Source organism: Lepidochelys kempii, chromosome 24 (genome assembly GCF_965140285.1).
Source record: "Lepidochelys kempii isolate rLepKem1 chromosome 24, rLepKem1.hap1, whole genome shotgun sequence".
Lineage (NCBI taxonomy): Eukaryota > Metazoa > Chordata > Testudines > Cheloniidae > Lepidochelys > Lepidochelys kempii.
Window position 1 is genome coordinate 531,714 of NC_136403.1, and position 67,136 is coordinate 598,849.

General features: G+C 60.8%; 4 protein-coding genes across 6 annotated transcripts in view; 3 read left to right on the top strand and 1 right to left on the bottom strand.

Annotated features, from left to right (window-relative positions):
• The first annotated feature begins 7,411 nt into the window (after positions 1-7,411).
• LOC140902487 (lysosomal acid glucosylceramidase) lies at positions 7,412-14,262 on the top strand. The gene is made up of 11 exons (XM_073322610.2): positions 7,412-7,470; positions 9,031-9,163; positions 9,499-9,690; positions 9,788-9,934; positions 10,100-10,233; positions 11,025-11,197; positions 11,552-11,789; positions 11,923-12,147; positions 12,237-12,400; positions 13,593-13,718; positions 13,957-14,262. Exons 2-11 carry the CDS (start codon positions 9,097-9,099, stop codon positions 14,057-14,059), a joined length of 1,569 nt encoding a protein of 522 aa, XP_073178711.1. The 5' UTR covers positions 7,412-7,470; positions 9,031-9,096; the 3' UTR covers positions 14,060-14,262.
• A 4,606-nt stretch (positions 14,263-18,868) lies between these two features.
• MTX1 (metaxin 1) lies at positions 18,869-29,290 on the bottom strand. The gene is made up of 8 exons (XM_073322609.1): positions 29,158-29,290; positions 26,031-26,100; positions 23,912-23,991; positions 22,385-22,477; positions 21,624-21,806; positions 21,079-21,155; positions 19,934-20,088; positions 18,869-19,326 (listed from the first exon to the last, which is right to left on the bottom strand). Exons 1-8 carry the CDS (start codon positions 29,236-29,238, stop codon positions 19,103-19,105), a joined length of 963 nt encoding a protein of 320 aa, XP_073178710.1. The 5' UTR covers positions 29,239-29,290; the 3' UTR covers positions 18,869-19,102.
• Positions 29,291-35,318: 6,028 nt separating this feature from the next.
• Positions 35,319-53,737, top strand: THBS3 (thrombospondin 3). 3 transcript variants are annotated; one of them, XM_073322971.1, is made up of 23 exons: positions 35,320-35,539; positions 38,981-39,187; positions 39,545-39,801; positions 39,930-40,032; positions 40,840-40,866; positions 41,414-41,496; positions 41,973-42,024; positions 42,129-42,277; positions 42,925-43,065; positions 45,075-45,152; positions 45,244-45,396; positions 45,550-45,660; positions 45,926-46,033; positions 46,318-46,477; positions 46,745-46,863; positions 48,662-48,714; positions 49,084-49,277; positions 50,015-50,193; positions 50,473-50,521; positions 50,813-51,009; positions 51,180-51,352; positions 52,441-52,580; positions 53,215-53,356. In XM_073322971.1, the coding sequence occupies exons 1-23, from the start codon at positions 35,461-35,463 to the stop codon at positions 53,271-53,273; spliced, it is 2,871 nt and encodes a 956-aa protein (XP_073179072.1). In that variant the 5' UTR covers positions 35,320-35,460; the 3' UTR covers positions 53,274-53,356. The 3 variants fall into 3 exon arrangements, with proteins under 3 accessions (XP_073179075.1, XP_073179072.1, XP_073179074.1); XM_073322974.1 differs by lacking the exon at positions 52,441-52,580 and having other exon boundaries at positions 35,319-35,539; positions 53,215-53,332; XM_073322973.2 differs by lacking the exon at positions 52,441-52,580 and having other exon boundaries at positions 51,180-51,338; positions 53,215-53,737.
• An 11,688-nt stretch (positions 53,738-65,425) lies between these two features.
• LOC140902615 (uncharacterized) overlaps positions 65,426-67,136 on the top strand; it is a 12,235-nt gene continuing 10,524 nt past the window's right edge. Inside the window, exon 1 of the mRNA XM_073322889.2 lies at positions 65,426-65,604. Within this exon, the coding sequence (XP_073178990.2) occupies positions 65,538-65,604 (67 nt within the window). The 5' untranslated portion in view covers positions 65,426-65,537. The remainder of the gene's footprint in view (positions 65,605-67,136) is intronic.

Here is a 67,136-nt window from a genome sequence, read left to right on the forward strand (position 1 = left end):
GCGCAGCATCTCCGGGTGGGAGACGCGAACGCTGGTGGGTCCGGCTGCCATCGCTGTCCGAGCGGGTGACTCAGCCGGCTGCAGCTGGGCGGGCAGATGAAGGCCCTTTATAGGAACGCCTGGCCCCAAAGGAGCCTCAGGGACCTTTTTGGGCAGCCCCAGACTGGGGGAGCTGGCGTGAAGTAGCCAGGAGTTCCTGGAGCCAGGACACGAGCCTTCGCTGCTGGGGCAGAGAGGCAGGAAAGGCTGGAAACGTGACACGAGGGCAAAATGGTGAGACTGGGCCGGCCCCTGGCTGTGGGGACGGGGCGGGCGGAGGGCAGGGCTGGCCCCTGGCTGTGGGGACGGGGCGGGCGGAGGGCCAGGCTGGCCCCTGGCTGTGGGGACGGGGCGGGCGGAGGGCCAGGGTGGGCCCTAGCTGTGGGGCCGGAGGGGTGGCCGGAGGGCCCTGGCTGTGGGGCCGGAGGGGGCGCGGGGGGCCGGGCCGGGCCCTGGCTGTGGGGCCGGAGGGGCAGGCGGAGGGCCGGGCCGGGCCCTGGCTGTGGGGCCGGAGGGGCGGGCGGAGGGCTGGGCCGGGCCGGGCCGGGCCCTGGCTGTGGGGCCGGAGGGGCAGGCGGAGGGCCGGGCCGGGCCCTGGCTGTGGGGCCGGAGGGGCGGGCGGAGGGCTGGGCCGGGCCCTGGCCGTGGGGCCGGAGGGGCGGGCGGAGGGCTGGGCCGGGCCGGGCCGGGCCCTGGCTGTGGGGCCGGAGGGGCAGGCGGAGGGCCGGGCCGGGCCCTGGCTGTGGGGCTGGAGGGGCGGGCGGAGGGCTGGGCCGGGCCGGGCCGGGCCCTGGCTGTGGGGCCGGAGGGGCAGGCGGAGGGCCGGGCCGGGCCCTGGCTGTGGGGCTGGAGGGGCGGGCGGAGGGCTGGGCCGGGCCGGGCCGGGCCCTGGCTGTGGGGCCGGAGGGGCAGGCGGAGGGCCGGGCCGGGCCCTGGCTGTGGGGCCGGAGGGGCGGGCGGAGGGGCGGGCCGGGGCCGTGGGCCTGGGTGCCATGGTGCAGCCCCCGGCAGTGGCAGAAGAGCCAAGGAGAGGTGATGGCCTCAGCCCAAGCCCTGCTGAGTGCCGGGTGCTGGCAGCAAGGACTCAGCTGGCTGGTCCAGTTCCACTCCCTGACCCCCCCCATCACTGGGCTGGGGCAGGCAGCTTGGCCCCCTGCCCATGTTCTGCTCCAGAAGTCCCTGTGGTGCTGGGCTTGCCCAGCTGCTGCTGAGGCTGGTGCTGCTGAGGGGACACTGAGCGGGGAGTGGGTGACCCAGCGGCCCCGACACTCACAGCCTCCATCCTGCTTTCAGGCCCAGGTGCCCAGCGCCGCACTTGCTGGGACTGGCGGTGGGGATGGCACTGGGCAGGAAAGGTGCCATGTGGGCCGGGTGCACCAGCATCGTGGGCTGGTTCCTTTTCATCCAGACAGCACCCGGGGTGGCAGGTAAGTGCTTGTGACACGTCGTGTGTGTGATCCGGGTGGAGGGTCCCTCCTGGGGGCAGGTCAGCCTCTGCGCTTCGTCCCCAGGACCTGTGTGCTCCCATGGAGCTGCCCTGTCAGTCCCCATTCCCCACCCGCAATGCCCACGCTGCAGGCATCCACAACATTCGTGCTTTCAGTTTCCCAAACGCTTGGGCTTGCTGCCTTTGGAATCTGCATCCCCTCCCCACTGGCCCTGTATCTGGCCCTGCCGAACATCCGCTCGCGTGCACAGACACCCCCAAGGGGCCCTGCCTGGGCGCCCCTTGGGCGGGGCAGTTTGCGGGCAGAGTTCACCGGCGCAGAGGTGGCATGCACTAGTCATGCTAGAAAGCAGTGATCCAGCAGGGGGTGCAGCGTCCCAGGGAGTGAGCGGTGTGGTTCCCAGGCTGCAGTGCGCGGCCCAGCCCCTCCTGGCTTGGCTCCCTGCCTGGGGCAGGCGGGTGCCTGGTGGGCACAGTGTGCAGATGGGCAGGAGCGGGGTGGGACGAGGTGCATTGGAGGGAGAACGGGGAGGAAAAAAGGGCCTAAGCTGCAAAATCAAATCCAGAATCTCCCGCAGCCCGCCATGTGGGTGTCCGTGTCACAGGGGGCTGGGCCCTCTCTCAGGGGGGGACCCTGGGCAGGTTTCTGCTTGGAGACTTTGGGGCTTGCCCATGGCTGGAGGTCATTAGAAAATCCAGCTTTCCCAGCCCCGCCCAGCTGCTGGGGGGTGGAATGACCCAGTGAGGCCCCTGGGGGAGTGGAACCCTGGCCACAGTGAGCTGCTGCCAGTAGGGCTGGGCTACTGCAAAGGGCCAGAGAGAGCAGCCTGCACTCCAGCACACTCGATGGGGATCACGTAATACTATGGGGCTGGACTCTGCCCTGCCCGGCTGGGGGCAAAGGGGGCACGGACTGGGGAGTGGGTAGGTTTAAGATCTGGGATCGTTTGGGGGGGATGTAGAGAGCACCCCCCACCCCTGTGATCGATGAACCCGCTGCAGCGATCACCAGCCGTGGCAAGTGCTGCGGCTGGCACCAAGCTGCCCGCAGTTCTGGGCCTCAGGGCATCTCCCCTCGCTGTGTGTCCACTGGCACCAGTTCAGCCAGAGCCTCCTTTCTCCAGCTGCTCCTGTGATCCTGCTCCATGAAGAGCCTGTGGGACAGAGAAGCAGCTGGAAGCAAGGAGGCGCCAGCCGGTTACCTAAAAACCTATGGCCAGGGCAGCCCCAGGCTGGATGGTGGCTCTGCTAAGCTAGGCACTGGACACACTTTGAAAGCCTTTGAAAGCCTCCAAAACGTGCCCCCAGCATCAGTGAGGCAGCAACATCTGGATTAGCAGAATTGGGAACACTAGCTATGCCAAGCATGTCCTGCCCCTTCCACCCATGGGGCTCACACTGGTACCCAGTGCCGGTGTGTAGCCGATTGCCTATTTGGGCGGCTCACTGGAGCACATGGGGAGGAGCATGGTGTGAACATCGGCACGGCTGCAGTGCATGACGGCTTATTGCTGCATCAAGAGTGAGTGGGCATGTTAGAGCCACCCCTACCCACCCAAGAAGGAGCCTAGCCAAGCCATATTTTGCACGAGTGTCTGAGAGTGGTGTTTCGTGGGTGGAGCTCATTCTGTGGGTAGAGCTTGGAAGAGTACCACCCCCATCATCTGGTGCCCAAGTGACACCCAGGCAGAACCTCATGCCATCCCATGCACTTGGAGCAGCCTCCCGATGGAGGCTGCCAGTGCCCAGCTGTTCTAGGAAGTGTTCCATGCCCAGTGGCATTGTCCTGCCCTCCATTGCCTCCAGCTACTCACCTATGTGGCTAATGCTCTCTGAGGAGCCACAGAGGGAAGAGTCACAGTGACCCTACAGAGGAGCTGGGTGCGGAGGCCCCTGTGACGAAGTGGGACTGTTCTTAATGTATCCTCTGAATACCGTAGGGGTGCCTCAGTTTCCCCTAGGCATTTCTTAAGTCTCTAGGGGGTGGGATAAGGTGGTGTAATTGTTGCAGAGCAAAGGGTCAGTGTACATAAATGGCCGACACTCTGTCTCCTGGCAACTGATGGCCTGGGCCCTTCTCCCCTGCAAGGTGAGAGCTAAAGGGTTGGAGAACAAAGGAATCCAGTGACCTCCTGGCCCGGGAAAGGGACAAAGCCCAGAGGAGAGGGGGCTGGAGAGAGTTTCAGTTTGGGGCTGGCTGGGGACGAGGAGTGAAGTGCAGACGTGGTTGTCTGGCTCACTGCCCCCCAAAATGGACCCAGCTGAGGGGTCCTGTTCTCTGCACCTACAAGCTCTGGTTTAGACCATGTTCCTGTCATCTAATAAACCGTCTGTTTTACTGGCTAGCTGAGAGTCACGTCTGACTGCGGAGTTGGGGTGCAGGACCCTCTGGCTTCCCCAGGAGCCTGCCTGGCTGTGGGAAGCACACGGAGGGGCAGAGGATGCTGAATGCTCTGAGGTCAGACCCAGGAAGGTGGAAGCTGTGTGAGCAGCTTTGTGTCCTGCAGACAGGCTGCTCACAGAAAGGAGACTTCACCAGAGTCCTGCCTGGCTTTGCAGGGAGCAGTTCCAGAGCATCTCCTAGGGAGTTCGTGACAGGGTGTCAGGTAAGGTGAGCTATTACCAGCAGGAGAGCACCTTCAGCCCCCAACTAAAACCTCTCCAACGCATCATGAAGGATCTACAACCTATCCTGAAGGACGACCCATCACTCTCACTGATCTTGGGAGACAGGCCAGTCCTTGCTTACAGACAGCCCCCCAACCTGAAGCAAATACTCACCAGCAACCACATACAACACAACAGAACCACTAACCCAGGAACCTATCCTTGCTACAAAGCCCAAAGCCAACTGTGTCCACATATCTATTCAGGGGACACCATCATAGGACCTAATCACATCAGCCACACTATCAGAGGCTCGTTCACCTGCACATCTACCAATGTGATCTATGCCATCATGGGCCAGCAATGCCCCTCTGCCATGTACATTGGCAAACTTGACAGTCTCTACGTAAAAAAATAAATGGACCCAAATCAGACGTCAAGAATTATAACATTCAAAAACCAGTTAGAGAACACTTCAATCTCTCTGGTCACTCAATTACAGACGTAAAAGTGGCAATTCTTCAACAAAAAAACTTCAGAAACAGACTCCAACGAGAGACTGCTGAATTGGAATTAATTTGCAAACTGGATACAATTAACTTAGGCTTGAATAAAGACTGGGAGTGGATGGGTCATTACACAAAGTAAAACTGTTTCCCCTTGTTTATTCCCCCCCCTCACTGTTCCTCAGACGTTCTTGTCAACTGCTGGAAATGGCCCACCTTGATTATCACTATAAAAGGTCCCCCCTACCCCCGCACGCTCCTGCTGGTAATAGCTCACCTTAAGTGATCATTCTGGTTACAGTGTGTATGGTAACACCCATTGTTTCATGTTCTCTATGTATATAAATCTCCCCACTGTATTTTCCACTGAATGCATCCGATGAAGTGAGCTGTAGCTCACAAAAGCTTATGCTCAAATAAATTTGTTAGTCTCTAAGGTGCCACAAGTCCTCCTTTTCTTTTTGCGAATACAGACTAACACGGCTGCTACTCTGAAACCTTTCTGTGAGCAGACTGTCTTCAGGACACACAGCTCACACAACTCACCTTCTTGGGTCTGACCTCAGAGCATTCAGCATCCTCTGCCCCTCTGTGCGCTTCCCGACCAGGGGGGTCCTGGGGAAGCCAGAGGGTCCTGCCCCACAACTTCGCAGTCAGACGTGACTCTCAGCCAGCCAGTAAAACAGGAGGTTTATTAGACGACAGGAACATGGTCTAAAGCAGAACTTGTAGGTGCAGAGAACAGGACCCCTCAGCTGGGTCCATTTTGGGGGGCAGTGAGCCAGACAACCACGTCTGCCCTTCACTCCATGTCCCCAGCCAGCCCCAAACTGACTCCCTCTCCAGCCCCTCCTCCTCTGGGCTTTGTCCCTTTCTGGGCCAGGAGGTCACCTGATTCCTTTGTTCTCCAACCCCTTAAGCTCTCACTTTGCAGGGGGGAAGGGCCAGGCCATCAGTTACCAGGAAACAGGGTGTCAGCCATTCTCTGTGCCCAGACCCCTGCACACACCTGCCCTCTAGGGCTCTGGAATGATCATACACCCTTACCCCACCCCCTAGATACTTAAGAACTGCCAAGGGGAAACTGAGGCACCCCCACACTATTCAGAGGAAACATTAAGAACAGTCCCACTTCGTCACAGTGGGAACCACCAGGCTAAGGGCACAGGAAGCTCTTGGGGTCTCCTGTCCTGCTGAATAACACAAACAGTCTGAGCTGTCCCCTGCCACCTGGTGCAGAGCTTGACAGGAGCCTGGGGCTGGCATCTGCTTCACACGCCAGGAGAGGTGTCAGGAAGCTGAGTGTTTGGCTGCCTGCTCACAGGTGTGGCAAAGGCTACAGGGGAAACCTTAGATGTTCTCACCCTTTCTCTGTGCTAGGAAACAAGCTACTGCGCAAGAACAGCGCTGCCTGCTCCAGGCAGGAAAGGAGGTGTTTACATCCCAGAACTTGCACTTTGGTGCTGGCCTGGAAGGGCTGGTTCTGCTGCAGTCCATGGCAGGTATGCTAGCCAAGGCAGCTGAGACAGAGCAGGGAATGGGCCAGTGCTGACCAGATCCTGGCTCTAAAGCAACCAAAAACACAAGACCTGTTTGTTGTGGCCTGTTTAACTCTTAGGAGCGGGGGGGGGGGGGGGGAATCCGACTCACCCTCTGCGAAAAGCAGCCCTGGAAAGTGGAGGGGGGGCTCTTATAAACAGCTGTTTTAACAAGGTTGTAAGGCCTCTGCCTCCTGGGAAGCCCAGGGTAATTACTGCTCCTAGCACAGGGCTTTTTAGGGCTCTCCAGATGAGCCTGTGGATAGGTTCTTGAGGAGGGAGCTGCTCTCAGGGGTTTTCTGGGAGGCCAGGGCACCTGCCACTGCGCATTCCTACTTTCAAAGACCGCGAAAGGTATCCCATCGGCACGTGAGTGCTGGGGTGACTGACGCAGATGTGCCCGGGAAGGTGTCTTACCCTGTGGCCGACCATCTCCTCGCTATTCACCGAGGGGGTCGTGTGGGGTTTCTGCCAAAAGCTGAGAATTAGCTGATTGGTGGAGTTAGCGGAAGACGTCAGTGTGGGAGATGGCTGGAGAAATGAAAAGGAGTACTTGTGGCACCTTAGAGACTAACCAATTTATTAGAGCATAAGCTTTCGTGAGCTACAGCTCACTTCATCAGATGCAGAAATGTAAACCAAAGATTATTAGGTTGCAGAGCTGTTGCCGTGAGACTTGTGGCTAGAGGCAAGGTGGGGTGTTGGGGTGACTCAGGCAATGCTGAGAATCGGAGACATCTGCAGAGACAGCACTTGGTTTGCTGTCTGGACTGGTGGAGACTTGAGCATTTACAGAGACCCACAGGAGAGCTCAGGGGACCCTGAGACAACAGCCTGAAAAGAGATGAGAGCAGAAGTGGCACAAACACATTACAGAGGAGAAACTCTGAACTGTCCCCAGGTTTCTGGACTGGGGGTGGGGCTGATCCTGTGCATCAGGGAAAGTCCATAGAAGGAATTCAGGGGAAAGATGGAGAGGCAGGTAGGGGGTTCCCCTGAGGGTCCTCTCCCTCTGCCCCAGACCAGCACTTGGGGCCTTCCCTGCTCCTGGGTCGTGTTGTGTGACCAGAGGTTTGCAAATGCTGCTGGGAGGGTCGGAGCAAAAGTTGCAAAATCCTCCCCAGATTCCCTTTAGAATTCAGTCAGTGCCAGGGAACCTCCCTCTCCCCATGACAGACTCTTCTGGCTGAGCAGGTTGGCTCATCGCCTCCCACAGAGCTCCTGCCCCACCAGGCAGGTGCCACTGCATCCCAGTCTCTTGGGGATTGGGGAGAGAGGCAGAGCAGGACCTGTGGTCTCAGCAGCAGGGGTCTCTGCTTTGCTGGCTCACCAGGTGAGTGGGGCTAGTCTGGTTTGTTCGGTGCTGGGCATGGGGGCTGACTGAGGTCGTTCAGGGAAGTGGAAAGCTGCCCACGGGGAATACAGAGCGTGTTCATTAGTTAACCCGCACTGGCCTATGGGAGGCAGGGTGGAGCTGCCCCGTTCCACACATGGACAAACCGGGGCTCTGTGAGAGGCAGAGTCTTGCCCAGAAACCTAGGAGTAGCAGAGTCAGGGCTAGACCTAGTGAATCCCGGGTCCATGCATGACGCACTGGGACTGTGGGAAGGGGGGGCGTTTGCACTGCCAGTTCATCACTGTGCTACACCACCTGCCGGACATGGCAGTGGCTTTGCACCTAGGCACAGCCAGTCCCAGTGAAAGGCCGTTGTGGTCGCTCAGCTGACTCATTGCTTGGTCCCTTATTTAAGTTATGTTCCCAATGCCAAGCGAGTTCTCTAGGGTGGGCAGGGCCCAGCTGGGCTCCCCGTACTGCCAGCTGGAGAAATGCCGCACTTGGCAACGCCCAGAGAACATACTGGGCACAGCTCAACTGGAGCCTGGACACGCTTTAGTTGCGGGTGCAATTATGCAGAGCAGAGCTCAGAAACTGAGGTTAAAAGCACCCAACAGCCCCTCTCCCTGGAGCTGAGGGCTCTTCTGCAGCCACCACTTGGGAGCCCTTGTGCACGGCATCTCACAAGGGGCCCTGAATGGCTGAGCCATACGTGGCTGCTGAGCCCCCATGGGGAATGCTGCCTGTCCCATGGAGGCACACAGTGTTCCCGCCTGAAGACCTGTGCAGGGGATGGCTGCAGGGGTGTGTGGGGATGGGGGCAATGGGAAGAGCTGGGGGGCTGAGTGGGAAGGTTCACTTTCAGAAGTGGGCGAGGGAAAGGGAGCAGCTCTGGCAAGCAGCTGGGTGGAGCCGGAGAAGCCAGGGTGGAGCAGGTGTAGGAGTGGGGAGACGCTGCTGGAGCCAGGAGTGGAGCTGGGTGGTGCTTTGAAGGTGAGGGAGAGGCTGGAGCAGGCTGTACGGGAGGAGATGGGGCCGCGTTAGGAAGGGGAATCCTGGCCAGAGTCCTAAGGGAAGCAGCTCCTCTTGGCCCTGGCATTGAGACGGGCAGAAGGGGAGAGAGCTGAGATGGGGGGAGATGCCACCCCAGTGCAGGGACAGGAGCCTTTGCTGCGGGGGCAGAGCCGGAGGAAAGTCTGGGTGCACAAAAGGGAAAGCAGCAGGACCAGGTCAAGCCCTGGCTGCAAGGGGAACTGGGCAGGGCAGCCAGAGATTAGCCTGGGGCCACAGAGCTGAGGGCAGGTGACAGACTCAGCCCAAGCCACGCCAAGGGTGCACAGGTGAAAAGGACTCTTCTGGGCCGCCAGTTCTGTTCCAGGACACAGCCTGTTGCAGGGCAGCTTGCCCCACCCTTCCCCCCATGTGCTGCTCCAGGAGCCCCCGCAGTGCTGGGCTCGCCACCTGGTTGTTCCTGAGGCTGAAGCCAGCAAGGGGGCAGTGAGTGGGGAGTGGGTGACCCAGCAGCCCCGACACTTACAGCTTCCATCTTGCTTTCAGGCCCAGGTGCCCAGCGCCGTGCTCGCTGGGACTGGCTGCGGGGTCACACTGGGCAGGAAAGGCGCCATGTGGGCCGGGTGCGCCAGCATCCTGGGCTGGTTCCTTTTCATCCAGATAGCGCCTGGGGCGGCAGGTAAGCGCTTGTGACGTGTCGTGTGTGTGACCTGCGGGAAGGGTCCCTCCTGGGTGACGCTCAGCCTCTGCACTTCTCCTCGGGGTGGGGTGGGGCATTGTGGGGTATCAGCTGGTGCAGGAGTCTTGGGCTTTGAGGGACCAAACGGGTGTGCTGAGACCCTGCTGCTCCTGGGATGGGTGTCTGGGACCGTGTGGTAGGGACCTTGCTCAGGGGCATCCCCAGAGCTCAGAGGAATGGGATCGATGGGTGGGTATCCTCTCCCAGGAGGGGTGGGGAAGCCTCAAACTATACCCAGAGCCCGGCCCCAGCCCTGTCTGTCTCCCCATCCTTAGGCGGCTATCCCTGCAATGCCAAGAACTTTGGCCACGACTCTCTGGTGTGTGAATGCAACGCCTCGTATTGTGACACGCTGGACCCCGTTGTCGTCCCGGCCATGGGCACGTACGCCAAGTATGAGAGCAGCAAGGCAGGCAAGCGGCTGGAGCGCAGCGAGGGGAGGTTCCAGAGCGACTCCACGGCCCCAGGTATCTGCTTGGGCACTAGGGATGCAAAGGGCAGGGCTGGCCCTGGCCCTTGCTCCCAGCTGCAGGGCGCTGAGCCGAGCTGCTCTCTGCCCCGCAGATCTGTTGCTGAAGCTGGACACGGCGCAGCAGTACCAGAAAGTGAAGGGCTTTGGCGGGGCTCTCACAGACTCTGCCGCCATGAACATCATGGCCCTGTCCCCGGGCGCCCAGACCAACCTACTCAAGTCGTACTTCTCAGAGGAAGGTGAGTTGTGGGGCTGGGCCCTGGAGATACAGGCATGGTGGGGCAAGCGGGACTGCTGACCCCCAGGGCACAGCAAGGCCCTTGGGCCTGGTTCCCTCCTACTGTCCACTCAGCTGGACAAGGGCCCGGCTCTGGGTCCCGGGTCACCTCCTTCCTGTCCCACAGGGATCGAGTACAACCTGGTCCGTGTCCCCATGGCTAGCTGTGACTTCTCTGTACGTCTCTACACCTATGACGACTCTGAGGGGGACTTCGAGCTGAGGAACTTTAGCCTGACCGAGGAGGACACAAAGCTGAAAGTGAGCAGTTCCTGCGGCGAGTGAGGACCCTGGGTGGGTAGGAGCTGTGGTGGGGAAGGGGGACGGGCTGCGGGGGGTGTTGGAAGCGGGGAAAGGGGACGGGCTGTGGGGGGGTTGCTGGAAGTGGGGAAGGGGGACTGCCTGGGGGAACAGTGCTGGAAGCGGGGAAGGGGGACTGGCTGGGGCTGCAGTGTTGGAAGCGGGGAAGAGGGACAGGCTGGGGGAACAGTGCTGGAAGCAGGGAAGGGGGACGGGCTTGGGGGGACGGCACTGGAGGCAGGGAAGGGGAGCCAGGATGTGGCAGGAAACGACCAGTCTCAGTTTGCTCCTTGGCCAAGCTCCCGGGCCTTGCCTGATGCTGGGTGTTTCCTGTGGCCATCACAGGCTGGGACTGAGCCCCGCCCTTGGCACTTGCCCCTCCACGATCATCCTAGTCTCTCCATCCGACACTGGTTTGGCCGCCCCTGACATCCCCCTGGGCAGGCATCTCCCAGCCCCTTCTGGGGGGCACTGGGGCCCCTGGGCCTGTCAAAGCCAGGCTGGCCACTTGGGTCAGGGCCATGAGGTGCCATTTCCCATGTGTCCCTGGGCCCTGCTCTCGCTTGGGGGGTGGGTTTCTGTACAGTGTTCGAATTCTGCTCAGCCCCCGCCCCAAGGCAGCCTGACATGGGGGCTCCATTTCACAGGGGAGGCTGCGGGTGGAGGGAGGCTTCCGCAGGGCAGGTGGTCTGGGGAGCTTCGCTCACGGGGCCACTGCAGCGCATGATCCCCTGCCTCCCCCTGCCCCTCAGATCCCCATTCTCCAGCATGCCCAGGCTGTGGCCAGGACGCCGCTCTCCCTGTATGCCAGTCCCTGGACGTCCCCCATCTGGCTGAAAACTAACGGAGCCATGACAGGAAGGGGCACGCTGAAAGGGAAGCCGGGGGACAAGTATCACAAGACCTGGGCCAACTACTTCATCAGGTAAAGGGCAGCGCGGGGCAGGGGCTCTCCTGGGGAGAGAAGCTGGCAGGATGGGGCGGGTCTCTGTGGGTACAGCTAGCCCTGGTGCTGTGCAAGGGAACGGGCGGGATGGGGCGTTGGAGGAGTCCATGTGAGCTCCCTGAGTCAGCAGAGCGACAATCACAGAAGGGCCCATTGTGAGCATCAGTCTGACCCCCAGTATTGCCCAGCCCAGAGAACTGCCCCCAAACAATCTTATTGCGGGTGAGGTCTCTACAGACTATGCGGGTGGGGGGCAGAGGGTCTAGTCTCTGCACCCCAGGAGGGGCGCTGCGGGGCGGGGCTGCTAATGTTTCTTGTCTTTCTGGCCCCAAGGTTCCTGGACGAATACGCCAAGCACAACTTGACGTTCTGGGCGGTGACAGCTGGGAATGAGCCCACGGCTGGAGAGATCGTCTTCTACCCCTTCCAGTGCCTGGGCTTCTCTCCTGAGCACCAACGGGACTTCATCGCCCAGGACCTGGGCCCGGCACTGGCCAACAGCTCGCACAAGGGCATCCAGCTCATCATGCTGGACGACCAGCGAGTGATGCTGCCCTACTGGGCGGAAGTGGTGAGTCCACGTGCCTGGGCCTTGCCCGGCTCCGAGCAGGCAGCGTGGCTTGGTGGAGGGGTTGGCACCAGCCAGGCCCCCCACCCCTGGTGGTGGCCTTGGCAGCAGGTGACCTCCTCCTTCCTCCTCTCAGGTCCTGAATGACCCTGTGGCCGCCAGCTTCATCAACGGCATCGGCATTCACTGGTACCTGGACTTCCTGGCGCCCATCGACCTCACGCTGTCCATCACCCACCACCTCTTCCCCAGCTACTACCTGCTCTCCACAGAGGCCTCCACAGGGTCCTACTTCTGGGAGCCCAGGGTGGTTCTGGGTGGCTGGGACCGAGGGAGCAAGTACAGCCACAGCATCCTGACAGTAAGACCCCCTCAGTGCTCCGGGGGGCAGGAGCCAGGGCCTTGGCCCCCAAGAGCCTCCAGCTGAGCGTCTCCATCTCCCCTTCACAGAACCTGAACAACTACGTCACGGGCTGGACAGACTGGAACCTGGCCCTGGACATGGACGGGGGGCCCAACTGGAGCAAAAACTATGTGGACAGCCCGGTCATTGTGGACAGCAGCAAGGATCTCTTTTACAAGCAGCCCATGTTCTACCACATGGGCCATTTCAGGTGAGCTGGGCCCTGCCGAAGGCTTGGAGAGGGCTGAGCTGCCTGGTGCAGCTGGCATTGTATGTCCTGTGCACGTGAACAGGAGGGTGGGTGCAGCTTGTCGTGTGTACATATCCCTGCACACACCAGGCAGAATGTGCCCTTGTCACGGAGTCCCTGGGTGATGCTCTGGAACTGCTCCCTATGAAGCCAGTCAGGACTCTGGGGAAGTCTCCTTTCTGTGAGCAGCCTGTCCCCAGGGCAAGCAGCTCACCCGGCTTCCACCTTCCTGGGTCTGACCTCGGAGCATTCAGCATCCTCTGCCCCTCCGTGCACTTTCCACAGCCAGTCCGCCCAGGTGGAGTCTTGGGGAAGCCAGAGGGTCCTACCCCCCAACTTCGCAGTCAGACGTGACTCTCAGCCAGCCAGTAAAACAGAGGTTTCTTAGATGACAGGAACATGGTCTAAAACAGAGCTTGTAGGTGCAGAGAACCGGACCCTCAGCTGGGTCCATTTTGGGGGGCAGTGAGCCAGACAACCACATCTGCCCTTCACTCCATGTCTCCAGCCAGTCCCAAACTGAAACTCCCTCCAGCCCCCCTCCTCTGGGCTTTGTCCCTTTCCTGGGCCAGGAGGTTACCTGATTCCTTTGTTCTCCTTTAGCTTTAGCTATCATCTTGGGGGTGGGGGGAGGGGGGCGGGAGGGTGTGAAGGGCCCAGGCCATCAGTTGCCAGAAGACAGTGTGTCGGCCATTTATGTACCCTGGCCCTTTGCTCTGCAACAATTACACCCCCATATCCCACCACCTAGAGACGTAAGAAATGCATAGGGAAACTGAGGCACCCCTACAGTATTCAGAGGAAACATTAAGAACAGTCCCACTTCATCACAGCCCCTTTGGCCTGACTGTGCATTTCTGACCCTAGCTGACTTGCAGCAGTGCTGTGACAGGACCCTGCTGCTCCCAGCAGCCGTCCGTGTGCTGGTTTGCAGTGTGCAGCTGGCTGTGCACTAGATCCCGGCAGCCTGGGGAAAGGCACATCTAAATTTAGTCTTTAATGCAGCTGGGGCTGGAGTGGCGCTCTAGTGGTTCTCAAACTTTTTTTTTCATGGACCACTTGAAAATTGCTGAGGGTCTCGGCAGTCCACTTAATGATCTTTCCATATGCTGTTTGTACCGTGCACTCACTGCTCCCGCTTTTGTCTGTGCAGCAAGTTCGTCTCCCAGGGCTCCCAGCGCGTGCGGCTGCTCATCTCCAAGAAATGCTACAAGTGCAACCTGGAGTACGCGGCCTTCCTGCGCCCAGACCGGGCTGCCGCGCTCGTGGTTCTGAACAGGTGAGTGCCTGGCCGGGCCATGAGGGCCGCCTCCTTGTCCAGACCAGGCGCTGCCTTTCTCCGAGTGGGGCAGGAGCTCGGAGGGTGGGTGCCCAGGATGGGGGTGCTGCAGAAAGGAAACCTCCTGGGGGAAAGAGCCCCAAAGCCCTTCCCAGCCCCCCCTCTAGTTGCCTCCGATTCCGTCGGACCGACCTCCCCCTCTCCCATGTGCATCACCACCCCACCTCACTCTCCCCAGGTACCCCACGGATGTGCCGTTCGGGATCTCAGACCCAGGCGTTGGCTTCATTGAGGCTGTGGCTCCGGCTGACTCCATCCAGACCTACCTGTGGAGACGCTAAGGAGTAGGCCAGGGCAGGCGGGATCGCAACTGGGGGCTGTCGGGGGAGGAAGGACGTGCCCCCCTGCATTGATACCTCCCCATTTAACACAGAAACCCCCCCATCCCTCCAGGGAGGGACTTGCGGATGGGTCCTATCTCACCCAGTCAGCTGCCTTGCTGAGTGCAGGGGACCTGAAGGATCCAAGGGAGGGGGAGGCTGGGGTTGGGCGGGGTCACATTGAGAGACTTTGTTGTGCTAGGATGCACCAACCTGCTTGTAAATGACAGACCCAGGACTGAGCAAATGCTGAGTACCGACCCACCTGGGTACCTGCCTTCCAGCCCAGGGCTCCCCCACCCCTCTGCCTTCCCCAGCCCAACGGGCCTCTTCCCAGAGCACCGGGTCCCACTGTTTCCTAGCTGTTTTAATACAAGAAACAGGTTTTCTACACCTTCTCCTGGTGTTTTTTCTTCCACCTGTCCTTGGTTGGTTGGATGTTGGCCAGAGCTGTGGGCTGGGGAGGGGTCAGGTGAGGCGGGGAAGGGCCTGGGTGAGGAGAAGCGTGGAGGGGAGGAAGCTTCAGGGCTCGCTGCCCAAGAGTAGCTGAATGTTCCCTCTGAGCAGGCCCAGAGCCTGGAGCGCTGGCCCATCAATGGCTGGGGGTAGCAGCAAAGCCAAGGGCCCGGCCTGTCGCTCTGTCCAGGCGTGACATGAAGGCCGGTGTCTCCATGGGGAGCAGGAGTGTTCGGAGCAGGCCCCAGGTCAGGCTGGGACCAGGTGGTGCCAGGAAATTCCCACTCCTGCTAGCTCAGCAGTGCCGTCTTAGCACACAGCCCAGTGCCAGCCTGCTAATCAGCTGGCGTCTGTGCTGGAAGGTGATGCGGAGTGAGGCAGACGGGAATGTAATCAGAGTGCTGACGTCAGCCAAGCTTGCGGTTCCTTTCCAAAGGGAGCGGGAGCGGGAGCCCATCCATTGCGGTTTCCTACTGGGGCGGTAATTCCAGTGGCAGGGGGCTCGGGGGCCAGAGGCAGCAGCAATGCCCCCCGCCCCCATCCTCCCCTCGCTACTTGGCAGTGGGAGAATGCAGCACATACTTCCAAAGTGATGTTATCCAGGGCGGCAGGGGTGGGGTGGCCTGACATGGGGTGGAAGCAGAAGCCTGAGAAGGGGGGGGAAGATGAGTCATTCTCCCCTCAGGGTGAGGGGCAGGGCCCCTGCCAGCTGGGCTAGCAGCTGGGAGGCCCCAGAAGCGGCTGTCCTGCCTGCTGGGGTTGTGTGCGAGGAGGGGCATGCCCTGCTCCAAGTACAGACTCACAGTGGAGAAGCTGAGGGGCTCTGCTTGCCTTCAGCCTGGCCCACAGCCCTGCGTCACTCCCTGAATGGTCACTCCCAAGCTGGCTGCAAAGGCGGGAGCGCAGGGTAAGCTGTGGCACGGCGCAGCGGGGGACCCACCTGGGTGGGGTGCTGAGCTGTAGGGTCACCACATGGCCGGGAGGGGGGGCAAGTAGCACCAAGCGAGTTGGGTGAATGTCATGCCCTGGGAAAGTGCCCGTTACAGGTGCCCCCAGACCTCTTGGCCTTGCAAAGCGGAGCACAGAGTAGCGCGTTGGAACCTCAGCCCTCTGGTGCTGGGGGCTGTAGCCGTGCCTGCGAGCATGCCATGCTAGTGCCAGGCCATGCATGGTTCCCCAGCAGGTGCTCCCCACGCCCAGGGGGCTGCACTGTAGAAACTGGGGTATGGGCGCTGGCTGACATCAGGCTGTCGAGTGCACAGCAGAGGAGCTTCTGTCCTGTGAGCAGTGCCAGGACCTTGTGCCAGAGCTGCAGCCTGGTTGGCTAAATCGGAGGGAAACAGGCCCTGGCGTTCTCCTTGGGGCAGCCACAGCACTGCCTCCAGGCATCCTGGGAGAGATGCCACAGGGCAGAACAGGCAAGGGCTGCGTAATGCAAACAGCCTCCCCTGCCAGCTGTCACCCAGGAGCTGCTTTGCCATATGGAGCCTAGGAATGTAAGAGCAGCTGGAAGAAGCCCTCGCATGGCCCCGCGAGCCAAGCCCCGGATAAGGCGGATGCAGGAGGTGCAGCACGGGGGTTACAGGTAACATGAAGCTAGGGCTCTCCATTAGCACCCCCACACACTCAGCAGCACTGCGTTTTGTCACCCCGGCCCTCCTGCCAGCACCCGTGGTCGAGGCCCGGAGGAGCCTGGGTGCAGCTCCCCAGGAGCGGGCGAGGGGCAGGGAGTCCTGTATGTACTGTAGGTGCAGCACCATGCACTAACTGCCTGCCCTCCCCATCTCACGGTGTCCCTGCCTCAGACGAGTGCTTCCAGCCCCTCGTGCTGTGCTCTGCTGTCCTCAGGGCCTTGGCTGCTCGCTCTGGAGCTACGCGTTCTTGGCAGCACCAGCGCCAAGGAAAGCCCCCGTCCTGGCCGGCGTGCAGGCAGGAATGCAAACAAAGCTGTCAGCACTGGAGGAATTTCTAACGTGAACAGGCCAGCAACTCCCTGCTGGCCCCTCTCAAACCACAGCAGCGAGACAGGGTAAGGGGGCTTCCCTCAGCTCCCACTGCCCGGGGAGCCAGCACTTCTTCCCTCCCGCTCAGAGAGCAAAGCCAGCCCAGGCCGCCTGCCACCAATAGTCAGTCCCAGCTGCTGGTCTTTCAGTAGCCACTGTGGGAAAGCATTAGTGGGGCTCAGGTACCTCCTCGTCCCCCTCAGCCCAGGTCCCTCTCCTCCCTGCAGAGGTGAGGCACAAGGGCCAGGGTGATGGGGATAAACCCTGCGGCTGCCTGGCAGAGACACTTCTCCAGCCAGTCTGTGCCTCTCCAGGTGCAGCCTGCAGCTCTGGCTAGATGTTACAAACCAGTCAGCAGGGCTTCCCCAGGTCACCAGTCAGGCCCCTGGGCATGGCTGTGGCTCTTGGGGAGCGGGTGGTGCTGTCAGGGCTCTGGCAGCGGGGGCCTGAGGCCTATGCTGCTGTCCTTGGAGGTGTCACAGCAACGCAGGGTGAGGTGAGACCATGCGAGGTCAGAGTCCAGCGGCCTGGGCTGAGGCAGTGTTAAGAATTCCTGCACCATCCCTGACAGGTGTTTGTCTATTACCCAGGTCTATTCCTGCAGCTCCTCCTGGCACCTGGGGGCAGAGGCTGCTGTTAGTGACCAGGTAAAGGTCCTGTGTGTGAGCGCTGGCCTGGCATTCTGGGTCTATTGTATTTGGGGCACCAGTATCCTAAAGCTGACAGCTTTGCAGTGGAACTGGACCTAGCTGGAAGTGTGTGGGGTGGGCGTAGAGGCCGGTCAGTCACTGGGCTGGGCTGGTTGCCCCATGCCCAGCAGCAAGGGCTGGAGACCTTCCAGGAAGCAGCATTCTGAGCCGTGCTGTAGCGCTGGGCACAGCTGTGCGCAGCTGGACTTCAGCACATCTCCCCTGCCTGCCCCTTGGCTCTGTGCACCAGCTGAGTAACAGGGGAGAGGACTGGAGCCCTGGCAGTCTTTGGGTCTGGCACCAAAAGGTGGTATTCATTTGGACTGTCAAATGTAGGAAGTAGGAAACTAGTTCCAGTTCCACACAAAGCATAGGACTAATGGAATTTTCAGCATGGCATGTGGCTAACGGTGGGTGCCACAGGGCTCCAGGCTGTGACCAGGGAGGGGACATTTGCAGCTGACACAGACCGATTAGCTAGCTAAGGAGTAGCTAAGCTGTGCTGTCAAGAAGTGCCAGGATAATGCACACTGGAGAGAACCACATGAACCCCTCATAAACCTGACCGGGGGCACTGTGAGTGAAGTGTTTGGGGAAGGCCCGGAGCATTACCATGGCCAGCTCAGAGCGGCTGGTCTGTGCTCAGCACAGCCACAGCAAACCAAGCCTTGGGCTGGCTAGAGAACAAGATGGAAACATCCATGAAAAGACTGTCAGGCAAAGCACTGAGCTGCCCTTCCCTGGGTGCTCTTCCTCAACGGATACGGAGGGACAGATGGGGCCCAGAGACGAGCCGGGGAAGCAATCAGTGTCCTGGAGAGATTGAAACAACTGGAACCACTGGGTTGGGAGAGGCCGTGACTGAGGGAGAACAAACAATGAATAGGTGAGAGAAGGCAAATGGAGTCTCCTAGTTCCTGCCCTACAATACAAGACCCAGGTTCCTTCTATGGGCAGTTAACCCCAGGCACACCATGCTACGGGGAGGATCCGAGGTCTGACTGGACAGCGAAAGCAGCCGGCTGCAGATACCAAGTGCCCTGCTTCAGGACAGGTGCTACCCAGTAAGTGACGTGGATTGGGGAAATATTCCCCCATGGACAGGTTGTGCCCCAATGGCCACTGCTCTCCCTGAGCCCTGCTGCTCTGACCTGGGCTGGCAATCTCAGGGCAGCTCCCTGAGGGGCTGGTTCTGGCTGCTGGCCCGGGCTAGAGCTGCCGGCAGGGCCAGGTCAAAAGCCAAGCAGTTAGGCAGAGTCACTGTGAATCTCTAGGCCAGGCCGCTCCACTTGTGGCTTCCCCGCCCTGGAAAGGGGCAGGTTCTTGTGTCCAACACAGCCCTCAGGGACAGAGGGATGCAATTGGAGCTGGATGTGAAGTCAAAAGGATTCTTCCCGCTGTCTTGGGGGTAGCCAGGGAACTGTGGGGCAGAGCTCAGCAGGGACAGCTTCAAGCCAAGGTTTCCTTTCCATGCTGCTTTGTCCTGCATGCCCCCTGTGGGGAAGGTCTGCCCTGGGTAGAGATGGAGGGCCCAGCGCATTGGTCCACGAAGGCTGAGCAGCCCAGCACTATGCAGGCTCTGTGCCCAGGGCTGCAGAGACAGAGAGCACAGACAGATGCCCTTCAGGGGGCGCTCCGGGTTTATTAGTGGGGGGCAGACTGCTTGCGACACGGTCTAGAAATCTGGGCTGGTGTTTGCAGCAGCGCCGGGATCCGGACTGAACAAGGCTACTGGGTCCTGCCGGGACACGGGGCAGTGTGCAGGAATCAGAGTAGGCCATACCCAGCACTGTAAAAAAAAACTGAGTTCAAGTGATACTGAGACGAGTGAGAATCAAAGCTCTGAGACCAGTGCCTCACTCCTCCTCCTCTTCTTCCTCCTCCATGGCTATTGGCCGGGGGCCGGCAGCCCCAGGAGGGCCCCGCTGGATGGAGATGATCCCGCTGAGGAAGGCGTAGCCAATCATCGCCACCAGTCCCACCAGCACCGACAAGATCTGATTGCGCCGTTTGTAGGGCTCCTCCTCGGACTCGGTCCCTTCAGAGGCAGACGTCTTGGGGGTGCTGGATGGGGCGTCCCCTTGCAAGGAAATGACACGTCAGAAACCAGATCCAGCTGGCGAACTGTACCCCAGCCCAGAGGGCAGAGAGTGGGGGCAGCCTGGAAGAGCATAGGCATGTTACCCTTGTTCGGGGTAGGGAGGGGCACTGCTGCTGGGGAACGGGTGAACACAGCGAGCCCAGGGAAGGGTTGGAGCAGGGGTCCGAAAGCAGCAGGGGAAGAAAAAAGGGAGAAGCTGCCCCTCCTTTTCCAAGAGCCAGACAGGTGGTGCTCCCCACCCTCACCAGGCCCCAGGTACAGCCAGCAGGGTGTCAGGAGACGCCCACACCACAGCTGACACAGAGTGGTCCCTGTGTTACACCTGGTGGGAAGTCCAGTCTCCCCCCCCATCCCCTGGCAGCCAGGAGTGGAGCAGTCCAGGTGAGCTGAGCTCCTCCCCAAGGCACTGGCCCACTTCTCCTGATCTGCCACGGACTAGCAAGCCTCAGCCTGTGGCTAGTGGGGTCTGAGGCACGGTTCAAGCCTGTTCGCATCCCCCCCCCATCTTTGTGACCTTGCTTCAGTGACTCCAGCTGACCCCCAGCTGCCCAGGGCCGAAGGAGAGGCTGGAGGCCTGGCTCCTCACCTCCATCCCAGGGGAAGTAGAGGCTGAGGATGGAGGAGCAGTAGTCACAGAGGTTCTGCAGGGACTTCAGGTGCTGCTGCAGTTTCCCGTTGGGCAGCTTGGCTTTCAGGAGAGGTGCCAGATGACTGAAGACGAACGCGTCCAGGGAAGCGGGGCTGTGGCACAGAGAGCTTGTGCTAGTGGCTCCTGGCCTCTGCTAGTGCCAGGGGCCCAGGACCCCAGGCTTTGGAACAGGCTGGCCCAAATTCACACCGTCACTAGGGTACAACTGTTGCGTGCACTGGGCATGACCAAAATTACCTAGAGCCCTTGAGGCTGCTCCTCTCCCTGCTACTGCAGTCCCAGTGTGCAGGGAGCAGACAGGAGTGTGGGCTGTGGGGGGTGAGCCCAGCTACGCTCATCTTGGCCTGTCCCAGCAGACGGTGCTGCCAGGAGCTGGGCCGGGCTGCTGGCTGCAGGAGCTCACAACCCCTCTTGCAGGCAATCTTGGAGGTGCCTGAATGCCAGAGGTGCTGGGTCACCAAAGGCAGGAGACGGCTTCTCTGCAAGCGCTTGAATAAGTGTCTGTCTCCTCTGATTCCTACTCACCGCAGCTGGCTCTTTGGAAGTGAATAAGCAGCATATTCAGCCATTACCGTTTACAGCTTCATAAATTATGGGCCCATTAAACATGAAGCAAACAAGGCATCCATCTAATGGGCTAAAACTTCCTACGCAGGCCGTGGCTGAAGTGCTGGAACATCTGGTCCTGGCTCACAGGTTTATGGGAGAGGAAGGGGAACTGTCAGGACAGCAGTGGGAACGGATGGAGCCTAATGGGACGCAAGTAACTGCCCGCTCCCCAAGGCCCTGCCTTCCATTAGAGAGACACTGTTCAGCCCAGCTTGCGGCCCCCCTTTCGCTTTAACTGCCTCCGAGGTTTCTCTATAATACTCAGAGCTCTTTCAAAGAGCTGCTGAGGCCGGTGTCCTGCAGCACGCCGGGGAGCTGCAAGGAGATCTGAGACTTAACACCACGAACCCCTCTGCTCGGACATTCTGCTCCCAGCCACAAGTGCTGGGCAGGGGCGTGAGAGCCATGTGTGGGCAGGTGAGGAAAGAGCCCTCACTTCCCCCACAAAGAACATTCCTCCAAGAGCCACTTACGAGTCTCCAAAGAAGAATTTCTGGTCCCCGAGGCGTTGAGACAGGAGCGTCAGGCACTCCCGGGCTTCGCGGTACATCTATGGGATCAGGAGAGAAGCAGCCCCGGTGTCACATCTCCTCAGCACACGAGGTGCAGGAGGCAGAGACCCCACCTCCCCTGGCAAAGGCCATGTCCCAGGACTGAGCTATCTCCAATCCAAGAACACCAGCAAAGAGAGCGAATATCATCCTTATTGGGAGCAAAGCCACTGGCTGACCTGCCCATGCCAGGGACCGACTCTGGCTTCTGCATCACAGCCAGCGACCACAGAGCATTCTGGGGCTGGGCACAAAAGGGTTAAACTCAATACAGAGACTGAGCCCTCAAGCACTAACCACCCCATGGGAGCTGGCTTTGTTCTAACCTAGCGGGAACCAGGAGTATGCTCAGCAGCTGGGAACAGGGTGACCCCTCATGGTGCTTCCATGTAGGGGCAGGATGATGGATTCCCAGAGGAGCCCCAGGCAGCCCTCCCAGCTGCCACAAGGGTAGCAAGCCCACTCACTTCCTTCTCCAGCTCCTCCTCGTCCTCCAAACAGCTGTCCCCCCAGATCAGCTGCAGGCGCTCCAGATGCTGCTTGTGCATGCGGTTGGGCAGGAAGAAGTTGAGCGGGAAGGGGATGGCTTCCGCATACCATTTCCGCGTGTGCTCCACATAGTTCTTTGCATCCACCCAGAACATGTGAATCTAGGGCACGAGGACAGCGGTGACCCATGAGAACTAGTGCAGGGCTGCTTTCTGCAGCCCCAGCGCAGCCAGGGGCGTGGCTCACGCTCCACAGGCTGCTTTCGTCTCTCTCTGAGGCCCTGGGGAACGGAGGCCACCACAGGGCCTGGCTTGCAGAGTTGGCCTGCAGCTGTGCTACAGGGTTCATGGACCTGCACAGGCAGGTGCTGCATGACTGAATCCTGCTGTGCTGGAGGGCACGTTCCCCAGAGACAGGGAGACACTAAAGGGCTGAAGGGGCATTAGAGGCTACAGTGACAGGGCTGGGAGCCGCCCCAGGCTGGGGACCCAAATGCAGCCCTGGCAGTGCCCTGTAAGACACTCTGCTACCCCAGACCCTCCCATAGCTGTCACTGCACCATAGTTCCAACCCGCAGCTTCCACCCTGTGGTTCTGGGATCTGCCAATACGCCTCAGTCCCTCGCTGTGAGGGCCCGTCCCGTTGGGCTGGACCCAGAATCCATCTGAACTGCGAACTAGCTAGCTCCTCCCATAGCAGCGTTCCGGGAACCCTTCCACTGGCCCACGCGAGCACTCACCAACACGGGTAGCAGCTTTTCCTCTAGCAGAGACACAAAGGCTAGCGTATCTGCCCCTTGCCTCGCAGAGAGATCATAGTCAGCGTTGTATTTCTACAGAGTAAAGGGAACAGTGTGAGGCCTGGGCTGGAAGTGGTGAATGAGCCCGTCCTGTGCTCCAGCCACCTCTCCATAAGCTGCAGAGACAGACACAGCAATGCAGCCCCCATCGGGGTGCCGGGCGTGACACGGGCCCCAGGCAAGTTCCCTTCACAGACAACACTTTTCCAGGTACTAAGTGCCATGCCTGGGTTTTTCCTAAAATGCACACGCTGATGCGCAGCCGACTCCAAGAGCCCAGGGGTCAGAGCTCGTCCGCCCGGCTGTTTGCTCTGAGGAGACGTGTTCCCTTTCGAGACCCAACTCTGCCAAAGCTGAACCCTGCTCACATGAGCCTGGACTTCCAGAGGCGCCCCAGGAAGCAGTATCGACGGGCTGGGGGGAGGTGCGTGGACAGGCGCCCAATGCACAGGCCTGCTGCCCTTGCATCTTTCAAGGGGAGACTCTGGCCAGCCCTGCAGTGAGCGCTGCCTGGTGTATTTAACCTGGCTGGAAGCCTGCTCCATTTCAGAACACGCTGGCTGTGGCTGTGCTCGTCTGTGCGGCTGCATGACACAGAACAGGAAAGCTGGGGCCAAGGCGGAGTCTGGGATGAAGGGTGCAAGCAGTGAAGGGGAGCGTCTCCAGCCTTTCCAAGGAAAGTTGGCACCAGGCATGCCTAGTTCCACAGAGCCGGGAGCAGCCTGAATAGTGGTGTGGCTGGCACACACCCTGGCGTCTGAGAGCCGCCCGAGTCCACAGACTGACACCTCCCTCAGGCCTCAAAGGAGCCACTTGTGCTCCTCCCACAGCTAGCCAGCCTCAGGCAAACCATCCACAGAGCTGGTACCCTACTTGCCTCAGCACTTGGGGCCAGGGAAGACAGGAGGGGAAGAACTGAATCTTCAGACACAAGTTCCAGAGAAAGAGCAACTTCAAAGGGTGAAACTAGCACACAGGGACAGAGGGGCTTCTCTGGCGGGGACCCTTGCATCTTCTGCCCTCTCCTCCATGGCCACACAAGGGCCCTCGGGACAGGGCCAGTACAGAGTGCTGCTCAGGGGAGATGGGTCAGGATCTGGGGAGCTGAGCTGGGCTGTGGCAGTTCTCAGCCCTCTCCTAGTCCAGACTGACTGCAGGACCAGCCAGATTTCGCTGCATAGGTCCATTGGCAAGGCTCTGTGGCAACTGGAGACTTAGCTGCGTAACACAATGCTTCCACTGGCAGGGTTTTGCAGACCTTGCTGAGCCACCTCCCCCAGGGATGCTTCCTACAGGCTCTCGGCTCCCCACCCACTGCAGCAAAGCCCTCACAGTTATTTCCATCCGCGGTTCTACTCTCAGCTTTCCCCAGCTCCCACCCCCCATAGGCCTGAGCCGCAGGTGGGAAGTGACTGTCTCCTCTCGCTCTGGGGCAGCAGGGCCTGAGTCAGTGTCCCCATCCCATACCTGTTTCCTGAGATGAGTGATAATCTGGTGCATCTGGGAGAGGACACCTTCCTCCTTTGTCTTCAGAGCAGGTAAACACCCTGAAAGCAGAGAAAGAGAATAGAGGGGAGACCCTGCCCAGAGCTGCCCCTTCACAGGCCTCCTGCATGCAGTGAGCACCCCCAACCCCGTCTGCTCTCATCGGGGATCCTGGCGCAGGTGCCAGCATCACACGTAGATTGCAAGAGATCCCTTTGTTTTCATGTGCCCCAGTGGTGCTGAGGGTTTCCGTGGTTGGTCTCAGTCCATGCAGTGACTTCCTTTTGGAAGCCTGAACTGGTTTGGTGTTGAACAATGTGAGAGACTCATTCCAGGGTGAAATGGATTTTGCACATGGACAGCTCTTAACTGGCTGGACTTCACACATGAATTTTCCACGTGCCTAGTCCCTGCTGAGGAGTCTCCAGGCTATGTGTGGCAGACAGGATTCAGAAGTAACAAACACCATGTTGGGCCATCTGGTCGCAGAGCTCTGCAGAGCTGTCAGCTCTGGCATGATTCATAGATTCATAGATATTTAGGTCAGAAGGGACCATTATGATCATCTAGTCTGACCTCCTGCACAATGCAGGCCACAGAACTTCACCCACCACTCCTAAAAAAGACCTCACACCTATATCTGTGCTATTGAAGTCCTCAAATTGTAGTTTGAAGACCTCAAGGAGCAGAGAATCCTCCAGCAAGTGACCCATGCCCCATGCTACAGAGGAAGGCGAAAAACCTCCAGGGCCTTCCAATCTGCCCTGGAGGAAAATTCCTTCCCGACCCCAAATATGGCGATCAGCTAAACCCTGAGCATATGGGCAAGATTCATCAGCCAGATACTACAGAAAATTCTTTCCCGGGTAACTTGGATCTTACCCCATCTAAAAACCCATCACAGGCCATTGGGCCTATTTACCATGAATATTTAATTACCAAAACCATGTTATCCCATCATACCATCTCCTCCATAAACTTATCGAGTTTAATCTTAAAGCAAGATAGATCTTTTGCCCCCACCACTTCCCTCGGAAGGCTATTCCAAAACTTCACTCCTCTGATGGTTAGAAACCTTCGTCTAATTTCTAATCTAAATTTCCTAGTGGCCAGTTTATATCCATTTGTTCTTGTGTCCACATTGGTACTGAGTTTAAATAATTCCTCTCCCTCTCTGGTATTTATCCCTCTGATATATTTATAGAGAGCAATCATATCTCCCCTCAACCTTCTTTTAGTTAGGCTAAACAAGCCAAGCTCCCTGAGTCTCCTTTCATAAGACAAGTTTTCCATTCCTCGGATCATCCTAGTAGCCCTTCTCTGTACCTGTTCCAGTTTGAATTCATCCTTCTTAAACATGGGAGACCAGAACTGCACACAGTATTCCAGGTGAGGTCTCACCAGTGCCTTATATAACGGTACTAAAACCTCCTTATCCCTACTGGAAATACCTCTCCTGATGCATCCCAAGACGACATTAGCTTTTTTCACAGCCATATCACATTGGCAGCTCATAGTCAACCTATGATCAACCAATACTCCAAGGTCCTTTTCCTCCTCCGTTACTTCTAGTTGATGCGTCCCTAGCTTATAACTAAAATTCTTGTTATTAATCCCTAAATGCATGACCTTACACTTCTCACTATTAAATTTCATCCTATTCCTATTACTCCAGTTTACAAGGTCATCCAGATCCTCCTGTAGGGTATCCCTGTCCTTCTCTAAATTAGCAATACCGGCATGGGTTCTGGGCTGCTCTGACAGCTGAGTTCCAAAAGGGAGAATGTCTCTTCACCCCAGGGCAGGGCAGGGCCGTGGAGTCAGGAGAGAGGAGCTGTTTGTTTGTCTGCCTCCTTAAACGAAATGGGGAAATTAAATGCAAGGCTTTGTTTAAAGGCAGTGCTGCCCAGTTCTGATGTTGGCTGTCCCACCAGTTTGCCTTGGGCACCTCACCATGCCTCAGTTTCCCCATCTGTAAAAGGGAGATAATCTCTGCCTATTTTCTGGTGGCTTGTGATGGCTCCAATAGTCGCGTGTGCACCTCATGTTTGTTTATTTCTATCCCCACATGCCCCTCCCCCTTTCTCATAGGCCCCTTTACCTGAGGGACTTCGCCATGGGTTAGTGACCTTGTGAACTTTGAGCGGCGCACCTGTGAATCTGGCATAGGTCTGGAAGACAAGTGGAAGAAAGACTCAGATGGACATCTGTGTATAAATATTTAACTGTGCACTGGCTCAGAGTGAGAATGACTCCCGTGGCCAGGGCGCTCAGCTGGGACGTGAGACCCAGGTTCCAGTCATGGTGGAACAGCCCCAGAACACCCCACAGACCAGTGGTTAGGGACCTCACCTGCCAGATGGGCAGACCCAAGTTCAAATCCCTTCTCCATGTCAGGGGGACTGAACCCTGGTCTCCTACATCCTGGGTGACTCGGCTAAAGATTATAGGGTGACATCTCCTCCTCCTGTTTCTTGCAAGAAGCAGTGTAGGTCCATGGCTCCAGGATAGGGGAGTCCCCAGCAGAGACAAGTGCCTCTCTATGACCCAGATTTAGGTTCCAAATTCTCTTTGAGGGCTGGGCTTAGGCCAAACCCCTCTCCATGGCTTTGACTGCCTAGCTTAGGTGGCTTGGCATGTGGATCTGGACGCCAGGCCTCAGAAAGGAAACCTGGGGTGCAAAACCTGTGTCATAAGAACGGCCAGACTGGGTCAGACCAAAGGTCCATCCAGCCCAGTATCCTGTCTACCGAGAGTGGCCAATGCCAGGTGCCCCAGAGGGCACTGAACCTAACTGGTAATGATCAAATGATCTCTCTCCTGCCATCCATCTCCACCCTCTGACAAACAGAGGCTAGGGACACCATTCCTTACTTATCCTGGCTAATTGCCATTAATGGACTTAACCTCCATGAATTTATCCAGTTCTCTTTTAAACCCTGTTATAGTCCTAGCCTTCACAACCTCCTCAGGCAAGGAGTTCCACAGGTTGACTGTGCGCTGAGTGAAGAATAACTTTTTTTTATTTGTTTTAAACCTGCTACCCATTAATTTCATTTGGTGGCCCCTAATTCTTATATTATGGGAACAAGTAAATAACTTTTCCTTCTTCACTTTTTCCACACCACTCATGAGTTTATAGACCTCTATCCTATCCCCCCTTAGTCTCCTCTTTTCCAAACTGAAAAGCCCTAGCCTCTTTAATCTCTCCTCATATAGGACCCATTCCAAACCCCTAATCATTTTAGTTGCCCTTTTCTTATGCCAGTATATCTTTTTTGAGACGAGGGGACCACATCTGTACGCAGTATTCAAGATGTGGGCGTACCATGGATTTATATAAGGGCAATAAGATATTCTCCGTCTTATTTTCTATCCCTTTTTTAATGATTCTTAACATCCCGTTTGCTTTTTTGACTGCCGCTGCACACTGCGTGGACGACTTCAGAGAACTATCTGCTATGACTCCAAGATCTTTCTCCTGATTAGTTATAGCTAAATTAGCCCCCAACATATTGTATGTATAATTGGGGTTATTTTCTCCAATGTGCATTACTTTACATTTATCCACATTAAATTTCATTTGCCATTTTGTTGCCCAGTCACTTAGTTTTGTGAGATCTTTTTGAAGTTCTTCACAGTCTGCTTTGGTCTTAACTATCTTGAGCAGTTTCGTATCATCTGCAAACTTTGCCACCTCCCTGTTTACCCCTTTCTCCAGATTATTTATGAATAAGCTGAATAGGATTGGTCCTAGGACTGACCCTTGGGGAACACCGCTAGTTATCCCTCTCCATTCTGAAAATTTACCATTTATTCCTAACCTTTGTTCCCTGTCTTTTAACCAGTTCTCAATCTATGAAAGGAACTGCCCTCTTATCCCATGACAACTTAATTTACATAAGAGCCTTTGGTGAGGGTCCTTGTCAAAGGCTTTCTGGACATCTAAGGACACTATGTCCACTGGATCCCCCTGGTCCACATGGCAGTTGACCCCCTCGAAGAACTCTAATAGAGTAGTAAGACATGATCTCCCCCATGGCTTTCGGTGCTTCACCCCCCACCCCGCCTGCCCCCCCCTTGGGGAGCCGTTCCTTCTCCCCTCTCCCCACCCTACCTGCCCCCGGGGGGGCCGGTCCTTCTCCCCCCTCCCCCCCACGCATGCCCCCGTGGGCTCCCTGCTGGGCCGCCGAGGACCGGCCCCCCCCGGGGGCAGGCAGAGGCGGGGGGGGGAGGGACCGCCCCCCCCGGGGGCAGGCAGAGGCGGGGGGGGGAGGGACCGCCCCCCCCGGGGGCAGGCAGAGGCGGGGGGGGGAGGGACCGCCCCCCCCGGGGGCAGGCAGAGGCGGGGGGGGGAGGGACCGCCCCCCCCGGGGGCAGGCAGAGGCGGGGGGGGGGAGGGATCGGCCCCCCCCGGGGGCAGGCAGAGGCGGGGGGGGGGAGGGATCGGCCCCCCCCGGGGGCAGGCAGAGGCGGGGGGGGGGAGGGATCGGCCCCCCCCGGGGGCAGGCAGAGGCGGGGGGGGAGAGGGACCGGCCCCCCCCGGGGGCAGGCAGAGGCGGGGGGGGAGAGGGACCGGCCCCCCCCGGGGGCAGGCAGAGGCGGGGGGGGGAGAGGGACCGGCCCCCCCCGGGGGCAGGCAGAGGCGGGGGGGGGAGAGGGACCGGCCCCCCCCGGGGGCAGGCAGAGGCGGGGGGGGGAGAGGGACCGGCCCCCCCCGGGGGCAGGCAGAGGCGGGGGGGGGAGAGGGACCGGCCCCCCCCGGGGGCAGGCAGAGGCGGGGGGGGGAGAGGGACCGGCCCCCCCCGGGGGCAGGCAGAGGCGGGGGGGGGAGGGACCGGCCCCCCCCGGGGGCAGGCAGAGGCGGGGGGGGAGGGACCGGCCCCCCCGGGGGCAGGCAGAGGCGGGGGGGGAGGGACCGCCCCCCCCGGGGGCAGGCAGAGGCGGGGGGGGGGAGGGACCGGCCCCCCCCGGGGGCAGGCAGAGGCGGGGGGGGGGAGGGACCGGCCCCCCCCGAGGGCAGGCAGAGGCGGGGGGGGGAGAGGGACCGGCCCCCCCCGGGGGCAGGCAGAGGCGGGGGGGGAGGGACGGGACCGGCCCCCCCCGGGGGCAGGCAGAGGCGGGGGGGGGGAGGGACCGGCCCCCCCCGGGGGCAGGCAGAGGCGGGGGGGGGAGGGACCGGCCCCCCCCGGGGGCAGGCAGAGGCGGGGGGTCCGGGGCCCGCTCACCAGCACGGCCAGACAGTCCGGGTCCACCGAGGGCAGCCCCCAGCCGCCGGCCCAGCAGAACAGCTCCATGGGCGCCGCCATCTTCCCGCGCGCCCGCCCCGGAACCGCACGGCCCGGGCCGCCCCTCAGCCCCGCCCCGGGCCACAGGCCCCGCCCCCTCAGCCCCGCCCCCGGGCCTCCAGACCCCGCCCCGTGCCCCAGGCTCCGCCCCCTCGGCCCCGCCCCCGTGCCCCAGGCTCCGCCCCCTCGGCCCCGCCCCCGGACCACCAGACCCCGCCCCTCAGCCCCACCCCCGTGCCCCCAGACCCCGCCCCCTGCGATGCCCCCTGAGCCTGCCCCCTGTGCCCCAATACCTCGCTGTGCCCCCTTCCCCCTGTGCCTCCGTCCCCCTACCCTCCTGTGCCCCCTCCAGCCCCTGCGATGCCCCCTGAGCCCTGGCCCCCAATCCCCCAGTGCCCTCATAATCCCCCATGCCCCTACCCTCCCTGTACCCCCATACCCCAACCCCCCATACCCCCCTGTGTCCCAATACCCTGACCTTCCTGTGCCCCCATAATCCCCCATGCCCCTATACCCCACTGTACCGCCATACCCCTATCCCCCACACCTCCATACCCCCTGTGCCCCAACCCTCCTGTACCCCCATACCCCAAGTGCCCCAATACCCCGACCCTCCTGTACCTCCATAATCCCCCATGCCCTTACTCCCCTGTGCCCCCATACCCCGACCCCCTGTGTCCCAATACCCCCAAGCCTGATACCCCTGCACCTTCCCTGTGCCCTGCCATCCTGGAGACCGAATCCCCACCATCACCCCCGTGCAGAGGCCTGGTCTTTCTCTCTCCCCAGCGGACCCTGCAACTCTTTCTCAGCCCCCATATCTCCACAGGGCCTGCCTGTGTCTCCCCACGGACTTCTTCTCTCAGCGTTGCAAATTCCAAGGATGAATTATTTGTCACATTGGTTTTCTGTAGCAGCTAAACTGGGAATCTGCGCAGAATGGTTTGAATGTGCAGCAAGTCATAAAAGAGTTGGAACATTTTAGCTTAGTCCCCACATCGTAAACCTGCCACCCCGCCCTGTATGGGACAGCTGGTCAGAGCTGCTGGGGGGTGTTTGCAGTAGGATAGCTGGTTGGGGGATTGTTTTTCTCTTGGCTCTGTGACTGATTCCTCGTGTGATCTTGTGCCATATAAATCTCCGGGGGAGGAGGGGAGAGCTGGTCTCTGCCTCAGTTTCCCCTATGTGGAACAGTGATAATGATCCTCTCCCAAAATGACAGGTTTCAGAGTAGCAGCCGTGTTAGTCTGTATCCGCAAAAAGAACAGGAGGACTTGTGGCACCTTAGAGACTAACAAATGTATTTGAGCATTGTGACGATGTGACGCAGCAGGGAGGGGGGAGTGTTGACCTGGGAATGTGCCCTGGGGATGGGAGACCTGAGAGCCTGTCACCTGAGCCAGGAGGGGGAGGGGGAGGTGACACCTCTGCCCAGGAATGTGAACAGAGGCTGCAGCAGGGAACCTGCTGGGTGGGTTTAGTTCAGTTTGGGGCTGGGGAGAGGAACACAGGGAACCCCAGGGCTGGGGTCTAAGCTCCCTGCTCCCCCAGAAGGACGTGACTGAGTGGTCCTGGTTGTACCCACAAGCTCTGTTGTGGACTGTGTTCCTGTTGTCCAATAAACCTTCTGTTTTACTGGCTGGCTGAGAGTCTCAGTGGATCCCAGGAAGAGGGGTGCAGGGCCTGGACTCCCCCACACTCCGTGACAAGCATAAGCTCACTTCATCGGACGCGTTCAGTGCCACAAGTCCTCCTTTTCTCTCCCAAAATGGGGCTGCTGTGGCTGGTAAGGCTCTTAGTGATCCTCAAGTGAGCAGGGAATTGACAGCCGTTTAGCACCAATTGCTGCAGCTTCGACAGGCCCCCGGGAATGGTCACAGCTTTGTGACAGATGCTCTGGACTGTGCTATGTCTGGTTACAGGCTTGGCTCAGCTGCAGCAGTCTTTGTGTTTACAATGCACTCATCATCATGGTATGAGGTATCCTGCGTGCAAAACTACTGTAGAGTTAGGAGGCATTGAAGAAGGCTCCCCCTGTCTCAGGGACACCATGTTTGTCTCTCACCCCTGGCTGCTTATCCTGTGAAGGCTCCAGAGGCAGCATATTGAGGCCTTGTACTGCTCCCCGAGCAGCTCTACTGGCTACTGTGGGTGAAAGAGCCTCTCCTTCAGCTTTTCCTGCAAGGAAGAGTCTCCCTGTATCTCTCCCTGCCCCATCTCAACTCCCAGCTGAAAACCTCTTTCTCATGCCTAGCCCACACCTCTGAATTTCTCAGTCCTTCAGCCACTGTTCTGCTGTGCACACCATTCTGGGGACCGAGGGTTTACAAGAGAGGCCGTAACGCTTGAAGCCTGTTGCACTGAAAAGTACTACCTGAAAACTGCAAACATGAAATAGAAGGAACTAATACCCTGACATGCATCTGCAACTGGGGCTCATCCCTGGTGCCAACAAAAGGCAGAGTGGGTGCTGGATTTGCCACACTAAGCCTTGGTCTTTGCTGGAGAGGCAGCCTCGCCCCCCTCAGAGAACACGTGCAAGGAAAGTAAGTCAGCTGCGGCTGAACAGAAGTGAAGCAGTCCCCGAATCAAGGCCCAGGGCTCCCTGGGGATGTTGTTGTTAGAGAGGGAGATTGCAGGATTGCTAACAGGCCTGTTAATACCTGCGGGTCTCCCCTCCCCATGCATGACAGGCCGTGGGCTGAGTGGTGACACAACCCTCCTGCCTGCTCTTCCTAGCTCTCATTCCTGGAGAGAGGGGTGCTTACATCACAAGGAGCATAGCTGTGTGCCTCTCCCTTTCCCATCATTTGTGGGTCCTCTGGGGCTGCAGCTGCCTGGAGCAGACTTTCAGCTGGGGAAAAACCCTAGAACAAGCTGCAGTTTTACCATGTTCTCTCTGGATCTAGTCCCCTGGGGTGTCCGTGTCAAGAGCTCCTGCCTCTGCCTCTCTAGCCAGCGGCACATCTGAGTCCCGCTCCTGTTCTTAGCGAGGAGGGTGGTGTGGGCCTGTCCAGACATTGGATGTTTTCAGGAGGTCGTGATGCTTGGATCCAAAACCACCCAGCAGCGCGCAGCCTGCGTTCCAGAGTGCATGTTGCCATGGAAAGAAAACAGGGGTGGGGGAGCAGCACACGCAAAGGGATGGAAAATCTCTGCTCTCTGTAATTTGGGAGAATCCAAGCAGGAATTCTAACTCCCCCTCTCTCTTTGGAGTCCCTGTTATTAGGACTCAATTTAGTCTCTTGCCGCAGTAGATCCAGCCGAGCCACTGGCATTGGCCTGCCTGGCTGAGAGCAGGAGGAAGGGCCAGGGCTGGAGGGAGCCCACCTGGGCACAGCTCATCTTGTTGTTATGACGGCAATGGAAACAAAGAGTAAACACGGCTGACGCTGCACTCAGCGAGCCTTGGTGCGGCAGAGGGCTTGGCTGTGGTTCAGGAACGACCTTCCTGGCCAGCTGCGTGAATTCACCAGGGAGCTCCTTGTGTCCCATGGGCCCCAGTCAGATATGGACACATCCAAACAGCTGGGGAACACTCCCCACATGCCGACAGGCAGGCATGGAGAGTCGCAGCTCTCGCCCTGCCAGGGTCCAGCCCCACTGCCGCATCCCCCCAGCAGGGCAGAGGGAGGGTACCAGGATGGCAGAGCAGGATTCGGGAGATCTGACAGGCTCCGCAGACAGTGAGGTGCAGAGATGGTGCAGGGCATGATGCTGTGGGAGTGAATGGGACACTGGAGTGAGGACCCTGCCCTCTCCCTCGGCGGGCTGGGGGCTCCAATCCATTGTGGCAACAACAGGAAATCAGACCAGTCACTTGTCTTTACTCTCTGTAAACCGACCCTCCCACACACTGCCTCCAGAGTCTGTGTCCTGCAAACCTCTGCCATCCCCAGATGCCCTGATCATCCGGAGCCTCACTGGAAAGGACCTGTGTCATTGCAGGCCGCTCAGCGAGGATGCGCAGCCAGCCCCAGCTAGAGAAAGGCATGGAACTATGGGTTTGTGACTCAATCCACGGCATATCCCATTGGCCATCACCAGAAGCTGGGCCCTGGAGCACATGGATCAACGGCCTGGCCTTGTTCTGCGACCCTCGCATGTGTGCTGCTGCCCTGGCCCTGTGGGATGCCGGCTGAGTGCCCTGACCAATGGTGCCTCCCCATCCCCTGATCTGTGGGTCCCTGCCTGCCCCACTCTGCATTTCCCTGCTAGCAGAGTTCAGAGGTGAAGGAGCTTCCTCGATGACCTCGTTTGTTTTGTTCTGGAGCCTAGGTCGGGTCCTGAGAGCTGATTTATGCAGCTGTGCAGCTGCTAGGTGGCCTGGCTTTGCTGCCTCACCTCCAGCGAGGTCTGAGAACAACCTGTCTTGGGATTTCGGCTTCCCATGGGGAGAGGAGAGGGGACCCCCCCACACACCCACCATGGCAGACTCTCAAATGCGTGGCTGGAGTTAAATATCCTGAGTATCTGGCAGGCCCTGTGGGATGGGGGGGTGACCCTTTGTCTCTGGCAGGCCCTGTGGGATGGGGGGGGTGACCCCCTGTCTCTGGCAGGCCCTGTGGGATGGGGGGGTGACCCCTTGTCTCTGGCAGGCCCTGTGGGATGGGGGGGTGACCCCCTGTCTCTGGCAGGCCCTGGGGGATGGGGGGGTGACCCCCTGTCTCTGGCAGGCCCTGGGGGATGGGAGGGGGTGACCCCCTGTCTCTGGCAGGCCCTGTGGAATGGGGGGGGGTGACCCCCTGTCTCTGGCAGGCCCTGTGGGATGGGAGGGGGTGACCTTTCAGGCTCTGGAGCTGCCCCAGTCACACACATCCCTTTTTCTCCCCTTTGGTCTCTGGCATCTGCTCATGGGGCCCCTGGTTTCTGCTGCCTTCCCTGGAGCATGACCCCTCCCCCCCTTGAAGCTAATGGAGCAGTTTCTCCCTGCCTAGCAGCCTCTTCCCCATAGCCTTGCCCCGGACCTTTCCCGCGCCAACATTCCCTCTGCTTCTTGCGAGTGCTGGGCCCACAGAACCTCCCCAGGCCCAGGGAGGAGGGCAGGTTGTCCTGTTTGCAGGTGGGGCAGGTCGGCAGGATGGTTGGTGTCAAGTGTTGGCTGGGTGACGGTGTATCATGGGCCGTATGCTGCACTGCACACTCCCTTCAGGAAACCTCTCCCAGGGGTGCTCATGCAAAGCCCAGTGTTTGGCTGCTCATGCAAAGAGGTGCACAGGGTCACTTGTGCAACGTGTTGCACTCAGCTTTCCAGCCCACAGTGGCTAGGAGCTGGAAGAGCGTGTCCGTCCTTCGTTCCAAGTTCCCATCCTCCTTCTGGGGGCTGACACTGGGGCAGGGTACATGCATGTCTTCTGCACTCGTGGGCGCACAAGCATACACCAGGGCTGGCTCCAGACTGACTGACCTCCCCATGACCCTGCAGCTGCCAGCAGGATCTGAATGGAGGGCGTCAGGTTTAATTTTTGTGAGTGAGGAGTTGGGCCTGGGAAGGCGGCTGGTGGCAGCCGTCTGGTCCGGCTGTCTCACCAAGGCAGGGCTGCCTGGCTAATCAGAGCTCTGGTGAGGCTGGGCCATTGGAAAGTGAGTCACTGATGCCATGTGGGTGCTGGCTGGGAGTCACCTCCTCTGCCATCTGGGGCCATTACCCTTCCTGCACAGATTTACCTGGTGGTACAGTACTGGCCCACGAGCCCTGCTGTCTGTCTGCAGGCCTAATGGCGACTAATAGCCCCGCTGCCTGCCTCCAGCCCCTTCCCGGGCAGGCCAGGGGACTGGCTGGCTGCAGCTACCCCAGGGCAGGGAGAGAGCCTTGCCAGCCCTCAGTGGTGTGCCTCTCTGGGGCCTGAACCCCCGCCTCCATCAGAGGCCAGGGGACCCTGAGTCTCCCTGCTAAAGCCCAGCCTGCTCCGGGGCAGGGCAGCCCCCGGGCGCTGCAAGCAGAGACCCAGCGCGCCCCAGCCCCCCCGGTGTCCCCAGCAGAGACCCAGCGCAACCTGACCCGTGCCGCTGCGCGCCGCTGACAGCCGAGGGCCGGGCTCCCCGCGGCGTGGGAGGGAAGAGGCCTGCGAGCCAGCTGGCCTGGCGGCGGCTCAAACCTCCGAAGCCGGGCTGCGCGCTCGGGTCCCCGCGAGGAGCGCCCCTGATTGGCGGCTCTTTGTTTCCCCCCGCCGCAGAGCAGCGGCGCTCGGGGCTCCGGCGCTTCGCCCGGGCTTCCCCCGCGCGCAGGGGCTGGGGAGCAGCATGGAGAAGGGGGCGCTCCGCGGGCTGCTGGCGCTGCTCTTGCTCGGCGCGGCCAGCTCCGCCAGGCAGGAGCTGCAAGGTAAGAGGGGCCCCGCCGTGCCCCAGCCAGGGGAGGTGCGGGCTGGGACTGCCCCGTGCTGCAGCCGGCTGCGCTCCAGGGCGCGCTGCGACCCCGAGGGGATGATCCCCGAGTGTGTTTCGGCTTCAGCCTGTCTGGCGCGGAGCCGGGCGCTGCGCCCTGGGGTAAGGGAGAGGCAGCCCCCAAGATCTAGTAGGGGGAAGCCTCGGCTGCCCTTGTCCTGGGGGGACCTGCCAGCTCGGGCTGGGGCCGTGTGGAGCCTGGAGCTGCAGGATGGTGCCAGGGATGCTGCAGTGAATGGATGGGGTGCGGGGTGGTGAGGAACTGCAAGGGCTGGGGGTGCCGGCATGAGGGGCTGGCGCAAGGGGAAGCGAGATGGACTTTCTGGGAGCTGCAGGCTGGGGAAGTTGGAAATCCTGGGTATAGGGGGATGGGGTCACTGAGGTGTCTGGGAGCCCTGGGAACTGGCTGGGATTTGGGGAGCAGAGGGACTGGAAAAGGGCAGATACCAGCAGCATGTTGCCCCACACCCCCGCCCGGCCTCTCTTCAGTATCCCCTTCCTGTGACCTGAGCAGTGGAGGAGAAGCCCCACCATCCCAGCCAGTGGCTTCCAACTCTGCAGCAGAAGGAACTTGCAAGTGCTCCTGGACCGCTCCTTCCCCAGCTGGGACAGCCCGTCTGTGCTCAGCTCCACGGCATCAGGCTGGTGGGGGGCAGCGTGCCGGCTGGGACCTGGGAGCTGGATTCCTGACCTCCCTGGGAGGTCTGGCAGTAGGGACTGTGGACAGCTACAAGTGTCTGGGTCTCTGTGCTGCAGTACAGAAGGACATTCTTCCCCCAAGCCTGGGAAACCACAGAGCAGCCTGCAGAGTGGTGTTGCTGGAGGAACTGGGGGTCCATCCAGGACGGGGTGTTGCCCACAGCACTCTGCAGGGACTCGCGGTGATGAACCAGACCAAGGGCTGTGTATAAACCGATCAATCTAAATATTCAGCCAGCAGCCGAGAGCAAAGCCAATGCCTTTGGTTCCGGACCAGACGCTCCTTCCAGCACACTGGTGGGTGCAACCAAGCGCTAGCAAAGGGGCTGGCTGGTTCCGGAGCAGCGCATGGTCAGAGTTCAGAGGCGCTTTCAGGGTAGGTCATATTCAGGGGTGCTCATTGGCCAGGAGAAACCCATAGGTCAAAGGTCAGAGGTGCTGACTGGCCGGAGCTGGCCTGGGGTCACAGTTCAGGGGTGCTCAAAGGGTCAAGGCGCTAGATGTCTAGGATATAGCCTGAGGTCAGAGTTCAAAGGGCTGGGTCACAGTTTATTCTGGCTTTGGTCAGATTCATGTCAGAAAGCAGGCCGCAGACCCCTCTGTTGGTGACCCAGAGTGCCAGCCTGAGCCAGCTGGGACATTCGGGCAGCTCCCTGTTCAGGGCTGGATTTGAGGGGCTGCTGGCTGAGCTCACCTAATGCAGGGAAATTCGTTGGGGGCACATACTACACCCTGCTGCCCCGGATTCCCTTGCAGAAGGAGCAGGCGGCATCTCAGCGTGCATTGGGGGGTCTCTGTGCCCCGCGTTCACGTTGTTAAAGATTCTGTGGGGCTTTCCAGGGTCCGACGGCTGCCCCAGAGGTAGCTGAATCAGCTGAGGGATCCCTGTACTCAGCATCCAGCACTTCCTATCTCCAGCGTGCTTTTCAGACCAGAACTGGTGACCCTCCTGGCTCCAGTGGGTGGGGGGCAAGTATCATTCTCACCCCTTTCACAGGCCCCTCACCTCGCTGCAGTGGAGAGGTGGAGTGAGGGAGACAGTAGCAGGGACGGGATCTGGAATCTGGAGTACCAGGCTCCCGGTCGCTCTGGAGCAGGCTCTTCATAGTCTTGTGGATGAGTCAGCGGTGTGTCCTCGTTGCCAAGAAGGCCAACGGCATATTGGGCTGCATTAGTAGGAGCATTGCCAGCAGATCGAGGGAGGTGATTATTCCCCTCTATTCGACACTGGTGTGGCCACATCTGGAGTACTGCGTCCAGTTTTGGTCCCCCCACTACAGAAGGGATGTGAACAAATTGGAAAGAGTCCAGTGGAGGGCAATGAAAATGATTAGGGGCACATGATTTACGAGGAGAGGCTGAGGGAACTGGGGTTATTTAGTCTGCACAAGAGAAGAGTGAGGGGGGATTTGATAGCAGCCTTCAACTACCTGACGGGGGGTTCCAAAGAGGATGGAGCTCAGCTGTTCTCAGTGGTAGCTGATGACAGAACAAGGATCAATGCTCTCAAGTTGCAGTGGGGGAGGTTTAGGTTGGATATTCGGAAACACAAGTTCACTAGGAGGGTGGTGAAGCACTGGAATGGGTTGCCTAGGGAGGTGGTGGAATCTCCATCCTTAGAGGTTTTTAAGGCCTGGCTTGACAAAGCCCTGGCTGGGATGATTTAGTTGGGGTTGGTCCTGCCTTGAGCAGGGGGTTGGACTAGAGGACCGCCTGAGGTCTCTTCAACCCTGATCTTCTATGATTCTAAGGGAGTGGGCAGCTGCTGCGGTTTTCACAGAGGCAGGTACTATGGCCACTGAACCTTTAGTCCAGGTGAGTGCATTGCTGGTGGAGACAAGCCAGTCAGTAGGACAGACAGAGGTAACCTCCCCTCCCGCATGCTCCTTTTCAGCATCTCTGTGGCTTGGCCTCCCTGCTGCCTGTTTGTGAGGGGCACCCAGGACCGGACCCTGCTGTTTCCAGAGGTGGCAGAGACGTGGCTGGGCCTGTGCCCCAGGGCCGACTGGTCTGGGACAGGGCTAAACGGTTTTAGGGTGGCCACAGCCACCAGCCCCCCGCTCTGCCAAGCCTGCACCTTTCCACGGGGCTACCACCTCCCCAGGCTTGGACTCCCTGTGGCCAGTGCTCCATGCTCCCATGCGAGAGACCTGTGGGCTCAGCTCCCAGGAGAGGTTTGTCCCTCCTTGTGCTGGGTGCTGCAGAGGCCAGGCCCCATGGGGTGCGGTTCCCGCCCTGGGTTCAGTTCCAGGCCCCTGGGGCTCTACAGCAATTTCTCCTGCACTGATGCCAGGGAAGAAGAGTGACATGGGCAGGGAAGATGCGGGGTGATCCTGGGGGCTCTGACGAGCTGGAGAGGAGGTCCTGATCCTTGCTCAGGCAGAATGGAAAGGATGCCAGCCCCCCAGGGCAGGAACTGCAGTCTCTGAGCTCTTCTCTGCCAGTCAGTCACTGCCCTGGAGGTAGAGTGGTTTGCTCTGTTTGCATCCGTCCATCTCTGGTGTTTCCAGCATGTCCTTTGCTGCCCTCTTCGACCAGCCTGCCCCTTGCAGGGGAAGCTTTGCAAAGTCTCCCCAAGCACTGTGATCCCTCGCCTGGGGGTGGTGGGCGGGTCCTGGGTTAGGATCTCTGCAGGTACCTCTGGCTGTCGGTGCGATTGCCTGTTCTCTCCTCCCTGCAGTCCTGGACCTGCTGACGGTGACCGAGGCCCGGCATATGGCCAGTGTGGCAGACAAGATCAGGACACAGCTACTGGCAGTCAATGACATTTACCTCCTCTCCACCTTCCGCCTGCCCCCCAAGCAGGGCGGGCTGCTCTTCGGCCTGTACTCCAAAAAGGACAACACCAGGTGGCTGGAGGCCTCTGTCATTGGGAAAATCAACAAAGGTATGGGGTGTGCCGGAACAGGGGTGCCCATCGGGAGATGGGAGGCCTCTGGGCTTGTGCCTGCCTCAAGCCCTGAAGAGAAGTGGAAAGGTGGGGTGTATGGGGGCAGTGCACGCAGGGAGCTGGCAGTACAGGCGGGGCTCTCATCCCAGCCATGAGAGTGGTCTCAGCAAGGCAGGGTGGGCTCTGTGGGGAGGGGAAGCCCAGGAGGCTGCATCAGTGGACCTGGCTGTTGAGACGGGTCGTCTGCTGGGTAGGGTACGTTGGCTGGCATGGGCGTGCCGGGCAGAGCATGCCCGTCCCCTGGGGGTCCCCACCGTGTGGAGAAACCCTCATGGCCAGTCCTTTGCTCGGCAGTGCTCATGCGCTACATGCGGGAAGATGGCAAGCTGCACTCCGTCAACCTGCAGCACGCCAGCGTGGCAGACGGGCGGAGCCACGCGGTGATCGTGCGGCTGAGCGGCCTGCGTGGGGACACCCTGTCCATGGAGCTTTACGTGGACTGCAAGCAGGTGGACTCCAGCATGGGGCTGCCTGAGCTGATGATCCTGCCCCAGGCCGAGGTGGAGGCAGTCGAGGTGCGCACAGGGCAGAAGGCCTATCAGAGGATGCAGGTGAGTGAAAGCTGGGAACTGTGGGGCTGCAGGAGCCCAGCACTGGAGGTGGCCGGGTCCCACCCTGTCCCACAGATACCATGGTCACAGGACCCCAGAGGCTGATCCGTTTTCTCTTTGTGGATCAGGGGTTTGTGGAGTCAATGAAGCTGATTCTAGGAGGGTCCATGAGCCGAGTTGGGGCCCTGAGTGAATGTCCCTTCCAAGGGGATGAATCCATCCAGAATGCAGGTAACTTCAGCGGGCACTGTGTGGGCGCACATGGGTCAGACACATGTATGTCATATACCCAGCACGGGCACTGCAGAGACACACGTGGGACAGACACACATATGTTATTCACCCAACACAGGCATCACACGGGAGCACATAGGCCGCACACACGTATGTCATACACCCAACACGGGCACCGCAGAGACGCACGTGGGCCGGACACACGTATGTAATACACCCCACACGGGCACCGCATGGACACACATGGGCTGGACACACATATGTCATACACCCAACACAGACACACGTGTTACATACTGAACACGGGCACCATACCAGCACATATGAGGCATCCACGTACACATACATGTGTGTGTCACATACTGAACAGGGAAACTGCAGGGACATGGACAGAATCCGAGTCATGCATGTTACACATGGAAAGGAGGTGACCCAGATGTATGTGTCACGTAAGGAACACAGGTTGGCCACAAGCTCACGCACACGCAGGTTACTGAGAGTGTCCGTCAGGCCAAGCACAGCTGGGTGGTACCACCTCCTTCTCCTCCATCACTGATGACACCCGGGCGGGCTGTCCCCAGCAGCCTCCTCCTGGAGGGTGCAAAGCCTCGAGCCACCTGGAAGCTTTCCTGTGGGGCATTCGTCATCTCCGGTCCCTTGGCATTTGAGGGAGGGGTGATGCTGCAGCCTGGGAGGCTGCTCTTGGCTTCCCTCTGCAGCAGCCCTGAGCCGTGGCCTCCTGCCCCAGGAAGGCCGGTGATGCGCTATCCGGACTAACTTCTCCTCCTGTCTCTTCCCTTGCAGTGACCGGGGTGCTAAACTCCATCCTGGGTGAGTTGCTGGCTGCTCGTCACCCTCCCACCCCTTTGGGTCTGGGGAGCCGCTTGTGGGCAGCTGGAGGCCTCAGGGATGCCGGCGGGGATGGGGAGTCGTGCAGCTGTCTAATGACCTCAACTTTTGCCCAGCCATACCTGAGTGCAAACACTGCCAGGGCCACAAATGCAATGGGTTTGGTGGTCTCCGCCTGCTCCCTTGTCCACCGCACAAGGCCACTGAACAGGAGTGTCATCCTGTGCTCAGAAGACTCAGGGTTGGGATAGCAGGACACTAGCTGGACTGTGCGATGGGACTCAGCCCTGGTCTGCGTTGTTTGGCCCTGTCCCTGTCTGTCTCAGCAGGTCTGGTGACCAGGGGAAGAACCAGGAACCCAGGGTTGACTCGGGGTTTGTCCCCAGTGGGCTCGGCTCCTACTGGCCACTAGGTGGTGGCATCTGCCCTTCCCCGTGAGCTCAGGGTGGCCGTGGGCAGAGTGGTCCCCAGCCAGCAGCCCCCGGAGCCTTTGGCCTGGGGCCTGACCTTGTCCTTTCTGTGTGGGCAGGTGAGCAGGCCAAGGCCCTGGTGACTCAGCTGACCCTCTTCAACCGGATCCTGGGGCAGCTGCGAGAGGACATCCATGACCAGGTGAGTCAGCTTTGGGGGCCGGTGCTCCCCGGCTCCAGGGTGGCCCCCTTGCTGTGGCAGGATCGGCACAGTCTGGATGTGTCCGTTAGCCCAACTCTCACCTTGGCCCTGCGCATTGGCAGGCTGGTGGTTGGGTGCCTTCAGGTGAGATGGACAGGTGCTGGGGTGGAGTCTGGGGTGGGGTGGGGCAGGCACAGGTGGGGTCACCGAATGTAACCGCAGCCGAGAGACAGGCGTCACAGGTGACTTCCCACTGCTCCTCCTGCCTCCCATTTCCCAGATTGATTCCCGTGGCCCCACCCCCGCCTAGACTGACCTGCCTGCCCCCTTCCCCTCTCTCTGTGGCGTGAAGAAGGTTCTTGTGTCCTTAAGTGGGCCCTGTAGTGACATTTGGGGGCACAGCGTCTCCCCCACGTGCTGCCCTGCCTGGCACCCAGGTCCCTGGCTCTGACACCCTGCATTCGGCTGCCTTTCAGGTGAAGGAGATGTCTCTGATCCGAAACACCATCATGGAATGCCAGGTCTGCGGTGAGTGCTTGGGCCCTGGGGGAGCTGGCGCCTGCCTCAGGGGTCCCCTTCCCTGTGCTGGGCCGGCCAGCTGACCTGCCCTCCCCCCCCGGCTCTGTCTGCAGGGTTCCATGAGCACCGCTCTCGCTGCAGTCCCAACCCCTGCTTCAGCAGCGTCGACTGTATGGAGACGTACGAGTACCCCGGGTACCGCTGCGGGCCCTGCCCGCCCGGCTTTGAGGGCAATGGCACCCACTGTGCCGACATCAACGAGGTGAGAGTGCTCCCCCACCGCACCCCTGGGGCCCGCGTCTCCATAGAGCCCCCACCGCCGCACCCCTGGGGCCAGCATCTCTGCACGGACCCCACCACCGCATCCCTGGGGCCAGCGTCTCCACGGAGCCCCCCTGCCATGCCCCTGGGGCCAGCGTCTCCACGGAGCCCCCCTGCCATGCTCCTGGGGCCAGCGTCTCTGCACAGCTTGCAGCTGGGGCTCATGCGGGCCTGGGAGACAGCGCCCCATCCATCCCCAGCACACAATGGGGTTCCATTACCTTCTGGCTCCAGGCTCAGGGAGCAGCTCCATGCCACTTCTGCCCCTTAGAGTCCCAGCATCCCCCAGGGCCTGCCTGCAGCCTGTGCCCTCTAGGGAGGGTGCCGGGACCCCACTGCTCACCAGCTCCCATCTGGCAAGGGCTGGTGATCCCTGGCTCTCACAGCAGGAGAGTCTCAGCTTTTGGTTAAAACAGAATTTCTAGCCATGGTGTCTGAGAGAAACGCTGGGGAAAGTCACCCAAACGATCCCCGCTCCCCATGGGCCTGATGTCAGGGGGCCAAGGAACAGACCCAAAGGGAGCCTTGGCCTTGCTTCTGGTACTGGGGACCTGGCTCATCACGTGGGACCCTCCCTCTGTCTCACAGTGCGGTTATGCAGACCCCTGCTTCCCGGGCTCCAAGTGCATTAACACTGTGCCTGGCTTCCGCTGCGAGCCCTGCCCACACGGGTACAAGGGGAACCTCATCTCTGGCGTGGGCGCAGACTATGCCAAGGCCAGCAAGCAGGTGAGTGCAGCACCTCCACGGCCCTGCTGCCGGCTGCTCCGTGCAGCTGGGGGCCTCTGGAGAGCGCAGGCGGCAGGAGGCTGGGGGTGGGTTCCTCGAACAGGCTCTGTGCCCAGCCTGTGGCAATGGGTGCTCTGGGGATACGTAGGCTTTGGGGGCGGGGGGTCTGGGGTGGGTGATGTTGCTGCAGGACAGTACGAGGCAATGGGCTGAGTGATGGTCTCCACCTGCTGGGCCTGGTCTTCCCCTGGCAATTCCAGGGTGGTGCCTGCAGGGAACACTCAGCTGGGGCGGGGCAGATTCCCTCTGGGGAGAGAGTATTGCAGGGTAACTGGGGGGAGTTATGCTCTCGAGGGGCCCTGGCCGGTCCCAGCTCAGGGACCCCATCCCTGCGTCATAGGTGCCAGCTTCTGCTGGCGCCAGTGGGTGCTCGACCCCCCTCTGCCCCGCCCCTGCCCTGCCCTGCCCTGCCCTTATTCCAACCCCTTCCCCAAAGTCCCTGTCCCAGCTCTGCCCCCTCCCTGCCCCTATTCCAACCCCTTCCCCAAATCCCCACCCCGACCCCGCCTCTTCCCCTGAGTGCACCTTGTTGCTGCTCCTCCTCCCTCCCTCCCGGTGCTTGTTACGCCATGAAACAGCTGTTTTGTGGCGGCAAGCGGTGGGAGGAGAAGCGGGGACGTGGAGCGCTCGGGGGGGCGGGGAGGGGAGCTTGGCTGTCAGTGGATGCAGAGAACCCACCAATTTTTTCCCGTGGGTGCTCCAGCCCCGGAGCACCCACAGAGTCGGCGCCTATGCCCTGTGTGCTCAGAAGCACCTGTAGGAGCTGCAGGCAGAGAGAAGCTAATGAGTGCCTGAGTTGAGGCCCATGGGTGCAGGGTGAGGCCTAAAGCTACGTGCCCTGGGACCCCTGAGAGCAGGGAGGGTTGGGGGCCTGCAGAAGCCAGGAAGGGCGTGGGGTCCCTGTGGTATCAGGGCACGGGATTCCTGGGGTGCCAGGAATGGCTTGGGGTCCCTGGGGTGGTGGGAATGGTGTGGGGGGGTCCGTGTGCATGCCAAGGCTAGCGCAGGGTCCCTGTGGTACCAGGAATGGCAAGGGTTCCCTGTTGTACTGGGGGGTGTCCCAGTGGTGCCGGGGAGGGCATGGGTTCCCTGTGGGGCTGGGGGGGTGTCACGGAGTCCCTGGGCGATGCTTGGGAACTGCTCCCTACGAAGGCAAGCAGGACTCTGGGGAAGTCTCCTTTCTGTGAGCAGCCTGTCTGCAGGACACACAGCTCACACAGCTTCCACCTTCCTGGGTCTGACCTCGGAGCATTCAGCCTCCTCTGCCCCTCCGTGCGCTTCCCACAGCCAGTCTGCCCAGGCGGGGTCCTGGGGAAGCCAGAGGGTCCTGCCCCCCACTCCGCAGTCAGACGTGACTCTCAGCCAGCCAGTAACACAGAGGTTTATTAGACGACAGGAACATGGTCTAACACAGAGCTTGTAGGTGCAGAGAACAGGACCTCTCAGCTGGGTCCATTTTGGGGGGCAGTGAGCCAGACAACCACGTCTGCCCTTCACTCCATGTCCTCAGCCAGCCCCAAACTGAAACTCCCTCCAGCCCCTCCTCCTCTGGGCTTTGTCCCTTTCCCGGGCCAGGAGGTCACCTGATTCCTTTGTTTTCCAACCCTTTAGCTCTCACCTTGCAGGGGGGAGGGGCCCAGGCCATCAGTTGCCAGAAAACAGAGTGTCGGCCATTCTCTGTGTCCAGACCCCTGCAATCGCCTGCCCTCTAGGGCTCTGCAATGATCCTACACCTTATCCCACCCCCTAGATACTTAAGAACTGCCTAGGGGAAACTGAGGCACCCCCACACTATTCAGAGGAAACATTAAGAACAGTCCCGCTTCGTCACAGGGGGCATGTCCCTGTGGTCTGTGGGGGGTGTCCCCATGGTGCGTCCTATGCTGGGGATGGCACAGAGTCCCCAGGGGCCCATGCCACGGAGTGACTGTCTCTCTGGGCTGCTGCAGGTTTGTACAGATATTGATGAATGTAACGATGGGAACAATGGTGGCTGCGACCCGAACTCCATCTGCACCAACACAGTGGTGAGTAGCACCTGCCCCCTTACCCGCACTGAGCAGCCTGGGCCAGGGCTGCCTGGACATGGCTCACCCGCTCCTCCCCGTCTCCCTGCAGGGCTCCTACAGGTGTGGGCCGTGTAAGACTGGGTTCCTGGGGAACCAGACGCTGGGCTGCGTCCCACAGAAATCCTGCAGCAGCCCCACCCACAACCCCTGTGATATCAACGGCTACTGCATGTTCGAGCGGAACGGCGACGTCTCCTGTGCGGTGAGCGCGGGGGGGGGGGGGCAGTGACCACTGTGGGGCGGGAGCAGAGCCGGGGCAGGGCCCAGTGAGCATAGGGGGGCAGACATGGCTGGTTGCTCCCTGTGGGCCTCTTCCGCCCATGACGGCTCCTGCTTCCCCCACCTCTCCTTCCAGTGCAACGTGGGCTGGGCCGGGAACGGGAATGTGTGTGGGCGGGACACGGACATCGATGGCTACCCAGACGAGCCGCTGCCCTGCATCGACAATGACAAGCACTGCCAGCAGGTGGGGGTCTGGAATGAGGGGGGCTGGTGGGGGAGGATCCAGCCCCGGGGTGGGTGGGGCTGGTGGGGGAGGATCCAGCCCTGGGGCGAAGGGAGTCGGGGGGGACCCAGCCCTGGGGTCCGGAGGCTGGCCATGGGACCCTGTCCCTGGGAGGGGTGCAGCACAGAGAGCAATGGGGGTTCCCAGTTCCAGAGCTGGGGTGGGGAGGTGTCTGCCTAGTGACAGGATTGCTGCCCCCGGCTCTAACACGGGTTCCCGGCTCCAGGATAACTGCCGGCTCACGCCGAACTCCGGGCAGGAGGACGCTGACAATGACGGTGTCGGGGACCAGTGTGACGACGACGCGGACGGGGACGGCATCAAGAATGTGGAGGTGCCCTGGTGCTGGGGGCTTCCTGCTTGTGGTGGGCTCTCAGCTGAGAGCCCCCACTGATGGCACCTATGACGGTGTCCCCGGCTGTGATGGAGGTCTCTCCCCATTCCCCCCTCCCAGTGATGGGGGTCTCTCTCCCTGTCAACCCCCCCCACCCCCCACGGCTGTGAGGGGGGTCTCTCTCCCTGGCTGGGATGCGGGTCTCTCCATGCCTCCCCAGAGCGGAGATGAAGGGGTCTTTCTTCATCTCCCCCCAGTGATGGGGGTTTCTCTCTCTCTCACAGGACAACTGCCGACTCTTCCCCAACAAAGACCAGCAGAACTCAGACACGGACTCCTTCGGGGATGCCTGTGACAACTGCCCCAATGTACCCAACAACGACCAGCGGGACACGGACAGCAATGGTGAGGGGGATGCCTGCGACAATGACATCGATGGGGATGGTGAGTGAGGGGAGCTAGGGGCTGGGCTGGGAGGGGGTTGGACTCGTGGGAGACCTGGGGGCTGGGCCAGGGGTGTGGGGCTGGGAACTGGGATGGGGGGGGTTGGGCTGGTGGTAGGCCTGGGGGCTGGGCTGGGGGTGGGGTCTCGGGATTGGGCTGGGAGGGGGTTGGGCTGGCAGGAGGCCTGGGGGCTGGGCTGGGGGCTATGTGGGGCAGGGGCTCGTGGGCAGTGCCCATTCACACACACACTGTGCTGTCCCTCAACAGGGATCCCCAATGTTCTCGATAACTGCCCCAAGGTGCCCAACCCGCTGCAGACGGACCGGGATGAGGACGGGGTTGGGGATGCCTGTGACAGCTGCCCTGAAATGAGCAACCCCACTCAGGTATGGGGCCGGGTGCCACTGACCCTGCCATGCCCGCCCCTGGCTGCCGGGGCCACAGGCCACGTCGACTGCTGCTCCCAGCTGGAGGGGACCACAGACTGTCTAGTCTGGTCTCCCGCACACCGACCTGGGCCGTGGGAGTGCGCAGAGCCGGCCGGGCTGGGGGTAGGAGTCTCTTCACCTGCCTCCATTACCAATTCACAGGGGTGTGCTGCCCGGTCCTTGTACAGAGCCTCCGGGGAGGAGCCACAGGTTTCTGCCAAGCCCACAGCTCAGGCTTTCCCGCGGGCGAGCTCTGCAGTCCCTGGCTCTGAGACTGGGCTGTTGGGCTGCAGCCCCCACCCCTGGTTTTCTCCATGAGCTCCCAACAGAGTCCAGCCGAGCTCAGACTCCTGCTTAGAGGTTTTCTCTCCTGGAGGGGGCAGCGCACCCAGCGAGTAGCCTCGTTAGAGCAAGCCAGTGTTGATGAGTCACCTGGAATCCAGTGTGGGGAAGCCAGGCTGCACACAGAGACAGAGCTGGGCAAGGAAACTACCCCAATACCCCAGGCTCTTCTGGGATCCGTTCTGGGGCTCCCCCGCCCCGTCCTCAGTAGCAACCTTAACAGACCCCTGTCACGGAGTCCCTGGGCGATGCTCTGGAACTGCTCCCCATGAAGCCAGGCAGGACTCTGGGGCAGTCTCCTTTCTGTGAGCAGCCTGTCTTCAGGACACACAGCTCACCCAGCTTCCACCTTCCTGGGCCTGACCTCAGAGCATTCAGTGTCCTCTGCCCCTCTGTGCGCTTCCCACAGCGAGTTCGCTCAGGCGGGGTTCCTGGGGAAGCCAGAGGGTCCTGCACCCCAACTCCGCAGTCAGACGTGACTCTCAGCCAGCCAGTAAAACAGAAGGTTTATTAGACGACAGGAACATGGTCTAAAACAGAGCTTGTAGGTGCAGAGAACGGGACCCCTCAGCTGGGTCCATTTTGGGGGGCAGTGAGCCAGACAACCACGTCTGCCCTTCACTCCATGTCCCCAGCCATCCCCAAACTGAAACTCCCTCAGGCCCCTCCTCCTCTGGGCTTTGTTCCTTTCCCGGGCCAGGAGGTCACGGGATTCCTTTGTTCTCCAACCCTTTAGCTCTCACCTTGCAGGGGGGAAGGGCCCAGGCCATCAGTTGCCAGGAAACAGGGTGTCGGCCATCCTCTGTGTCCAGACTCCTGCACACACATGCCCTCTAGGGCTCTGCAGTGATTATACACCCTTACCCCACCCCCTAGATACTTAAGAACTGCCTAGGGGAAACTGAGGCACCCCCACACTATTCAGAGGAAACATTAAGAACAGTCCCACTTCGTCACAACCCCTCACACCTCCTCCCTGGTTCCTTGTTGCAGCCCTGCTGTGTCCACCTCTTCTCCTGCCTCGGCTGCAGGTGTTCACAGCTAATGTCCCAGTCGGTTGCTGAGGTTTCAGTTCTCTCCATTCATACATGGACAGTCCTTGGTAGTTCATTCACACCCACCTAGGGCCTGCACATGTCCCGACTCCTACTCCTTTGTCCCACTGAGTGGGCAAACTGAGTCACGCATATTGTTCATTACGTTACCAAAACTTTACATGTTTTCTACACCCCAACTACTGGGATACCTGGGTGCCCCCCCTCCCTCAGTAGCTGGGGGTGGCTGGGGCAGGAAGCCCCCCCTCCCTCAGTAGCTGGGGTCCCATTGGGGTGGCTGGGGCAGGGAGCCCCTTCACTGCCCATTGGGGCTGTCCCTCGGAGGTTCCTTGCTGAACTGGGGCTCTGGTCTCTTTCAGACAGATGTGGACAGCGACCTGGTGGGAGACGTCTGTGACACCAATGAGGACAGGTTGGTGCCCATGTCCTTGCCCTGCCCAGCAGAGAATGGCTGGAGGGGGCAGCTATTGGCTTTCCTGCCTCTGTCCCTCCCTGGCAGCTCTGTGCTCCCGCAGGAGGAAAGCGTGGGTCCCTGTGGGGCAGCAGGGCTCTCTAGAGGGCAGTGGGAGTCCCTCAGGAGTTGGGGTAGTGAGATCCTAGGGGAGATGGGTGTGGCGGAGGCTCTGGAGGGAGTCCTTTGGGGAAATTTGGGGTCCTGGGGGGAGTTGAGCATCGCTGGGGGGCACCAGGGGCTTAGAGGAGGTCACGGGAGGGTCTCTGGGGAGCTGTGGGTCCCTGTGTTGTGCCCCACATGCACTCATCCCGCTCTCGGGCCGCTCAGTGATGGGGATGGGCACCAGGACACCAAGGACAACTGCGCCGAGATCCCGAACAGCTCCCAGCTGGACTCGGACAATGACGGGCTGGGGGACGAGTGTGACAACGATGATGACAATGACGGCATCCCCGATTACATGGCGCCCGGCCCCGACAACTGCCGCCTCATCCCCAACCCCAACCAGAAGGACTCGGACGGTGAGTGGCCTGGCCCGGCATGGTGCGGGGACCAGCGCGGCTCAGGCCTGGGCAACTCCAAGGAGCCAGCCATCCCTGCAATGCAGACATGGCTCACGCTGGCTGCACAGGGCTGCTGACATACAGACTGTACCGCTTTGGCCCAGGAAACGGGCCCTGCTGGGACAGGCATTTCCTGGCCACTGGAATCGCGTCTGCCCAAGGCACGGAAATGTCACCCAGAGTCAGGCCCCCAACCGGCAGCTACAGCACCAAGTGCCAGGCTGGCCAGAAGCTCTGCAGCTCCCAGGCCCTAGAGCCCAGTGAGTTGGAGGCTGAGCCCCCACTGCTCTGCCCCACGCACTGCCCTGCCCTCTCCTCCCCTCCCCTGGCGCTGTGGGTTTTGCACTGCGCCCTCCCCTCCCCTCCCCTGGCGCCGTGGGCTCTGCCCCATGCCCTCCCCTCCCCTGGCACCATGGGCTCTGCACTGCGCCCTCCCCTCCCCTGGCGCCGTGGGCTCTGCCCCGTGCCCTCCCCTCCCCTGGCACCATGGGCTCTGCACTGCGCCCTCCCCTCCCCTCCCCTGGCGCCGTGGGCTCTGCCCCGTGCCCTCCCCTCCCCTGGCACCGTGGGCTCTGCCCTGTGCCCTCCCCTCCCCTGGCACCGTGCGCACTCTTCCCTGCGCCTTCCCCCCACTTTGCACGTGTGGGTCCCTGCCCATGGCCTGTACCGTGACCAGCTGCCTGCTGTGTGCTCAGGGAACGGTGTGGGCGATGTCTGTGAGGAGGATTTTGACAACGACACTGTGGTGGACCAGCTGGACGTGTGTCCGGAGAGCGCTGAGGTGACGCTGACCGACTTCCGGGCCTACCAGACCGTCATCCTCGACCCTGAAGGGGATGCCCAGATCGACCCCAACTGGGTTGTTCTCAATCAGGTACAGCTGCGCCAGGTGCCCCCTCGTGGGGCAGGGGTACGTGGCCTGTGTGAGCTGCATGGGAGACCCAGCCCCATCTCCTGTTCCCCGGCTGGTGCCCGGGGTGCATAGCACTGGGGAGGGTGAAAGCAGGGAACAGCGTGGGGAGCTCCTCCCTGCAAACAGAAAGGACCATGGCTGGGGAAGTGTGTGGTGCCGGGGCAGTGCTGGCCTTGGGGCAGGGCTCTCAGAGCTGTACTTACGGAGACTAAAAGTCACATCCAAATTCTCTCCTTCCAGGGCATGGAGATTGTGCAGACCATGAACAGTGACCCAGGCCTGGCAGTAGGTAGGTGGGTTTTCCTGGCCTTTGCCCAGAGTTCGCGTGCCCCTGCTGGTCTCTGCCGCAAGTTACACCTCCCCCTCTTCTCTCCCCCTTTCCCTCATCAGCTGAGATTTAAGGTCGACTAGCGTGACCTCTGGAGACAGGAGACGAAGGCAGGAGGCTGCTGGGGTGATGCTGGACAGGGCCTTGACTTGCCATGGCCAGTCCCCTAGCTGGAGCACTGGGGTCCCTTCCCTGCTTGCCCAGGCAGCCCTTGCTCCTTGCTAACTCTCCACTCTGCCCTTGTGCACACAGGCTACACGGCCTTCAATGGGGTGGACTTCGAGGGCACCTTTCATGTTAACACCATCACGGACGACGACTACGCCGGCTTCATCTTCAGCTACCAGGACAGCGCCAGTTTCTACGTGGTGATGTGGAAGCAGACAGAGCAGACGTACTGGCAGGCGACGCCCTTCCGGGCAGTGGCCGAGCCAGGTCTACAGCTCAAGGTCAGTGCTGGGCAGCCGTGGAGCTGCACGGGAACCGCCGGGCCTGGACACCGCATCAGGCAGCCAGCTGAGTCCGGCAGACGCTGTCCCTGCCCCACAGCGGGCACCCGAGTCCCCATCCTCCACCCCTGGGATTCCTCTCCACTAACTCTCCTGCCCGCTTCCCACAGGCCGTGAAGTCCAAGAACGGCCCCGGGGAGCACCTGCGCAATGCCCTGTGGCACACGGGCCACACCCCAGACCAGGTCCGGCTCCTCTGGAAAGACCCCCGCAATGTGGGCTGGAAAGACAAGACCTCCTATCGATGGCAACTCACACACAGGCCCCAGGTGGGCTACATCAGGTGAGGAGGGGCAGGCCCAGAGCTCGGCAGTAAGAGTGGGGAGGGCATGGAAAGCACACACCCCAGTGGGGATAGCGCGGCTGGCGGGGGTGTCCCAGCACCCCATGGGCTTAGTGGAGCCCCAATGGGGCTGGCAGGAGGACCCCAGAGCCCTGCAGGTTTCGTAGGCCCCCAGTGAGTATAGGGGGGCTGGCAGGTGGGTCCCAGCACCCCATGGGTTTGGCGGGGCCCCAGTGGGGATAATGGGGCTTGTGGGGGCAACTTGGAGCCCTGTGGGCTTGGTGGACCCCCAGTGGGACTGGCGGGGGGACCTCAGAGCCCTGTGGGTTTGGTGGAGCCCCAGTGGGTATACAGGGGCTGGCAGGGAGGGTCCAAGCACCCTGTTGGTTTGGTGGGCCCCCAGTGGGGATAGTGGGGCTGATGGGGGGACCCTGGAGGCCTGCAGGTTTGGTGGGGCCCTCAGTGGGAACATTGGGGCTGGCAGAGGGACCCCAGCACACTGCAGTTTTGGTGGGACCCCCAGTGGGGATAGTGGGGCTGCTGGGGGGGACCCCAGAGCCCTGTGGGTTTGATGGGGCCCCCAGTGGAGATAGTGGGGCTGGCAGGGGGACCCCGGACCCCATTCTCAGGGTGGGGGGCCCCACTGGAAGCTGGGCCCAGGAGGACGGCCGTGCAAGGCAGTTTCCTTTTTAATGTGGCCACCGCGCTGGCTGGCAGCTCCCGGGGGGTGGGTGGGGGACGTGTTTGTGCAGCTCAGCGCCTGGGAACCGGCCCCCACAGCCCAGCGCTGACTCCATTCACAAGCTGGGCCTCAGCGGCCATTGTCCCTGTCGCCATAGCAACCCAATCCCTGCTCGGCATGCTCCGGCCCAGCAAAGGCCTTTCACATGCAAACAGGCCGAACAATGGGGCCTGGAGAGGCCAGGTGCTGGGGCCTGAGAATGTCCCCTCCTGAGCCCTGCGGGGCAGCCTGGGAGCTGGCCGTCCCCCAAGGGGTGCCCCCCCCATCCATGGCCCCCCAGGTCTCGCCGGCCAGCGCCCTCACTCCCTGGCACTGTGCTCATTGGGCCCGGCCCATCTCTCCCCAGGGTACGGCTCTATGAGGGACCCCGTCTGGTGGCCGACTCTGGGGTGATCATTGACACCACCATGCGGGGCGGGCGGCTGGGTGTCTTCTGCTTTTCCCAAGAGAACATTATTTGGTCCAATCTGCAGTATCGGTGCAATGGTGAGCGCGGCGGGGCGGGGGATAAATCTGCATCCTCAGCTCCAGGATTCAGCTCTGAGCCAGTCTGCCCTGCTGTGTGACCTGCCTGGGCAGGGAGGGTTTGGGTGGGGGTAGGGTCCCCCCACACCTGGGCTGCACTAGGGGTTGTGCCAGGCAGCGGTGCCCACGCAGCCGTGGTGTCAAGAACTCGACAAGGCTTTTCTCAGTGTAGAACTTTCGGATTTTATTGATGTTCTGCCAGCGCCGAGGGCTCGGACGCGGGCCCCTCCACTGGGGCTGCCCAGGGCACCGGTGCAGGTGCTGATCTCTGTGACGTGGGGAGCTGCAGCCCGCTTAGTGGTCGCTAAAGGGCATTCACTCACTGCTGACCCAGAGTCAGACCAGAGGCAGCGCCTCAGAGAAGGGAAGGTCCGTGTCCCATTCCCCACCCCCACGCTCTGGGCCTGCATCAGACCTGGCACCACTTAGAGGGGAAAACCCCTGTGTCCCACTGCCCACCTCTCTGAGACAGAGGGAGGCATGAGCCCAGACGATCAGGGTGTAGGAGCCCCTATGGGGAAAAGTGCCAAGCGATCCCTGTTCCCGGGGGCCCCCTGCATTTGCCTTCATCCTCTTTCTCTCTCCTCCCTGTCAGACACGATCCCAGGAGACTTTGAGCCTTTCCGCCGATTCCTGCTGGAGGGCCGTGAGTGAGCCAGTCTCCTTCCCCAGCCACACCCAGGACCTCTCCAAGTCATCACCAAGGGACTTCTTGTGGCCTCTACAGCCTCCTCCCTGAGCTGGGCCCCGGCCTCTCCCTGCCTGTGGTCCACAGGCCTCCACGCTGTCCAGACCCGGGTACTGGAACCCATTGGACCGTGCGTTGCAGCTAACTGAAACTAAAGTGCCTGCCCAGCCCAGCTGGGCCTGTCTCCCCCTCAGCAGGATAACCAAAGCACACAGCCTTGCCAGGACCCAGCCATATGTGTCTCTGTAGCTGGGCATTGAGCAAAGGACCACAAGGCAACTGGTGTGTCTGCCAGTGGATTGGGGCCATCAGGCAAGCTTCTCCAGTTGGTACGGCTAAAGCCCAAAGCACCCGCCCCTCAGCCCTGGCGCTCCTTCTCCTGCTGGAACCTTCACCCTGAATCTGGCCATAAAGTTCTGATTGTTTTCTACCCTGTGCGCCTTGTTTCTGAGTGGGGTGGGACCAGGGTGAGGAGACAGAGGGAAGATCAACTCCAGCACTCGGAGCTGCTTGCCCTGTAGATCCCAGTATCCCCTGGGTTCAGCTGGGGCCCTATTTCCCATTTGAATCTTGTCCAGGGCTGGTGGGAATGCCGGGATCTCTCTGGGATGCTGCTGTCTGGAGAGAGGAACCCAGACTATGTCCTCTTTGCTGACATGCACTTCCAGTCTTACTGTGGTTTCTAGCCTGTACTGGCAGGGCACTGTTGGGAAGAAGCTCGCAGCACTGAGGTCTCAGCTAGGCACTGAGAGGGCGCTGTTGGGAGGAAGTTTGCAGCACTGGGGATCTTGACATGGCACAGCTGGAAGAAGCTCACATGCATGGTAGGTCAGCCCTGGCAGGAGGGGTAACTAATCCCTCGCCAAGGAAGCTGTTCCAGGGCGGGGTGCCCAGAGCTCTCCCACCCCTCTCCTTGCTGAGTGGCTCAAATCCCTTCTGACTCCGGCCGGGACGAGTGCAATGCCTCTGAAAAATAGTCATGCCAATTACAGCTCTCCCAACCTTAGAACGAAAGGGACCAGCTCCCCCCCCGCGGGGCTGGGGAGCAGCGAGTGAGGCCGGGCAGGAGGGTGCGGCTCTGGAGCCTCGCATGCCTGGGTGCGGAGGAGCCCAGGGAGGCAGGAGGCCGGGACGAGTGCAATATTGGTTGGTGATAGAACAACACTGCACAGCATCCCGTCCCTCCTGCTGCCCTGGAAGGAGGTGCCAGCCGCAGCCCTTCGCCCGAGCGACATCTCACCTCCGCTGGGCTCATCCTTTCGGGCTCCCCCTACTCCAGGGGGTAACGCCTGGCTCCACGACTTCTCCTGGCCCCGGGGTCGAGGCTCGGCCCCGGCTGAGCACTCCTGGGAAAGTTCAGGAATTACTGATCCCCTCGGCACAGGCCCCGGGCTCTCTGAGGATCCAGGCGGGCCAGAACCACCCCAGCCAGGGGGGAGACCTGCCTGGAGCCAGTGGGTCCTGGTGCAGCCGGGTTCTGCAGCCCCGTCCGGACCCACTGGGTCCCTGCGCTCCAACGCGCCCTGGCTCTGTGGGAATTCGGTTAAATAATCAGAGTTACTGTTGCCATGGAGACAAGTGTCCCAGCAACAGGGCTGAATGCAGGTCACAATGAGCAGCTGAGCCCCTGCCTCCCCTCCCCCTGGGCAGCCCAGCCTCAAGCCCAGGTCCCTGGGCAGCTGCAGCCCCGTCCCTGGGAAAGGACCCCCCTTACCTGCCTTGCGCCCCCGGACAGGCAGAGGAGCAGGGCACCCAGCCCTCCTGTGCCAGACCCGGGCTGCTCCCTGCGCCCCTTCCTGGCTCCGGCCACCTGCCTGGGCCGGGTCCTGCCTCCTTCCCCTCCAAACGCTGCAGCACCGAGTGCGAGGAGCGCCCAACAATGGAAATGCCAAGTCGCCTGAGTTCACTGAGGCATGGAGAGTCCCCTCTTAAAAGGGCAATGCACTCCCACTGGCCTGGGACTGAGCCGACCCACTGAGGACAGCCTGGCCTCCCAGCCTGGCAGTGAGTCCTGACTGGGCCTGCGGGCTACTCCCCGGGGCTCTGCTCAGGCCAGCTTTCAACAGTGCAAGCCAGGGGGCTTCCAGCCCTTGTCCTGGGTGGGGTGGGGGCAGTCCTTCCCCACCATGCCCTGGTGCAAGCAACTGGGATACAGTGAGCTGGTTATGCCCCCACTCCACACCCCCAATGCACAGGGGCTGCCATGTCCCTGTCCGGTCTAGGCGGCAGGGTGCACAGGTGGGTGTCACCTGTACTCGAGAAGCGGGGGGGTTGTCACCATTTCGAGCTCCTGCCAAACCACACTGATGGGGGGATGGAGCGGCTCATCGCCACCTGTAGTCAAGGTTGTCTGATGCTTTCTGTGATAAGACTATTTTCAATTGCTTGTAACTTTACCAAACTTAGGCTGTTTTGGCTGAAATTTCCCAGGCTGAGCATCTGCTTTAGGCTGAATTTTTCTGGAAATTTTCAGCAAAAACAGTTTAGTCATTTCTGAGAAAGAGGTTATGGGAAAATACATCACCCATGTTTCAAATTTCTTATAACTGCTTCAGTGAGAAGCTCTAGCGCCCCCATGCTTTGGTGCAGGGACTTGTCATTTGGTCTTTGTGTCAGGGAGGGGCCTTTTTCTGTCCCCATGAAAGTCGGCCCAAATCTGCCCATCTGACAATATGCACACGTTTAGTGAAGGCTCATCAGAGGCTGGGAGCTACGTTCTCCAGACATTCCACCTGCACTGAGTGCGCCCCACGCCCCAGCTCCTACATGGCAACTGGCCTGAGCATGCCCCGGCCCCAGGCTGCTAGGTCGGAACCGGACTTTCTCTGCAATTGCTCCTTCCAAACCCCAGAGCCACAGAGTACCGCAACCGAGGGCAGAGAGACTGTCTCTCCTGTGCTCTCTTTGCCCTTCCCCCACCCGCCTGAGCACTCGGGCAGCATGGAGAAGAGGAGACAGACATGGAGCCCTGTTGTGAGATAAGTGTCTGCAAACAGGAGACAACACTCACCTGCAGAACCTGGCATGGAAGCAAGGATTCCTGAGGCTCAGGCTTGGTGTCCACTAGAGCTTACTTCCATATGACTTATGGTGCTCAGGGCTGTGAATAATCCACCCCCTGCATGATGTAAATTACACAAATCTAAGTGCCAGTGTGGATGTTCTATGTCGGTGTGAGACCTGCTCCCGCCGCTCACAGAGGTGGATTTATTATGCCAATGGGAGAGCTCTCTCCTGTCAGCACAGAGCGTCTTCTCCAGACACCACTGTAGCACTTCTAGTGTAGACGAGCGCTAAGTGTTCCTCTCCTGTCAGCAAACACCTGTGAAACCCACCGGCAAACTATGTGTCTCATCCCCCTCTGATGGTGTGTCCTCTCACAGAATGACAACCTACTACTGCTACAAGTTACCTCTCTTAGCTCTGTGCTGTCGATCGAAAGGTTCCAGCCCTGATGGCGATTTGTATGTTGGTCAGTGTGAGGCCACAGGATGGAATTTCTATTTTTTCAGTTGCCTTTTTGAAAAACCTGCGAAACTGCATTAAAAACCCCTACGTTACAAGACCAGTGAGGCTGCAAAGGCATGCACTAGGAAATGCCTGAATGAACTCTGCCCATGCAAACTTAATTTGGCCACCTTGTGTGTATGCATTATGATTAGGCTTGGTAGAATTAGATTTTTATTTTTCTAATAATTTTAATGTGTAATAGCAATCTTTATCTCTAAGCATCCCCCTCTTCCAGTTTTTAATCAGTGTAAATGTTCACACTTGCACAAAGTTATGGGTTTTAAGTATTTTTTTTTTCAGTTTAAATTTTGACAGTTGTGGGGAAGCCAGACAATAATTGTTTAATGACAACAGACCTTGAGATTCAAAAAGTTAAAGCTTTATACCCATTAAAACACAAATGATCAACATCACATGTCAAAATATACAAAGTAAATATCCTTAAATCAACCAGCATTTTTTGTAATTTGCCTAGTTGTAAATTCCACTCATTATCGAGGGAAATAGTTGTCATTGGTTTGTGTGTGTACTATGACATAGATAAGGAGTACTTGTGGCACCTTAGAGACTATTTGAGCATAAGCGAATTTATTTGAGCAGAAGCGAATACAGACTAACACGGCTGTTACTCTGAAATATGACATAGATGTTTACCAACATTTACCAATTTTAAAAAACCTATACCTTCCAAGCCTAATTATTAGACAGTTTTTAACTAAACAATCACGTCCTAGTTTTTGCACAATACACGAGCCAGCCCTGGGTTGCACTGTGTGTATTTCACTGTCAATACATGCTTCCAAGCTGCCCCTCCCTCACAGGTGGATCCTTCTGGTAAGAAGCACAAACACACTCATGTTTTGCAAGGGTTGGTGTTGACTTGAGCTTGACTGAGGTGGGCGTGGAGTCGGGCTCAGTGGCTTAAGGGCTTTTGGGAAGCCACTCCAAGGGCAAGGGCAGAGGAGTCACACCCCTCCCCCCAGTGGATGAAGAACAGCTCATGTGACTTGTTGAAAGCATGTTCCTAGAACACACAGGGCCCAATCCTGCCAGGCACTGCCCCAGCACCTGCTGATCTTGGAGGGCTCAGTGCTGGGCAGGGTGGAGGCACACTTCAGGGTGCCTAAACCCAGCCAAGCAGCTTGGGCTGGCAAGCTGGAAGCCAGCTTCTGTTCCCGAAGGTTTGAGAAATCCAGGTGCATCCCATCTTACTGCAGGTCTCTCTGTTATAGTAACCGGGAGACTGAAGTCTCCTCTGACCCCCAGGAGAGTGGGTGGCTCCAGGCCCAAAACAGGGTCCATTCTTAGGAAGTGAGAGAAAACAGCAGGCTAGCTGGAGAAAAACTGCAAAATGTAGATCTGAGACTAGGCCCACTGGTGCGTGCTAGTGTGCAGAGATGGGCTAGCCCCACCAGAGGGCGCTGTGGAGCTGCAGGTGGGCAGTGCTGGGGGCTGGGCCCACCAGAGGGCGCTGTGGAGCTGCCAGTGGGCAGTGTTGGGGGCTGGGTCCATCAGAGGGTGCTGTGGAGCTGCCAGGGGCAGTGCTGGGGGCTGGGTCCATCAGAGGGTGCTGTGGAGCTGCCAGTGGGCAGTGCTGGGGGCTGGGCCCACCAGAGGCCGCTGTGGAGCTGCCAGTGGGCAGTGTTGGGGGCTGGGCCCACCAGAGGGCGCTGTGGAGCTGCCAGTGGGCAGTGCTGGGACTGGGCCCACCAGAGGGCGCTGTGGAGCTGCCAGTGGGCAGTGCTGGGAGCTGGGTCCACCAGAGGGCGCTGTGGAGCTGCCAGGGGCAGTGCTGGGGGCTGGGCCCACCAGAGGGCGCTGTAGAGCTGCCAGTGAGCAGTGCTGGGGGCTGGGCCCACCAGAGGGCGCTGTAGAGCTGCCAGGGGCAGTGCTGGGGGCTGGGCCCACCAGAGGGCGCTGTGGAGCTGCCAGGGGCAGTGTTAAGGTCTGGGCCCACCAGAGGCTGCTGTGGAGCTGCCAGGGGCAGTGCTGGGGGCTGGGACCACCAGAGGGCGCTGTGGAGCTGCCAGGGGCAGTGCTGGGGGCTGGGCCCACCAGAGGGCGCTGTGGAGCTGCCAGGGGCAGTGCTGGGGGCTGGGCCCACCAGAGGGCGATGTGGAGCTGCCAGTGGCAGTGTTAAGGTCTGGGCCCACCAGAGGCCGCTGTGGAGCTGCCAGTGGGCTGTGCTGGGGGCTGGGCCCACCAGAGGGCGCTGTGGAGCTGCCGGGGCAGTGCTGGGGGCTGGGCCCACCAGAGGATGCTGTGGAGCTGCCAGTGGAAGTGTTAAGGTCTGGGCCCACCAGAGGGCGATGTGGAGCTGCCAGTGTGATGTGCTGGGGGCTGGGCCCACCAGAGGGCGCTGTGGAGCTGCCAGGGGCAGTGCTGGGGGCTGGGTCCATCAGAGGGCGCTGTGGAGCTGCCAGGGGCAGTGCTGGGGGCTGGGCCCACCAGAGGGCGCTGTGGAGCTGCCATTGGGCTGTGCTGGGGGCTGGACCCACCAGAGGGCGCTGTGCAGCTGCCAGGGGCAGTGCTGGGGGCTGGGCCCACCAGAGGGCGCTGTGGAGCTGCCAGGGGCAGTGCTGGGGGCTGGGCCCACCAGAGGGCGCTGTGGAGCTGCCATTGGGCTGTGCTGGGGGCTGGACCCACCAGAGGGCGCTGTGCAGCTGCCAGGGGCAGTGCTGGGGGCTGGGCCCACCAGAGGGCGCTGTGCAGCTGCCAGGGGCAGTGCTGGGGGCTGGGCCCACCAGAGGGCGCTGTGGAGCTGCCAGGGGCAGTGCTGGGGGCTGGGCCACCAGAGGGTGCTGTGGAGCTGCCAGGGGCAGTGCTGTGGGCTGGGCCCACCAGAGGGCGCTGTAGAGCTGCCAGTGAGCAGTGCTGGGGGCTGGGCCCACCAGAGGGCGCTGTGGAGCTGCCAGGGTCAGTGCTGGGGGCTGGGCCCACCAGAGGGCGCTGTGGAGCTGCCAGGGGCAGTGTTAAGGTCTGGGCCCACCAGAGGCTGCTGTGGAGCTGCCAGGGGCAGTGCTGGGGGCTGGGACCACCAGAGGGCGCTGTGGAGCTGCCAGTGGGCAGTGCTGGGGGCTGGGCCCACCAGAGGGCGCTGTGGAGCTGCCAGTGGGCAGTGCTGGGGGCTGGGCCCACCAGAGGGCGCTGTGGAGCTGCCAGGGGCAGTGCTGGGGGCTGGGCCCACCAGAGGGCGCTGTGGAGCTGCCAGGGGCAGTGCTGGGCGCTGGGACCACCAGAGGGCGCTGTGGAGCTGCCAGTGGAAGTGTTGAGGTCTGGGCCCACCAGAGGGCGCTGTGCAGCTGCCAGGGGCAGTGCTGGGGGCTGGGTCCATCAGAGGGCGCTGTGGAGCTGCCAGGGGCAGTGCTGGGGGCTGGGCCCACCAGAGGGCGCTGTGGAGCTGCCATTGGGCTGTGCTGGGGGCTGGACCCACCAGAGGGCGCTGTGCAGCTGCCAGGGGCAGTGCTGGGGGCTGGGCCCACCAGAGGGCGCTGTGGAGCTGCCAGGGGCAGTGCTGGGGGCTGGGCCACCAGAGGGTGCTGTGGAGCTGCCAGGGGCAGTGCTGTGGGCTGGGCCCACCAGAGGGCGCTGTAGAGCTGCCAGTGAGCAGTGCTGGGGGCTGGGCCCACCAGAGGGCGCTGTGGAGCTGCCAGGGTCAGTGCTGGGGGCTGGGCCCACCAGAGGGCGCTGTGGAGCTGCCAGGGGCAGTGTTAAGGTCTGGGCCCACCAGAGGCTGCTGTGGAGCTGCCAGGGGCAGTGCTGGGGGCTGGGACCACCAGAGGGCGCTGTGGAGCTGCCAGTGGGCAGTGCTGGGGGCTGGGCCCACCAGAGGGCGCTGTGGAGCTGCCAGTGGGCAGTGCTGGGGGCTGGGCCCACCAGAGGGCGCTGTGGAGCTGCCAGGGGCAGTGCTGGGGGCTGGGCCCACCAGAGGGCGCTGTGGAGCTGCCAGGGGCAGTGCTGGGCGCTGGGACCACCAGAGGGCGCTGTGGAGCTGCCAGTGGAAGTGTTGAGGTCTGGGCCCACCAGAGGGCGCTGTGCAGCTGCCAGGGGCAGTGCTGGGGGCAGTGCCCACCAGAGGGCGCTAGGGAGCTGCCAGTGGCCGGGCTGGAGGTTTGCAATTGATGGCAGGCACATGAAATTTGCAGACACAAAACACCATTTTTAAGAGGCGTCTGTGCCCTGCTTCCTGCCTGGCTCCCTGCAGGGTGTCTCCTCAGCAAGACTGGGTCCCATGAGCGCATCACCCTGCCCTCTGCTCCCTACACTGGCCTGCCAAAGAACAGAGCCAAGTTCAAGGTCTCTGTGTCAAGGCGCCTCCTGGCCTGGTCCCAGGGTATCTAAATGAATGAGTGAGACTTTCCGGGGGCGGGAGTAGAGACTCACACATCTGCCTAATGCGAGGTATTTACACCTTCCTATGCAGCATCTGGTGCTGCCCTGTCAAAGAGAGACACTGACGGACCTCAGGTCTGACCCAGTCTGACTGTTCCCAAACACAATCCCCCTGCCCTGGGGAGAGACGTAGAGAGAAAATGAACCACATGGGACACCTGTTAGTCAGTTGCAGGGTCGTAGCAGCGCTGGTCCCAGCAGTTGAAGTGGGTGAGGGAAAAGCTTTCCGTGGACCAGTGTCTGGTGGTGGAAGGTACCAGCTTTCAAGCTACAGAGCGTAAGAAGAGCTCGGTGTAGTTCGAGCATTGGTCCAATACCAGATATTACCCCACCCACCCTGTCTCTCGCCGATGTTAGTCATGGTGTTCGGTGCACAACGGGAAGGAGTTGAGCTAGAGCAGAGAGCAGGGTGAGAATGTATCTCATTCCTTTTTGAACCCAGTTCCAATTTTGGCCTTCACAACATCCCTTGGCAATGAGTTCCACAGGTGGACTGTGCATCATGTGAAGAAATACTTTCTCAGATTTGTTTTAAACTTGTTGCCTATTAATTTCATTGGGTGATCCCTGGTTCTTGTGTTACATGAAGGGGTAAATAATTTTTCCTTATTTGCTTTTTCCACACCACTCAAGATTTATAGCCCTCTATCATAGCCCCCCCTTAGTCGGCTCCTTTCCAAGCTGAAGCTGTCCCAGGTTTAATCTCTCCTCGTACGGAAGCTGTTCCAGCCCCCTGACGGTTTTTGTTGCCCTTCTCTGCCCCTTTTCCAAGGCTAATACGTCTTTCGGAGAGGGGGCGACCAGCCCCGCAGGCCGTGTTCGGGCGGGGGATACCAGGGGTTTACATCGTGCCATTACGATATTTACTGTCTCATTGTCTATCCCCTTCCCTAGCAGGGCCTAGCACCGTGTCCTCTACTTAGCCAGCCGCTGCACGCTGAGCACGTTTCCAGAGAACCAGGCACGATGACGCGGCTGGTGCTCAGCGAGGGGCCGGGCCCCGAACTGTCCTGTCCTGGGGACCCTCGCTCAGGCTCAGACTCAGCTGCACTTCAGAGACCCCAGCGCAGCGTCAGGCGCCTCCTCTGAGCGGCCAGGGGAGCTGCTGCGAACACAGACATGCCCAGCAGGAGGCAGCGTCGCTCGAGCAATGAGCTGCCCTCACCGCCCAACAGGGGCCACAGGGATGTGGGAAGGGCTGGGGCAGGAGGGGAGGAGCCCACTGGATCCCCCCCGCCCACACTTTACAACGTTACACTGCGGGGGGACATGGCCAGGGCAGGGGGGTGCAGAGGGCCCGGGGCAGATAGACACGGCCAGGGCAGGGGGTGTAGAAGGCATGGGAGAGATAGGGAGAGGCACCAGTCTTGGCCCTCCCCTTGCACCCTGTGTCCATCCCCTGCCCGTCTGACCCCCGCTTGCCCCAGTTCCTGGAATGAGGCAGCGAGAAGGGGGGGCTGGTTACAAAGGAGCTCACCCCTCCCTCTGCAGGCCTGGGAACCGCTGCCCCATTGGAGAGATCCCATCTTCCCCCCACCCCACCCCCAGCACATGTCAGTCACCCAGTGCACGGGGCACGGATCATTTTTGCCCCACGGCAGAGGACCGGGACAGTCGATAGTTGCTCCCGCCCAGCCAGCTGCTCAGCGATCTGGGTAGGTTGCTCAGGGCCTTGTAGCTCAGGGGCGAGGGCAGCACCCAAGGGAAGTTGCTTTCCCCCGATCTGCCAGCCACACCCTTGGCTTGTGCCCTGGCTCAGCACCCCGGTGCCTGCCAGTAGCTCCTGAGGGGCAGTGCTCATGGTCCGTCGCGTCCTTGGATCATCTGAATCTGCATAATCTCTTCCCTCGTTTGCTTTTATTACTGCGCCCCCCTGCCAGCCCAGTCAGCTGGCGTCTGAGTTTCCTTTTTCTCCCAGGCTAAGGGGCTTTGGGCAGTTTGCTGCGTAGGTCATGCACCTGCTGGACTATCTGAGTTTGCAGGCCAAGGACACAGGAGGCTTCCAGCGCTGCTACTTCAAACACACTGCGGGGCCTCCGTTCTTATCGGACCAGCTGGTGCAGCCTCACAGCGGGGCTCATTCTGCACCCGCCTAGGGAACCAGGTTTCCATGTGAACCCTGGGCACTCGCTCACCTTGTATGTTGGGGGTCACACCGTGCTCAGCACCTGCCTTTGTGCACCTAGCATGAGACCCAGGCAGACCCTGCTTCTGCCTCGTCTCCGCCAGAGTCCTGGCCGCCCCAGCTGCAGGCGGTCCTGGATTTTGCAGCTCTCTGCAGGGGTAATGTGCTTCTGGCACTGCTGCGTTTCTTGCGTGAGCTGCTCTTGCCCCGTGGGCTCAGCATGGTGTGGTGGTCGCCTCCACATTTCTTGCAGACCCATGGCCTCTGATTAGCCTGACAGCAGTTCTGTCGCCCTGGGCTGCCACGTCCCTTTGGGAAGTGCTGGCCCTGCAAATCTCTGCTGGCCATTGGTCTCCGCTCAGCCCCGCTGGACGCTCTTCAAACCCAGCTGCCCTGGAGTCATTCCGCAGCGAAGCCCCACCGGCCCCGGATGTCTTTGCCCAGTTTCCTGAACAGCCCCAGCCCTGCCCTGCTCCTGCCGGACGCTCCCCACATTGTGAGTGCAGTACTCGGCCTCAGCCCGCCCCAGTCCAGCACAGAGACCTCGCACCGCAGCGCTGGGCTTGTCAGGAGCCTGCTGCAGGGCCCGGCCAGACCCGAGCTCCTGGGGTCTCCCTGGGCCTGCCCCTCCCGCTCCTGATCCCTGCAGCTGATTCCCATGGTCGCCTCGCCTCTTGGATCCCTGATGTGGCAGTGGGACACGGCTGGGCAGGATGCCCAGCTCTGGCGGCTGGCCCCAGGCCTGGGGCTCCCGTATGGAGACAACCCCCTCTCCGATCATGTCTCCCTGCCCTGCCCCGGCATGGCGTCAGCAGCCCTGGCCTGCTCATGACATGCCTGGGTGAAGCTGTTTTTCCCTTTTTCCTTGTTTCTGTTGGGTAAGCCCTGCTTTCGCTCCCACCCTGTTAGCAAACACGAGCTCCATGTCACTGACTCTCCTGGCAGCATCCAGGGGGCTGGGAGTCTGGGCGGCCATGGCTGGCGCCGTGGTCCGGCAAGGGCGCTGGGCAGAGGACCGTGTTCCCCAGTTCCTGGTGCTGCAGACCAGACCCCGCATCCTCCCTGCCCAGGCACTGGGAACTCCAGCGACACACAAGGCCAAGCCCCCCATGGACTCAGTGCAGGTGGGGCAGGGACTCTGGGGCTCAGCACAGAACTCACTGCTGCCACTGGGCTCCCCTTCCCCAGGGCGCCCTTGGCTTGGGCCTGGGTCACTGACTCAGATGCAAGGGGCATGATGGCAGGTCGTGGGCAGAAGCAGGGAGGGGGCAGAGGCCCTAGTGCCAGCAGAGGGAGAGTCACGGTCACTCCAGTCCCAGAACCATGGCAGGTGGGAGACTGGGGTGGGGAGGGACGGGGGGCGCTGGTGCCCAGCAGAGCGAGGGCTGCTGGCACCCGGCAGGGTGGGCGCCCACCTGGGCATGCCCTGGGGCTTACACCATGTGCATTCTGCATGGGTGAATCTGGGGCAGATGAGGGGAGCCCAGGGCCAGACAATAGCTGGTGCCTGGAATGATTAACCCCACACCGGGCGTGAGCTGGGGAGGGGACTAGGCGGCCAGCCAAGCAGCACCGAGGCCCCAAGGTATCTGAGCCAAGGGGCTGCAGGGACCCGCACCTCACCCCCATCTCTGGGCCTGGTTCCCCTCTCACCCCCTCTGGAGCTGTGGTACAAGGCCAGGACTGTGCTCAGATGGGACGGGGGAATCAGATCCACACGTTCCTCCTGCCTGGGGCTTCTGCCCCATTCTCCACCCAGGGGGGCCTCTCCCCAGCCCCAGTTCGGGGCCCTCCCCTGGCCCTCCCCGAGCCCCTGTGCTGGGGACAATCCAGGGATTTGTTCTGTGACCTTTCCACACCCATCTCCCATCTAGGGAGGGCGTGTGAGGTAGGGCTGGGGGTAGGTTTTGGGGGCATGGCCCCAGGGCTGGGGGTGCCCTGGAGGGCAGGGCCCCAAGACCAGCACAGACCTGGGTGACACGGAGCAAGCTCCTGGGAGTGTCCCCAGCCCGCTGGGTGAGGCCACACCTGCTTGCAGGTGCTGCTATAAAGCTCCAGCCCCAGAGCCGCTGCCAGTTCCTGATTCCTGGACTGTCGAGAGCCCTGCGGGCTAACGGGAGGCGCAGCCCCACCGGGCGAGGCAGAGAGAGACAGAGCCCGGTGCTGGGACACCTGGGGCCAAGCCCCGACCCCACCAGCCGCCATGAAGCCCAGAAGCCTGAGCACAGATGCCCTGCGGCTGGGTCTAGTCCTGCTGCTGCTGGCCACAGGTGAGCCTTAGTCTCCAGGAACTGCTGGGAGGGGGCCATCGGGCCTGAGCAGCACTTGTGGGCTCAGACCCACCCCGGGGCTCTGGGCTGCTCAGATGGGGGTGGGGCCATGGCTCAGCAGGTCCGGCAGCCCCAGGGCCCAGCTCTGTTCCGCTGCCTTGATCCGCTGATCTGCCCCTCGACCGGGGACAATGGGCGAGTGGGGCCTGATTGTCCCAGATGCTGCAGTGACCCAGAGAACAATGGGCAGCACCCAGTGTTCTTGGGGTCCCCTCTGTCCAGCTCCCGCACAAGGGCCCAGTGTTACTGGGGTCCCCTCTGTCCAGCCCCACCCAGGGCCCAGTGTTCCTAGGGTGCCCTCTGCGCAGCCCCACCCAGGGCTCTGTGTTCATGGGGTCCCCTCTCCCCTGGGCTGGGTGCTTTGGGGAGCCCCTTCTCCTCCCCCGAGCCCCTTTCTGACGGTGCCCAGGAACTCCCGGGTTGGGACCCAGGAGGGCGTTGGCCGACAGCCATTGGCCGACACTCCCCAGGGGCTGACGCAGGTGTGTCTGGACTGTGTCGGTCTGGCTGAGCCCAGTGCTAACGGCCCAGGACCAGTCAGGGAAGCCCAGCAGGGAACGTCCGGTCCAGGACCCCCGGGGGCAGCATGTGGGTCCCTTCCTGAGAGTGCAGGGAGCCCACGCCCCGAGTGACCTGCCAGGAGGCCGGGACACGCGCCCCAAGAGAAGGGGGGATGTTAGCCCCAGGCTGGTGCTGGCTGCAGGACAGGCCCCAGCTGCGGGCTCAGGTCGAGGGCGTCTTTATCAGTCCCAGGACTGCGTGGCCCATGGGCCGCCTGTGAGCGGGGCAGTGCTGCCCACTGGCCGGCCGGGCTCTGGGCATCGGGGTGGGCTGCTGTGTTAGCGGCAGGAATTGCTCAGCGGGACGCCGCAGCGGGGCGCTGCGAGGCCCAGGAAGGATGGGGTCAGAGCCTCAGCGCTCCAGGGCTGGAGCCCCGGCCGCCCGCACTGCCTGGGGGCACAGGCGTGGAGCTAGGGCAGCTGGGGGCTGCCGCACCCCCTGGCTTGAAGTGGTTTCCATCATACACAGGGTTAAACTTTGCTTCAATGGCTCTCAGCTCCCGCCCTGTACAAATTGTTCCAGCAGCCCTGCCTTGGGGCGTGCCAGCAGGCAGAGGAGAGGCCAGGAGGGGCAGGGAGGGCCCTGCCCCTGGGGCTCAGCCCCATCCATCTGTGAAAAGGAGGGAGGCAGAGCCCAGCCCAGCCCGCCCCACGGCTCGCTCCACATGGGGCACACAGGTCTGGGGAGCTTTCCGGGGAACCCAGGGGTGGGGGCAGCTCCCCGGGGACCCTGCAGGACTTGTCTCTACGGGGGACATCGGGCAGCTCCAGGTGGGACCCCAAGGGCTCCCGACACCCGGCTCCACGCACCGAGTCCGGCCTCCAGACACGGGGCTCGGGGAAGGTGCCTGATCCGCAGCGGGGCTGAGCTGTGCTGGAGCCCAGGGATCGCTGGGCGGGGCCCACATCAGA

Coding starts and splice junctions, on each gene's coding strand:
- THBS3 (XM_073322971.1), top strand. CDS start 35,461: ATGGAGAAGGGGGCGCTCCGCGGGCTGCTGGCGCTGCTCTTGCTCGGC. Junction 39,802..39,929: donor AGGCCTATCAGAGGATGCAG/GTGAGTGAAAGC, acceptor TTTGTGGATCAG/GGGTTTGTGGAGTCAATGAA. Junction 45,397..45,549: donor ACGGCGACGTCTCCTGTGCG/GTGAGCGCGGGG, acceptor CTCTCCTTCCAG/TGCAACGTGGGCTGGGCCGG.
- MTX1 (XM_073322609.1), bottom strand. CDS start 29,238: ATGGCGGCGCCCATGGAGCTGTTCTGCTGGGCCGGCGGCTGGGGGCTG. Junction 26,101..29,157: donor CGGACTGTCTGGCCGTGCTG/GTGAGCGGGCCC, acceptor CTTGTCTTCCAG/ACCTATGCCAGATTCACAGG. Junction 22,478..23,911: donor TCACTCATCTCAGGAAACAG/GTATGGGATGGG, acceptor TTTACTCTGTAG/AAATACAACGCTGACTATGA.
- LOC140902487 (XM_073322610.2), top strand. CDS start 9,097: ATGTGGGCCGGGTGCGCCAGCATCCTGGGCTGGTTCCTTTTCATCCAG. Junction 10,234..11,024: donor AGGAGGACACAAAGCTGAAA/GTGAGCAGTTCC, acceptor CCTGCCCCTCAG/ATCCCCATTCTCCAGCATGC. Junction 13,719..13,956: donor GCGCTCGTGGTTCTGAACAG/GTGAGTGCCTGG, acceptor CACTCTCCCCAG/GTACCCCACGGATGTGCCGT.